The sequence below is a fragment of the Cajanus cajan genome, chromosome 6 (assembly GCF_000230855.2).
Source record: "Cajanus cajan strain Asha chromosome 6, NIPB_CcT2T_4, whole genome shotgun sequence".
Classification (NCBI taxonomy): Eukaryota; Viridiplantae; Streptophyta; class Magnoliopsida; order Fabales; family Fabaceae; genus Cajanus; species Cajanus cajan.
The window spans coordinates 39585207-39646154 of NC_138522.1; the positions used below are offsets into that span (position 1 = coordinate 39585207).

Genomic DNA, 60948 nt, shown 5'->3' on the forward strand with positions numbered 1-60948 from the left:
TAAAAGATAATTGATTTAACCATTAACATAATCTTTCACCCAATATGGGCTTGATGTCAACCACTTGGACTTATCGATGCCTAGCCCATGAGGATTAACCTTTTCCTCAAGGTTAATTGGGCTCTCCATGGCAGATGAAATTGGTAAGGGTAAAATGAGGGGATTTTGAAATGGGGTAAATGGGGTGATGCGTGGCAAGTTGGGGTGATACGTGGAGGGAAAGATGGTAACTTAATGTATTTAAATAGTTAAATTTATAAAAATAAATCAGATTGTGACACGTGTACAATATATATTTTAACTTAAATGTACACGTGTCACAATCTGATCTTTTATTACAAATCTAACAGTTTAAATATATTAAGTTATCATAACTTTCCCTCCACAAAATCAGAGAATCCATTTCCATTATGAAGTGGGTGGGAAGTGATATGGTTGTCAGGAGGTGAAATGGGTGGCAAGGGGCCACGTGTGGAATTAGGTGAGAAGTTTAATGGTTAATGTGTAACAAGTGGAGAGCATGATAAGGCATTTGGTATAAGGGGGTTGGATACGAAGAGAAGGAGTTTTGGGCTTCTCCACAACACGCACTAGCGGTGAGGAAGGTAAAAGGGTGCGTTTGTTGTTGGAAAACCAGGGCGATGGGGAAATTTTGGATGGAGGTGTTGGACCATGATAGGGACAAAGGAAAGATATGAATATAGGGTGAATACGCGACGAAAGGGGGGTTTGCAACTCATAAGCTATAACTCTAATGCGACGAAGGATTACAAAGGAGATGAAGTATCATTTGGATAACTTGGCTGATAGCCGACACACGATAGACAACTATTAGTAAGGGTAGAGGCACAACTAGACCTAGTCACTTTCCTTAAAGGTATGATCTCGTATCTTCTTGTTTGCCTAGGCGACTATACTTTGGCGACATCTTTGAAGATTTTCTTTTAACTTCTATAACATATTTTGGTGTTCTTGGAGGGAATCTTGGAGGCTGAGCACCGGGGTAGATTTGGGAACGAGATTCAAGATACATGAAGGCAAACGTCAATAAAGAAACCTAAAAAGGTGCCATGCCTATGGTGGTGAGGTGTGACGTGTTGTGCCAAAACTCAACAAGGTGAAGGAAACTATACTAGAGTCGAGGGTAATCAGAAACAAAGCAATGTAGGTAAGCTTCTAAAAATCAATTCACAACTTTTGATGAACCATTAGTTTCGAGATGATATGTTGTATTGTAACTTAGGGTGGTGCCTTACAAGAAAAAAAAATTCTTTTTAGAATGTATTGATAAAGAAAAGGTCACGATCTAAAGTGATAAATATAGACACTCTATGAATACAGAAAACCTCAACGGAGAAATGTTGCACCAGATCTTTTGCCAAGAAGTGAGTAGGTAACCCTAGAAACTACAGATACTTGGTTAATCAATCATAGAGGACTTAGATAACAATATGGCCAAAAGAGCTCAACAAGTGGGTGATGAAATGCATGATGATCTCCTCCCAGACCTTATGTGGGACAAGTAGGGGTTGTAACAACCCTTGTTTCTTCTAAATAACATTTTTTGTTGGCAAATGATGTAATTTCTGATAAGTTATTTGATCTTTGTGAGTAGGCCCAACCAATAAAAAGAAGCGACCAAAAAAGCCACCATAGGTTTTACTCTTGAGTGACCAATAGATGGGGTGGAGTGAAATTCTTGGATCAAAGAGGCACGCATGTCATCTATGGCCAAAATGTACAAACAATTTTGAAAATACACAAGGTCATAAGTAATATGAAAAAAGCCCTACATATAGGGATTTGCATCAATATGTCATATAAAAGTAATACAATATGGAACTTTAGCAAAGTAGTCGCGTAAACAAGTGAGGATAGCAGGAACAGGTGAAGAAGTCACTTAGAAGGGATGGTGAAATAGCACAGAATTGGTGGGACAATGAATATGCCATAGTGTTAAGTTTGTAAAAGATATCATAACTATACCCTTGTAATTTGCAAGTCAACTTCTGTTGCTCTAGGGTTTGAATAGTTTGATACATGAGGTTACTTAAACTATTTTGATTAATGTAAATGTATAAATGCCTTCCAATGAGATATTGACACCATTTTTTTATGGCTTTTGTAATAGCCTAAAGTTCCCTGATGTAGGCAAATGAAGCTTGAAAGTGGGGGCTCATCTTTTTGCTAAAGAAGGCAATTGAGTGCCTTTTTTAGGTGAAGACGACTCCAATAGCAACGACAAAGGCATCGGTTTCAACTGCTAAAGTAATAATAAAGTTTGGAAGTTAAAGAATAGAGGTTGTAGCAATTTTTGTTTTCAATTTTGTAAAGGCTAAATTAACCTCGTGTGTCTAAAGGAATTTCTATGATGTAAGCAAATCGATGAGAGGAGAGGCGAGAGTGGTGTATTGCTTAATGAACCTGGGATAAAGTTCAATAAGCCCTAAGAACTATGGAGTGCTGAGAGTGATTGTGGCTACAATAATTCATGAATTTCCTTTAATTTATCTGAATCAGGAGTGACCCCATGGGCAAAGATAACATGGCCTAAATAGGATAGTGAAGTAACAACAAATACACACTTAGAGAATTTAGTAAAACATTGATTAGTGACCAGTAATTTGAAAATCAAGGTTAAATGTTGTAAATGATTGACATAAGTAGGACTAAAGATGAGTATGTCATAAAAAAATCAAAAAAGATTTGAGAAGGTAAGGCCTATGCAAATCATTCATGGCTAATTGAAAAGTGGATCATGGCATTAGTAAGCCTAAAAGGCGTAACAATGAACTCATAGTGTCCATCACAAGTGCGAAATGTTGTTTTGTGAGTGTCATCTAGTACAACTTGAATTTGATGGCACCCAAAGCAGAGATCTAACTTAGAGAATATTGTAGAATTGCCCAATTCATCTAATAGTTCCTCTACAGTAGGAATCAAAAAATGATCCTTTATCTTCATGGAGTTAAGAGCTCTATAATCCACACATAGGCTCCAAGAACTATATTTTTTTTAACCAATAATACAAGAGATGAAAAAAGGCTATGACTTGGAATGATCAGGCATTGATTGATCGGAGGTATTGGATGTGGTTGGTCATGGCTTCTTTCTAGGAATAGAGGTAGTAGTAAGGTTTAACATTGACACGGGAGGTATTAGGGAGGAGGGTAATATGGTGATCGTGGGGTTGAGGTGGAGGAAGGCCTGTGGGTGTAAGGAAAATTGATGAATATATGAAAAGTAAAGTTTGGATTTTGGGGTTTAACGACGATGGAATGGTCAATAAGGTTTGGGGTGGTTTAGGTTCAACTGATTGGAAAACTAAAAGGTGGCAAAAGGCAATCGCCTTATAGTGCAACATGTGGCTAAATTGATGGAATGTGGATAATGCGAGTGGGTTATGTGGATCACCCTAAATACTAATGGGGGACTTATTATGAGTAAAAGATAGACGAAGGGTGGAGAAATCAACGATGAGGTATCCCAATGTATGCAACCAATCCATGCCTAGCACCTTCAATAGGCATTAGGTAAAAGTGATGTAAAATACATGACCTTAAATGAAAATTAGGACTTGCTCACAAAGGCCTGTACACTCAATATCACATAAAAACTTTGGTGTTGAGGTTATGGGTAGTTGAAAGTGATTTGCCAAACAGGGTTGGAGTATGTTATGAGAGCTATCGATATCTATGAGCACATGAATAGCAATGTTATGGAGTTTGCCTTGAAATTGTAGAGTCTATGGTGAAGGATGATCGGTCAAGGCTTAAACAAATAGATGAAAAAGGTGTTAAGGTCTGGTGAAGGGGGAAAATTAGGTTTAGCTAAAGAAACAATAGTCTCGCCCAAGTTGTCCTCAACCAATAATAGAAAACAAGAGGTGGTGCATTTGTGATCTGACACAGACTTATCATCACAAATATAACAGAGGCCTTGAGCTCTTCGTTCTTGCATTTGAGCTAATGTGAGTCGTTTAATGGGTAAAGCACTACAAGAACAATGCAAATTACCGACGGATACAAATCTGTTAGAAAATTTATATTTTCAACGAAAAAAAAATTCGTAAGAAAAGTTATATCACCGACGGATAATTTCTGACAAATACAAATCTTTTGGAAAATTTATATTTCCAATAAAAAAATTCGTAGGAAAAGTTATATTACTGATGGAATATTTCCGCCAAATTTATATTTGTCGAAAATGTAATAATTTTTGAAAAAAATTAACAATCATATATTAAAAAAGATCAATAAAATTTTAAATATATATATATATATATTCTAATAAATAAATAAATATATATATATATATAGAGAGAGAGAGAGAGAGACAGAGAAAGAGGAGGAAGAGAAATTAAATGACTCACAAAGTAACTTTTGGTAAAGTTACTCAGCTCAATAACTCATGGTGTATATTGAATTTCATCGATCCAATTGTTAAATTAAAAGTTATTAAATTTTACTAATAATTAATATAGAAAAAATTGATTATCTTTGGAATAAATTATTTGCTAACAATATAGTTGAAAAATTAATTATTGGTAATATAATTATTATATATATTATTATATTTTTATAACAGTCCAGACACACCGGAATGAGAGGGATCCAGAGATAGTACAAGTATGAGATTGTATAGTTGAGGATGACTTAAATAAGTTAATCTGTATTACCTGTACTAACAACATGCATCTACTTTTTAGTAGCTTATCTCATCAAAATTTCACAGTTAAGCGTGCTTGACTTGGAGTAATATAGGGATAGGTGACCTTTTGAAAAGTTTCCCAGAAACTGTGCAAGTAAGGGCAAAACACGCTAAAAAGTGAAGTGTTGTAAAATAGAATCCTTAAGAGGCTAAATATGAGAGGTGTTACATTAATAAATTTATGCTAAATTTCTAATTTGGTCCATTATAATATTTTAAAGTTTCAATTTAGTCTCACTTTAATTTTTGGGTTCAATTAGGTCCTAATTTAATTTAAAATACTTCAATGTGGGACTTATGTCCAAATTTAACTAATGGGGTTAACTCTTGGCCACGTGGATGCCAATTGGATGCCTACGTGGATTTACCTAAAGTTTTCTTCTTCTTCTTCCACTGAAACCTTAGACTTCCACCGCTTCCTCGCACAACGCCGTCGCACCAACGACCATCGTATCGTTGCCTTTACTAACCTCAAGTCTGCCACGCGCGGCTTCGACTCCGTCTACCGCGGCGTCCTCGACGAATATGATGAATTTGTTGGGAGTGGTATAAAAGTGAATAGAGTTGGACATGGATTGTTCAAGCTCGTCTCAGTGTCTCTGCACATAAAAACCAAAACCCCAATACCCTTCCTCACATATCTTTATTCTCTTTTGTTTATGCTTTTCATAAAGATTCACCCTTTGATTTGAGAGAGAGAGAGAGAAAAAAGGTTTGGGTTTTGCAGAAATGGAAGGAGAAGGAGGAAGCACGAAGAAGAGAGGGAAAAGGGTGAGAATCATTACAAAGGAATCAGAATGAGGAAGTGGGGAAAGTGGGTCACTGAGATTCGTGAACCTAACAAGCGTTCTCAGATTTGGCTCGCTTCCTATTCCACGCCCGTCGCGGCGGTGCATTCTTACGACACCGTTGTCTTCTATCTCTAGTAACCCTCTGCCTGCCTCAACTTCCTCGAATTTAGAGTGTAGGGTTTCAGTGGAGTTAGAGTTGAATTGGGAGCGGTTATTGTTGTGCGTGTCCATGAGGCTGAGGAATCGTGTAACGTAGAGAAAAAAAAAAATTCAGTAGCCAGAACGGGCCGTTCCTAAATTGGAACGGGTCGTTCCAAACTACTGATTTGGCCTTACAAAAATGAAGGAGAACGGGTCGTTCCGGAAGGAGAACGGGCCGTTCTGGAAAGGAGAACGGGCCGTTCCGGAGGGAGAACGGGCCGTTCTGGATGAGTCCCAGAACGGGCCGTTCTGATTTCAGAACGGGCCGTTCTGGGCGTGGATTTTGTGCGTGATTTGGGAGTTCGGAACGGGCCGTTCCGAACTCGGTACGGGCCTTTCTGGGGCAGTCCAAAAATCTATAAATAGGGGTTAGGGGCCTTCAGGAAAATGTGAATTTTTAGAGAGAAGATCTCTAGGTCAGTGAGCTCCTTTCTCTCCCAAATTTCTCTGTTTGACTCCTTTTCTCCTCTAGACCACTAATGCCTTCTGACTTTTCTTGAAATTCAGATTAGAAAGCTTACTTTGGGAGGATTGAAGTTCCGGGTTGAGCTTTAGAAGGGAATTCTATTTCGTCACAATTGTTAGCTTTTTGAGCCGATCTTCAGGTAAGGGAAGCTAGAATGTTTGTTATTTAAGTTGCATATGAGATTAGAAATTCAATTGATGCATGAAAGTTGAGGATCCATGGCTGGATCGGAGAATTCACTCATTTTTCGAGGTTTTGGGGGAAAATGGGATTTTCGGGTGGAATTGATGCATCGGATGGGTGCATGTAGATTTGGGGTGTGTTTTTGTGTTTGCATGTGGCTGGATTTGTTGGTTTGGATGAGAGTTTCTGAACTCTCTGACTGGGATTAGGCTAGGCGCAGGTTCAGCGTGCCAGACATGGAAGAGCTTAGGGCTCTCGGGTTGGATGTTGGGCCAGGCATGATTTGGCTGCGTCAGGCGTGGAGACTCTTAGGAGTCTCTGTCTCAAGGACACCGAGCTTGAGTTGAATGTGCCGGGTGTGGATGAGTTTTAGGACTCTCAGGTTGGGATTAGGTTGGGCGAGCTCAGGCTACGCCGAGCGTGAATATGTTTATAAATAATTGATGTTTATGCATGTTTAAAGTTGAAGATTTGGATCATGTATGTATGATATATGATGTATGGTGAGGTGTGATTCATATGTATGCATAGTGATGATATATATGAATGTTTGAATATGATATGACATGTGTATATGTTCATATGGTATATATTGATCATAATGGTGGGTAGACCATGTATAATGTATGATGCATTATTGCATATGATGTCTTATGACATGTGTATGATTGTTGATCATTATGGTGGGCAGACCATATATGATGTATGATGCATGATTGCATGTGATGCCTTATGGCATGAGTCTAGCCTAGGATTTGAGGAAAGGAAAAATATTTTTGAACTGGAAAAGCTCACATAGAGTCTCTTGAGAGTGGTGCTTGAATAGGCCACTGATATATGAGAGTAGTGCTCTGGGAGGCCACTGGATTTGGGAGAGTGGTGCTCAGATAGGCCACTGGATTGGGTGAGTCTCCTCTAAGTCCTTAGCTAGTGTTGGAGCGGGGTATGAGGTCGAGGGTTATTCCCTTAACCAAGTACTCGGGAAGGTGCGTGGATCCTTGCAGATAGTCGGTGGGCGAACTCCACAATTGACTTGGTTAATGCATGCCAAGGTCGTGGTAAGCCCGTACCCAGCTGTGCTATACCTGACGGTGGATCTGGACTTCCAAGTGTGTAAGTGACATCATCCGAGTAAACCCAAGTGAGGATTATATATCCTGTTTAGCTGTGACCGAGCGGGCGCATTGGGCGTGAAAACGGTTGGGGTGGTTTCGGTAGGATGTAATGTCACTTATACAACTCTATTGTTACGGAGATCTCCTAGGTGTATGCGTGACGACGCATTAGATGATTGATTTGCATTGATATCTATCATGAGATGCATTTATTGCATGATTATTAATATGATGAAGTGTGGTGTTTGACTTCATGATTGGTGGATTGTACTTTATGCATGAGTAGTATTGGATAGAGTGTATGGTATGACTCTATGAATATGATTGATTTGTGATTCTAGCTTACCCTTCTGTTTTCCATGTGGTGGAACTGCGATGATCATACTTGGTATGGGAGCAGGTCAGGGCTAGCTTGGAGTTGAGGTGTCCGCTGCGAGACGGGGAGCTTTGATCCTCGTGTTAGGGTTACCATTTTAGGTAACGGTTTTGTCTATGCTTGACCGGCACTAAGAAATATTATTTTTGGGATGACTGTACATATATGGCGTTTTATTTTGTATTTAAGAAATTTAGTTATTTTTTTATTCTTATATATACTTGTATGTATGAGTTATCCAACTTAATATTTTCTTAGTTCACTAGTAGTAGTGCGATTCCACTAAGTGTAGAGACCATGGTGGGTCGTTACAAATCGCACCAATGAGACGCATGAGACGCGCGAGCTCGTCGGCGTTGGAGTAGCGGATCCGTCCTCATCTTCCTCGTTGGAGAAGAAAACCTTAAAATTAGGGTTTCAATTGGCATCCATGTGACTAAGAGTTAACCTCGTTAGTCAAATTTGGACGGAAGTTTCACATTGAAACATTTTAAATTAAATGTGGACCAAATTGAGCCCAAAAATTAAAGTGGGACTAAATTGACACTTTAAAATATTATAAGGGACCAAATTAGGGTTTTAGCCATAAATTTATTAAAATTAAACAAAAAGATTTTGATAAATTTATTCGTCAGAATCACATAAAGATTTTCAAACAATTTTCGACAGATTTTTTTACGCTCTTTTTTTCGACAAATTTGCATCCGACAAAAATCCGTCAGAAATTCTCTATTTTCGATGGATATTCCTTTTTACCGACGGATTATGCCCGTCAAAAATTTGCATTTTTCTTGTAGTGAAGGGAGGTATGTGAGGAGGTGGAAGTGGGTAACTAGGGAGATGGGGATGAGGTTTGTGCAATTGGTTGGGCGATATTACTGTAAGGGCAGTGTGGTTTGGCCTTAGGATCCTTAAACTTGGATTTAAACAATACAACAAGTCCAATAGCCTGAGAAATGATTGAAGGGTGTAAGATAAGTAGCTCATGTCAAAGTTCTAGTTTTATGCTAGAGACAAAGTAATTTAACAAATTTTCACTGGAAAGACCATAAACTTTATTATAAAGATTCTCAAATTAGACTTGGTATTTAGAAATTAGAAATAGACTCGTATTGATGTAATTTGTAAAACTCTTACTGATGGTTCTCATAGGAAGACAAGCCAAAATGAAGTTCCAAAGCATGAGCAAAGGAGTGTCAGTTAGTGAGTTGTTGGTTGTGGTACATCCACTTATACTAGTTGAGGGTTTCCCCTTTCATATAAAAAACAACAATATGAAGACAAGCTTCCAAAGGGATCTGATACAGGAGGAAAAACTTCTCAGCCTGAAAAAGCCAATCAAGTGGGTCAGGACCTTCAAAGGTTATCAGTTGGAGTTTTGATGGTTGAATAAAGGGGATAGTGGGTTGACGTAAAAAGGGGTTGATGAGACGAGGTAAAAACTAGGGATGAGTGGGGTAAAGTTATACCAAGAGACATAAAAATGGGTTGAAATGTAGGGAAAGGTATACCAAATACAAAAAAGGTTTTGAAGGCATAATTGAGTGATAGTATTGTGTATGAAAAAGGTTGGCATAAAGGAAAGAGGAAGGCCAAATGGCATAAACATAGGTAGGGATACTTAGGGAGGTGGTGGTGGAGGAGGACAGAGATTGGCAAAGATATTACCAGAAGGTGGGGTTGGAAATGCGAGAACAATAGGGGAAGAGGTCATAACTAAGGAATGAGGGATGGTGGAGTTAGTTACGAAAAAAGGTGAGCTCAATGACAAGCCATTTAAGAGCTTAGTAGCCAAGGCAGTGAGTTTTTTTCATGACTGCATTCGAGGACTATTATTGCATAGTAGCCAAGTGTGTGCCTTGCACTTATTGTTGAGCTTCAAAATAAGCTTGCATTACCCCAAATTTTTCGGTGAAGTGATGAGTGGCATCATCCATCTCCTTTGATGGTTTAGGAGGCATCGAAACAAAATGAGGCATCGAAATGATTATCCATCAATTTGAATTAATGAAATGATGTATCAAATAATTTTTAAATTTTTTAAAAATTTACAAATTTGATCTATGCATTAAAAACTTTAAATTTAATGGTTGGATCGTAGAAATTTGATGTAGAACATGAGTTATTGAACGAAGTAAGTCTAGGTAGACTTATTCCTGGAGTAAATGGATCCATCTTCATATATATATATATATATATATATATATATATATATATATATATATATATATATATAGAGAGAGAGAGAGAGAGAGAGAGAGAAAGAGAGAGAGAGGAAAGTTCAAACGACACCGATGTAAATTTTACCTCACAAGTAGTGTTATCAGTCACTAAGTAGTGGTACATTCTACTTCACAAGTAGTAGAAGCATGGGTATGAATTTGATTGATAACATGATCTACCTCAACAACAATAGATGAAAGATTCATTTTTTGAAACAACTTCAAAAGCATAGTGTGTTCTACAATGATAAAAGTTGATTGTTGTGAAGGTGGGTTTATGGTAGGATTATCAATAGAAACATTGTCATCAGTCAAAGTAGTGTTATTAGTCACTATGTTATTTATAGAAGTGGATCCTTTCTTGAAATGAGGAGGAAAGCCATGTTTTTGGTAACATATGCTAAAAGTATGGCCAATTATGCCATAAAAAGTGAATTCAAGAGGTTTCTTGAAATTGTGAAAGTTCCTCTACCCTTACCATAGGGTTTCTTAGCATCAATAGTGTTGATGGAGATCAAGAGATCTTTAGTAGTATTAGATGCTAGACCATTTTGAGATTCAAATTGAACAATCATTGAAAAGGCATGATTAAGAGAAGGCAGTGGTTCCATCATCAGAATTTTGAGAGCAAACCAAACTAAAACGCTCATTGAGACCATTCACAAATCTCATGACCTGATCTTCTTCACGAAATTTCTTGACATCGTGCAATGCATTGCAATGACATCGAGGAAGTGAATGGTAATTATTCAATTCTTCCTAAAGGATCTTAAGTTGAGTAAAGAAATCAGTGACAAAAAGTGAACCTTGCTTTGAATTATATAGTTATTATTGAAGGTTAGTGAAGCGAACAAAAATTCCTTGTGAAAATATTTCACATAATTCTTGACACACCTCAAAGGCATATTCAAAATAAGTGATGCTTTGAGCAATGCTCAAACTAACAAAATTGAGTATCCAAGAATGAACAAGATTGTTACAACGTTCCCAAGCCCCATAACTCGGATCAAATTGATCTTGTGGAGGAAGAAGAAAGTTGTCGACAAATTAAATTTTATTTTTCATGATCAAAGTTTTGCGCATTAAACAAGTCCAAGAATGATAATTTTAGTTTCTAATTAAAAGAAGAGTAACCAAATTATTGGTAGAACTTTTTCCAGGATGAATGTAATACATGTTTTGTGATGCATCCATTGGAGCTGGATTTGGAATCACCACATGAGAATTGTGCGACATGATTGTAGTTGAGGTATATTAATGACGAAAGAAAAATCTAATACCATATGATAACTACATAATAGTATAAAATGGGAGAGAATAGAGAAACTTATCATTTCATATGATTGAGTCTAATGACAAAAGATATTACAAAGGATATTTATACAAGTTAGAAGACTAATGTAATCATAACTGACTCATGAATATGTAACTAACTAATAAATGTGTGAGACCTCTTGAAAAGAGATTGAATAAAATCTTTCTCAAAAAAATTTTTGTGGAGGAATTTAACTTGGTATGTGCTGGCTAGATATCTAATTAATTATATTTGTGTTGTTAGTCTGAACCAAAAAAATTTCATACATCACAATTATGAAGAGAGAAGACCAAATTACCCATCATTGCATGCATATGCTCACACATTAATTTATTAATTAGTGCATAGATCAATTAATCTTATTTCTTACACTATGTTTGATAAGTGAGAAGTAGGGAGAAAATAAAGGAAGATAATAGAAGTGTGTGGAAGTGAAGGATGATAGATTGTTTGATAAAAAAATTTAGAAAAAAATTTATAATAATTAAAGTGAGACCTACCAAAATAAATTTCCCCTCACATGTGTGTAAAAAATTACACAAAAAAAATATGTCACATGTAAATTAAATTTTTTATTTAATTCAATATAAATCAATTAAAAATATACATTTCCACTTTACTAAACAACTATAAACTTCACTTTATTCTATTCTATTTCTTATCAAATCAACTTTTACCGATTTTCTCATATTATCTTATATTCCACTTCATCTCCCAAATAAAGTCTTAAAGTAGTGGAGCTAGGAATAGTTAGTTCGATAGAGTAATCTCTTATCCAAGAGGCAAAGAGTATCCATGGCAGAAAATTAAAACGCCTGTATAGGAAAAGAAAACTAATGCAATGGAATTCGGAGAGCAAGAGGGAGATGGCCAAAGTAGGTGTGGACCCCAAAGCAATACCTAATGAAATCTCTTATGATTCGGGTACGACCTAAGCAAAGTAGTAATCACTAATTAGTCAATGCCATCGTTATTTTCTTGTAACAATGGTCCCACCGCATGTATTTCAAGTCAAAATGAATAAATGTGCTTAATTAGTAATAGAATCCATTTCTAAAATTAGGGGAATCTTTCTTAAAGAAGGATTACCGACTTTAACATAGGCGAGTTTTTACGTGTATAATGTATATAGATAACCTATGGAGATTTTTTTTGAAAGGCAAAAACATATTATTGAGCAAATAAGATGATAGCAACGCAGGACTAAAAAAGAGCATAAAATAAAGGTATGATGTCATGTCATTGTGAATGCCAGGGTCTTCCTTGAAATAAGCACAAGTCCAACCATGATGTAGATTCCTTCTAAATACAGCATTTGGCTTAAAGAAACGCGATGATATATGCATTTTAAGGACCAAAGCCTCAACAAGTGGCGAGAGACGTTCTTATCTGAGACTTCAATGGGAACAATGCCCTTAAACGAGGGTAGAAAACATTTTCTCAACCAGTTCTATTAAAATTTGTTTGACTAACACAATCATATTAACTGAAAACCAAATATAAAATTGCATTTTCTAGAAAGAAATACCAAACGAAGGCACTTGAAGAAATGTTGAAGGTAGACACATTCACATTTGGCGATAAATTTTTGACAAATTGATTTCAACTCAAACAGATTTCAATTTAACTACTTGACGCCATAATAATTTAAAGAATAAACTAGTTGAAATGCATTTGACAAATTGGTGGTAATACCGATTCAAATTGAAGGAGACGTGTTATAATAAAAGATAACTTTTTTTATCCATAGAAACATACAAATTCAAGTTCACGTGTCAAGTATGCTTTTCTTGTATTTTTGGCGTCCACGTGCATAGAGCACAAATTTACTAATTACATTTATTTGTCTTTTTTTAAAGGGGTGTTTTAGCAAAAAAAATGTTTAAGATGTAACTTATTAAAAATAAATTTTCTAAATAACTGTGCATCTGCTTATTCTGTAGAAAAATATTTTAACAAATTATAACATAACATCATTTTTTTTAATTAAATACACCCATCACAATGACATATGTCAAATATGTTAAAATCATTAACTAGTAAAGACAAGTGAAAAAAATATTAAGGGGGTGTATTGGTTTAGGATTTCGTAGGATTTTAAAAGACTTTTTTTGAGTAAAAAAGTCCATTGGTATTCAATCAGGATTTTATGTCACTTAAAAACAATCCAGTGGTATTCAATCTGGATTTTTAGGATTTTTTAAAGAGTCCATTAAAATCCACTGGTATTCATTTGAGATTTTTTACAACTTAAAAACAATCCATTGGTATTCAAAAATCTAAGGATTTTAAAGGATTGTTGTGTGAGAGGGATTTTGAAAGACTTTCTAGTGTTATCTATAAATACCAGATTCATAAAACAATCCCATCCAAACCCATCGGATTTTGAAGGATTGTTTGAAATGATTTTTCAAGTGTTTTAAGAATTTTCAAGTGAGTTTTTCATCTTTTTTTTCTATGCTCCTGTCTTCTCCATTTTTTCTCTACTAATAATACTACACTATTGTTCATTGCTCATATATAATACTATTCTCATACCATTCTCCTATTTTGTGAAACTCTAATATGTAAATGATAGTGTCATTGACTTGTTTTATTTTTCTGTTCGTTCTCTTTAATTGACTTACTTTATTTTATTCTATGTAGTTGAATTTGTTCCTTTATATAACACAAAAATATACTTGAAATTTTAACTTTTAAGTGGTAATTTTTTTTATGACACACGTTAAGAAAAGAAAAAGGTGAAAGATGAAATTGATATCATAATCTCAACAATATATATATATATATATATATATATATATATATAAAAGATGAATTTGTTAGGGTTTTTGTGAGTAGAATGAGATAAAAATGGATCTTAGTAGGGGGAAAAACCCTCTTAGCATAAAAATTGCGAATTCTCTCTTTCCCTTGAATTTGTTACTCTTATCCCTCCTCCTTTTATGACTCAACAATTATTTTATTTTTTTTACTATGAATTTTTCTTTTTTATTTTTATATTATGAAATTAAGATTTTTTATATTTTAAAAAAAGAAAATTAACATAAGACATTGCAATATCTAATTTTTTAGGGTTTAGGATTTATGCCTTCATTAACTTATTTTTTAAAAAAGAAAATATTGTTAAAATATTTGTTAGAATAATTTATATTTATAAATATCGTTAAAAATTATCATATATATATATATATATATATATATTCTCTATATCTAAATACTTCTGTTTATATAAAAAAATTATATATCTAAATATTTTTTCAGTATCGAATATACTAATTTTTTTATATAAAAAATTATCTTATGTTTCTATATTTTCGTTTTTACATTTTTTTTTTATAATAACTGAGGTATTTGATCCATTTGGATAGCAAAAATATATTCGATCTTGTATGATGGTGTGCTTCTAAAAATAATAATATAATTTTATTGATTTTGTCTATTATCCGTAATTATTTATATAACTATTTTTTAACATATATTGTTTTAGTAATTCAAATGGGAGATTCACAAGGAAATAATAAAGAAAAATGAAAAGAGAAAGAAAACTATGAAGCTTGGATTAAGGATGATTCCGATGAATTGTTACAATTGATAGTGGATGCTATAAAAAGAGGATAGAATATTATAGAGAATTATTATTATTATTTATCTAGACATTATTTTTTTTATTTATTATTTTTATCTTTGACTCTTTTTAAATTTGAATGTATAATTTTTTTTAAATCTTATCAAATGTCAAAACTCCACAAAATCCCACAGAATCCATTAAAATCCTAATTTAAAAGTCTTGCAAAATCCATTAAAATCCTGATTTTAAGTCTTGTAGAATCTTGCAAAATCTTAAAAGTCATGAAAATCATGCAAAGTCTTTTAAAATCCGCAGGATTTTTTTTAACTAAAAAAGTCCTTTAAAATCCTAATCCAATACACCCCCCTAAGATTAGGAAGTTACTAATTAATTTGCTTACAAGTACTTATATCTATCTATATTATAAAGACACAATAGTTTAGAGTACATAATCCTTTCAACGACTCTAACACATAAATTCAAGTTTGTTTTTCATCTTTTTAATATGTTTTTAATTCATTGTATTAATTTTTTGGGAACTTAGGTATCTTCTTCCATGATCAAAGACTAATTTCTCGTGGCAGGATTAATTATATGTCAATTATTTTTTTTATCACATATTTGAGGGACAAAATTATTTATTAATTATGTTATAGGTATGACAATTAAATTTGTATTCTTGAACATTTGTTTAATCCTCCCAACCCAATTTGACAGGAAACATTTGCTTTGATTGGGTATGAATTTGACTACAAATTCTTTAGTAATTAGATTTAGTTGCAGGTTCGAATATGTAACTCCCTACCTCGACTTCCCTCCCGTACCCGCTTGCTACATTTTTTTTTCAGTAAATACACACACACACACACATATATATATATATATATATATATATATATATATATATATATATATATATATATATATATATATATATATATATAAATTAAAATTAAATTCTAAATTTTTATAATAATTAAATAATTTTAATTATAGCAATAACTCATAAATAAACTTAAAAGTATACGTTTAATTAAAAATATAATTTAATTATTAAAGTTTCTATTTATAATTTCTTTCTTATTTAATATTTTTTTATATATTATTTATATTATAATGTAATTATTAACTTATAATTTAATTTATTTAAAATGTATAAATAAATTAAGATTCTAAGAAAACAATAGATAGATCCCATAGGTTTTCTCGAATCTAACCAAATCCAATAGATTGGAAATGAATTTTAAAAATATAAACTCATTGTTTTAAAATTTAAACCCAAACTCATCTCGTCTTTTATGAGAAGAGGAACGGGGAGAACAAAATTCATCTCTAACTCATCTCATTGTCACTCCTGCATGCTATTTCCTATTTTGTCTTAATTACTAGTATTATTCATATAAATTAAAAAAAAAAATACTCGAGAAGAGATTCCCATTTCAAATTGAAAGTGAAATTCTTCGAAGTATATATTTTTTTTCCTTGCTCTCAAAAAAATATATTTTTTTTTCCATAAAACAAAATAACACACCTTCAAGGATAAAATCATATCAGATCTATTTGTTTAAACTTAAAAATAAGTGTTTCTAAATGAGTACTTTTAAAAAATAATTATTTAAGATGTAGATAGAAATTATTTTTTTTTTAAAAAAACTGTTATTTTTTTTAAAAAAAAATTTAGACAAACACATAAAAAAATGCTTTATTAAAAAAAACATTTTTAAAGGGAAAAAATTTAAGCAAACAAACTCATTATATGAAATTATTTCTTATAACTCTTCATGGTAAGCATGCATATCGCTGTTAACCTCGTCTCCGTACATATTTTATTATGAGAAGCGAGGTACATGCAATATTAAAAAACAAAATTTATTTATTCACGCAATATGCATGATTGAAAACACTAGTCACTTTAGGAATCAGTAGGAATATTGGGCATATACGAAGCTGATAAATTAAACTCTAGCTACCAAAGGAGAAAATCTGCAGAACATTTTCCAACTTGAAGATAAGGGCAAAGAGACAATGTGATACGATTTTTTTAACAAGTTGACGCAGTCCAGAAACACACACCACGCCAATACAAAATATTTGAATGTTACTTTGGCACTTTTTGGAAAGAAACGTTAGGGTGTAGTAGGCAAAGTGATGGAGAATGTTTAGGTTCAAAACTTTGTTGTTAAATCACAAATTATATTTTACTGCCATATTGCCCAACTGAGTTATTTAAAGTCAATTGCAATTGGGAATAGAACCAGTGGTCTCTGTAACTAGCTTGATGTATATAGATAGGAAAGTAAGTTGCATTGGATCGTGCATACTTCAAGTAGTACTTCAATCGTAATTTTATGTTTTATTATATTAATTAAAAAATATAAGTGTTAAATTATTTGTACTAATGATATTTAATTAATTATAATATATCGACTGAGTAATTTTTTTTACTAAATGACAATGACAAATTAATTCATCATATACCTTTTTATTTTAGATTTTAATTAAAAATTATTCGATGACTTTCAAAATGACGATTCTTTTTTAAAAAAAATATAACTCCAAGTAGTATCAACTTCTGCACACAATATTACATATTAATTTATTGAAATTAATTAAGTTGCAAAAAATGTTTCGATAATTCTTTACTTCGATATGTATGGTTTTGTCTTTCTTTCGCCACATTAAAATTTGAAGTTCACTAAAGCCACTCTAATAATAATTGAAATGTATGAAATTTATATCCAGATTGTTATATTATTATTTAAAAACCAAATTTTATATTTTTCTATAGTGTTTTTCTTAAGTTTTAAAATATGTAATAATTTAAAGTATACTAATTCTTAACAAATTATAACAAAAATATATTTTACTACTTGGATCATAATTAGAGAAAAAAAATCACAACAATATAATAAATATTTTTTTTATAAAATATAAATAATTATTGTTTGGTAAAGTAAAAGAAGTTTTCATAAAATATATGACAAACCATCATCATTGATTGGTACAAATGATAGTAACTTGTATTTCTTAATTAATTAAGTTATTTGAAATTTCAAATTTTGAAGTATGAAATAAATTATATTAAAAGATAAATATTTATATACACTCACAGTCCTTCACAAAAATTAATCACTGCTGATAAATTCTTTGTGCTAATATCTTTCCAATCCAATTTTTGTTTTGTTTTGCATATGACGAAATCAAACACGAGATTGGAAGATAAATATACATCGTTTTTACAAAAATGTGAGTATAAATATTTAATCATATTACGTCAATCTATTATGGTGATGTTTTTATATTTCGATCCACAATCTTAGATATATCCCTAGAAAATAGAAATGTTGAAGGAACACGCGTGAAACAATTGAGAACAATTTGGGCAGTACAATTACTTTGACACGTCTAAAATGGCAATGATCAATGTGATAGAGAAGCAACAAGAAACAGGCTCTCTCATGTACAAACGACATATGAAGATGCACCTTTGGCAAGAAGAAGAATTAACCACATAACACATTTTTAATAATTTAGTAATCCATTGATTTAGGGAAAATCGATGGATGATTGACCATTCGTCAATTAAAAATAGTAAATTCTTCCATTTAATTTCGTCTTCATAAAAGTGATTAGATTAATATGGATATGAACGGAATTTAAAATATCAAATTACTTCATACTAAATTAGAATAGAAGTTTACTTTTTATTTTATTTTAAGTTTTAATTTGGTACCTTAAATTTTTTTTCAAAAAAATCACTATACTCCCTTTTAAAGTGTTTATATTGGCTAAATTAGTCATTCCATCAATTTTTTGTATATTGATGGTATTAATTTTGGTTGGTGTGACATTTTTATAGTTTGTTATGTGTTACTTGCAATACTATAATAGTGAGGTAGACTTTTTTTTTGGGTTGTTTATGTGTTAAGGTAGTTTTTGATGCGTTGGAATTCCTATTGTTCATATCCTTTCTTTTTTTTTCCCTTTGTAACTTCCATTGAGTGTCAATCTTGAGTGTTAGAGAGGGTTGGATTTTGTTTCTTCTCACTGTAGTTTAGAACTGTGGGTTGGTGTGGAGCTTAGGAGAGTGGAGCTTAATGTTGCTTCTTCTTCCTTCTCCCCCTTTCCTTCATTCAAGTGGCTAGAGATCTCAGGATTATTTTTTCCCTTCTTCTTCTTTCTCCTTGAAGAGCTCAAAATCAAGGTAAGAAAAACTGGATTCTTAATTTTTAAATGGGTTGTTTGGTTGTGAGTTGATTCATGAAGCGAAATGTTGTTTGAATCCCTAAAATTTGTGCCTGAGTTGGTTTAGTTTAAATAGATTGCATGTTAAGTTGGGGTTGTGGATGTTCTTGAATGAGTTAGGCAAGAAATGAATGATTTTGATACCTTGATGGTTGTGTGGTATTTTATGAGATTTTTGAGTTATATGGTGATAGTAGATGAATATTTTTGAGTTGTATGTATGAATCTGGTGATGAAAATAAGTTGTAGATGAAATTTAGGAAGAAAATTTGTGAAGTGTAAGTGAGAAATGAAAGAGAAACCATGAACATGTAGAAAAAATTCTACACTCAACGTTGGAGCATTGGTTTTGACACGAGCACTAGAAATACCCCAAATAAAAGATTCAAATAGAGATCCAGCACTGCAACAACAAAAGAAGTGCTACAACAGTAAAAAATAAGGTCTGACAGAGGTCCAATGTTGTAGAGACAATTAGGCACTATAGGGATGGGTAAAAACTAGACTGACAAAAATCCATTGCTAAAGCGTCGTATTAAGTACTACAGCGATGGGGGTAAATGATTGAACATGGTCTTAGGGTCTTCATGAAAGTTGTAGTCATAGATGTTAAAACCATCTAAAAAAGAGGTCTAGAACTCTAGTTATGACCTTTTTAGTGAGTAAAGGTCAAGCTGTTAGCACTCAAGCAAATTGTTGTGATTTTTGTGATTTTTAATACAGTAGATAATAGAGTTAGAACATGAATTCTTCATAAGAATTGTCGATAACCTTTTTAGATTTCATATGAGATACATATGAGTTTGATTAGAGCAGTAGGACTCCCTATGTATTGTTTTATGTGAAGGTTGTTATTGTACGACAATTGTCTTTGATAAGTTGTATGTTGATACATATAGTATGATGGGTGAATTTGGTGAACATGAATAAAATACTTGTGACTATTGCATGTTTTATGATGTAGGATGATGATAATAACCATTAGTATGCTATATTTGTGTAGTTGAAATGGTGATGAGCATTGATATGCTATGTATGATTGATATGCTGTTATTGAATAAATTATTGAGCATTGATATGCTATACTTGGATGGATTGTTAAACATTGATATGTTATTCTTGGTTGAGGTGTTAAGCATTAGTATACTATACATGATTGATGTTGTTGATTTTTATATGGATTTACTGGATGTGATGTATATAGTAAATGTATGGTGAGGTGTAGATGCTTAAAATGTGGTGTGACATTAAAACATGTTGGCTAATTGAGGACTTGAGGAAAGGAAATTATTTTAAAAACTAAAGATCCCACACATGGTATCTTGGAGTGGTGCTCGGGTAGGCCACTATTGGAAAATCCACCTTAAGTAGGTGTGTCTCTTGGAGTGTGTTTTTGAGGTTTGTTTAGTCTCCTCTAGGTCCTTAATTAGTGGTTGAATAAGGTAGAAGATCAAGGACTATAATCCTTAACCAAGTACCTAGAAATGTTGCGTGTTTCCTTAAGGATGGTTAGTAGGCTAACTCCACATGTGACTTGGTAATGCATGTCAAGGTTGTGGTAAAACTATATCCAGTTATACCACTCTTAATAATAATGGAACCAAACTTTTCTAATGTAAGTGATAAGACCCGAGAAATCAGAAGAGGGATTGGTATCCTATTTTGTTGTGATCGAGTCGATGCTTCGAGCATGAAAACAATTGGGTTGGTTCAATAGAGTGAAAATTACTTAACTGTTCATGTTGTTAGGAGATCTCTATAGGTGAATACGTGACGATGCGTTGGTCGATATGTTGCATTTGATGGGTGTTTAAGTGTTTTCATATGCATTATTGATGTCTTGTGTGACATGGTTTGGATGAGATACATGTTTACTTGGGGTGTTATAGCTTTCATGTATTGTTGTGGTGTAATGTTGTATATTATAGGATTGTTTTCTATGTATACATGCTTTCGAACTTTAGCTTATCCTCCTATTTTCATGATGATTTGGACTGCGATGATCATATGTTGTATGAGAGCAAATTAAGACTAAGCTTGAGGAGTTGTTGCTGATAGGTGGCATGATCTTTTGTGGATGGTGATGCTACTATTTGTAGCTTGTATATATAAGTGTGTTCAACTAGCACTAAGACATAAGATTATTTGGGATTATTGTATACATGTGTGTGTGTATATATATATATATATATATATATATATATATATATATATATATATATATATGTCATGTTCCTTTCCTTAATCTTGTATGTTCTAGTGGTATAATTTTCATTGCTAGTAGTAGTACTTCTAGTAAGGGCAATGATCATGACAAATTGTTACATTACTAAATTAACTAAATTAATAAAAAAATATAAAAAAAATTGGTGGAAGGATTAACTTATTCTAACATTGATAATTTTAGAAATTAAAGTGAATTTTTTTTAACTCAAAAGGTTAAATTGAAACTAAAATTAAAAAATATGGGAACAAAGTTCCATTTTATTCTATAAAAAATTATATTAATTTTGAAACAATTTTAAGTTTTAACAAGTATTTATTCCGTGTTAGTGGTGTTGATATTTTTTTTTTCTAAATTGAAGTTAATGAAAGAAAAGGGTTATTGAATTAGGGTTTCATAAAACTTTTTTAGCAAAAAGTCTTGTAGATTTTAAAAGACTTTATAGGAATTTAATGAGTTTTAAGATTTTTTTAAAAAAAATTGTAAGAATGTAATGACTTTTAAGATTTCTTTAAAAGAATTTTTTTTAATCAAGATTTTGTAATATAGATTTTAATGAATTTGTATCTTAAGAATTTATAAGTTTTGAAGGATTTTATAAGATTTCAAAGGATAATATGAATTTTTTAAAAATAATACAACTTTTCTACATACAAAAAATACAAGGTTTAAATAAAGAAAGTAAAATCAATAAAAATTCCAATCTTTTAATAAATAATTAATTTTGGTTTCATGTCATCCTAAGTAATATTTATTTATATACAGTCCTTTATACATTTATATTTTTCTTATCCGTACTATTGAATTTTAACAATATATTAAAATTTATGATATTCACTAACCGGTAGAATTGTGAAACTATATTTTTAATATATGTTTGAAATTTTGATATATCAATATTAAATTTTATTAAAAATAAGAACTTATTAATTTTAATAATTTTAAAAAATTAAAAATATTTAATATTTAATAATTCAAAAAATAATTTTAAATATTTAATAATTCAAAAACAAATATTGATAAATTATACATCAATATTGATAGATAAAAATGTAACAAAAATATATTGATAGATAAAAAAAAGATAGGAGAAAGATAGAAAGAAGAAAAAATAAATAAGAAATGAAAAAAAAAAGAATATGAGATAGAGAAGACATGAAAAAAGAGAGAAGGGAGAGAAATAAAGAGAAAAAAGAAGATGAGATAAGGAAGAAATAAAAGAAAAAGAGAGTAAAGAGAAGATGAGAGAGAAGCAAAAAATGCAAGAGAAAAAAATGGTGAGAGAAAAAATCATGCAAAATTTCTATAGTTTTAATGAAATTGTTGGATGAGTTGTAAATTATTTGCAAATTCTATTAAAAAGTTTCACGAAATTCATCTATTGAAATATTCCATATAAATCTTAGGTTTTTGAATACCAATAGATTCTTTTTAAGTGAAAAAAATATTTAATTGAATACCATAAGATTTTAATATATTTCTAAAAAAAATCTTGATTATCTTAATTAAATGCCAATAATTTTTTATATACTCTTAAAAAATTCTAATTATTTTAATTGACTATCACATAACTTTTTTATATTAAAAAAATCTTAATTGAATATAAAACTCTTTATAATAATTTTTTAAAAGTATTTTGAAATCTCAATTCAATAAACTCAAACAATAAAAAGAAAATATTGTCATTGTTAAACTATATGTACTACCTTCTATCTTTATTATAGAACCCAACAAATTTTACTTTCTTTACTGTTAGTGAATTAATCATTTAAATTCTATCTATTAATTATTTATTAGTTCATAATATTTATATAATATATAATAATATTAATAAGGTCATTCCTTTGGAGCATATTATATATATGTCTTCTTCACTATTATCCAACATATAGTTAAATATATTTAACTGATACATCATTTAATATGTCACTTATTTGTTAATATTGCAATTAAGTCTATATAACTTATTGATAATTTTTTTAATTTTTTCTTTTTTTAAATTTGTAAAAAAAATTAAAAAAAAATTCACAACTAATTATTTTTAAATGATTATTTTTATAAAAAAACATATTAATCAAAATATAAATTTTTAAAATTATTTTGATTTCTTATATATCAATTAAACAACACAGTACATAAATTGGTGTAGATGTTTTTAATTTTTAGAATTTTCATTTTCTGAAATTTTTATTATATTTATTTTGTACTATTTTTAATTATTAGTATATTATTATTTTAGTATTTTTTTAAATTTTTTAACTTATAGTATTGGTCTGCTATTAGTTTTTTATTTTATAAATATTATTAATATATTATCATTGCTTATTTATTCTTTATAATTTATTAATAATGATTATAATTTATATTATTGTTAGCGTTATTTTTATTTCCTTTATATTTGGTTGAAAATTATAATTTATATATTAATTTTCTTATAAATATTAATCATTATTTTATTATTATTTTAAAAAAGCTTATGATATCTTAAATATTTATTATAATATCATTTTACTGTTTTTAAGAAATATTTATATTTGAAAAGGTTATTCCTTTTGTACATATTATATATAACATATTTTAGTGTCTTCCCTACTATTGTCCAATAGTATGTTTTTAATTGACACCTCATTTACTATATCATAACAAATTATAATAATATTAGTATTTTAGCATGTGTAATATATATAAGTTAAATATTTATTATATAATTAATTAAATTTTAAAATAAATTATGTATTTAATTAAATATTATGTTTGAATATGTAAATTATAATTAAAATTTGAATAAATAAATATTTTAAATATATAGATTATATTTTAGTTTTATGATAATAATGTATGTTGTAGTATAATATTTTTTTATTTATTGATAATTTATTTTAAAATAAAATTTAATTTATAAATAATTATAATAAATAAAAACTGAATTATATATGAAATTTAAAGAATTCCTAAAAACGTTTTCATAAAAATTAAAAAACTCTTAAACACACTCTTGCATAAAATAGTAATTTGTGTTTTATATATATTATAACATTAATTTGAGCTGATGGCTATTGTTGAAAAATAACATTGTTATTGCTTTTGAAAAATAACATTCCTTCAATCTTGCAAGTATATTCTTCTCTTAACGATAACCATAAGAAATATATGTTATGTATACTATTGAACCTGAGGCTTCGGATCTTCTTCACACGCTCCATTCGAATTCGTACCACAGTATTAGAGATATTACTAGGAAAAAGTAGGGGCGAGGGGCGGGGCGGGTACGGGTTTTATGATACCCGTCCCCGTTCCTGTGAGTCAAATCCATCCCCGTCCCCGTACTCGTCGGGTATGTGGTTTTCATCCTCATTCCCGTCCCCGTCGGGTATCGGGTATACCCGTACCCGTACCCGTACCCGTACCCGTCAATTTTTTTATTTTTTATTTTTTGTAAAAAAAATATATTTTTAATTTATTTTTTTTATTATATTATAATTATAATTAAGTTATTTTTCTATTTCATATTATAATAAATAATCACATATAAAAAAATATTAAATTTTTTTAATATAATTAAATTAAAAGTGAGTATTAAATTAAAAATGGAAACGAGGACGGATACGGGTACGAGGCGGGTAAGTACATACCTGTACCCGTACCCGTACCCGATTTAATATATCGGTTTTACCCCGTACCCGTACCTGGTCAAACCGGGTATACCCCGTCAAAATCGGGATAGGTTCGGGTATTACCTGCGGATACGGGTATATTTGTCATCCCTACGAAAAAGAAAGGTTGAAGGAACATAAGCGAAACATTTGAGAAGAATTTGGACAGTACAACTTTGACACGTCTAAAGTGTGGCAATGATCAACGTGATAGAGAAACAAGAAACAGACTCTCAAAGGTACAAACAACATCCGAAGATGCATGAGTCTTTGAGCATGAAGAAGAATATTAATTAACCACCTAATACATTTTCAATGATTTAGTAATCCACCGATATCGGAAGCATCAATGGATGATTGACATTCGTCAATTAAAATAATTAATTCTTCCAATTCAATCCATTTAATTTTGTCTTTCATAAAAATGAATTAGATTAATATGGATATGAATTGATTGAGTCATAGATACTAAAATCATTTTGTCACCTTCATTGAGAGATGAAACATTATCAGCATGTGACTCTTTTTAATAAGCAAATTAAAAAATTATTTTTTTAGTAAAAGAAGTGTTGAAACTCGGTGCATAGAAAATGTTTTATAAATCAACCAAATTCAAACCAATTGCTCATCGATCTTCCTCACAAAAGATTCAAGACCAATGATTATCCATCACCCCATTGTATTGTATGGTATATATATATATATCTCACAAAATCAGAACCAAGTTTCTTACACTAGAAAAGACCATTACATAAACTTGGATCATGAAACATCTAAATCCTTTATAGAATCAGGAAGATATATACATATATGCGTCTAGATGTTTCTTTGTTTTTGGGTTGACGATTTTAGATGATATTTTATGCTTCCATCGTTTATTTTGGCCTTTTGTTTAGTCATTTAATTCATAATTTTGTGTGGCGTGTATTGCGAAAACATAGAGTCCTTTACAAACACGCCATTGCCAAAGGGTTGGTCTAAAATATTTAAGCAACAAAGGAAAAGAAAACAAAATTTACCACAAGAAGTAGAAGAGGTAAAGAAGGAGTAAAATGATTGTGGATGATAGTGATGTGATCTGACGGTTCATGTGCTACCACGTTAGAACTGTGTCCCCAGTGTCAGACGATAATTAGGTCTACACATGAAAGGAACGAACACGTGGCAGACAACAATTGGGTCCCGCACTCAAGTGTGAAAAAAGGGTTTTTGAACAAACTGACTGAGCCCTAAAGGAAAAACTTTCTGCTTTGGACACCCTCGATGGGAACAGATTCCAAATATTGGGAAATCTATATCACAAGAGAGGAATGGGTTTGGGATCCCACAAAAGATTATATTTGCTTGGACCCACTTAAGATTTCAAATTTTGCTTCATGGACCCACATTTTGGTCCCAACTCCTACCCTTTTATTTATCTCTTGTCCCCTTTACCATTTACTATACAAACATTAATGTAATATGCATTCTATGACATTCTTGTATGTATAGTGGTCCCTCAACTATTTCCATACAGTTTTCTTGGCTAGATCTTCGATTCTTTCAATTCTAATTATCTTGTTGGATTGTGTGTTGTGTGACGTGACTTGGTTTACCCAAAGTGAACAATAAAGCCGATGAAATATTTATTTCATGTTTTTACTCTTCCTAATTTAAATTTTGGAAATTGACTTGAAACAAATTTTTGGATCAGGTCTTGGGCGATGTCAACATTGCGTCCAATTTCAGGTAAGCACACATCTATTTTGTGATATTCGGTGGGATTTCATAAAGATCTTGTTATTGTTGTTTGCGTAAATTTGGGTGCAAAGTAGCTAACAATATTAATTAGATTAGGCTATCATACTAGTAAGCGGAAAATCACATAAGAAAAAGAAGATGAAATATCACAATAATCACCTAGGTTGAAGCTATTATGTATAGGAGTTATATTGACCTGCAAATGTTGCTAGCTTGTTTATTCAAGTTAAATTTCCAACATCTTATTACTTGTAGTTTATTCCATATTTTCGTGCCCGACAAAATGAGTTTGTCATGTATAACTAGTTGATGGGCTTGAGCATGCATGTGAATATCTATATATATTTAACGTCAATAATATAATTTGATGAGCATGCAATTCTATAAACTTTTTCTTATATATATATTAAACAAATAAAAATCTCCAACAAATGGTCCTTTTCCTTTTATAACAAAATGATCCTATTTAATTAGGGGTCACATCCTACATTATTCCTGAGCGAAATGTTAGGGTAAAGTAAGGTAAGATTATCCGTTAGTTGGAGCAAAGTCTCGAAAATTATCCGATGCATGCACTTTAGATTTAATTAACACACAGTAGCAGTGTGTATATTTTACAATAGCAGGTAGAGAAGGAAGAATATTAATAATAATAGCGGTTTAATTAGTTAGGAAAGAAGGGTGGTTTAATTTTCAAAGTGATGCACATAAAAATTCAACGATGATGATGAGGGAATGGGAACAAAGATCTTGGGTGTTTTCCTTAGCAATCAAATAAAATCGAATTGAAAGGGGAAGGAGAGAGAGAAAGTTGATGTGTGGTGGTTGTACCAACGCTTTAGAGAGAATCTAGGAAGAAGATCTCACCATGAAGCACACACACAAAAACAACACCACATCCATGCCACTGTTCCACCACAGTTTTTTCTCTCATGCACCCACTTATAGCAAACAAAAAAAGCTAAGGGGATAATTACATTCCACCTCTTCTTCCTATTCTTTCTTTTCTCTCTCTCTCTTTCTCTCTCCCTGCGTCACACTGAACTCCCCTCAGTTATATTATATATATTTCAACAACATACATTAATTAACGAGAGAGTGTTCATCAGCTTATTCTCAACCTTGATATGGAGTTTGTGGATACCAGAAAACTACAGTTCCAGCCACAACTGCAACCGCAGCAGCACCAACATTTTCATGTGCTGGCAGTGGACGACAGTGTCATAGATAGGAAGCTTTTGGAGAGGCTCCTCAGAGGTTCTTCATGCAAAGGTAATAGAATCCAACTCCATATCAAGATAACTTATGGTTCAACTAATTAACTGATGATAAATTTTCTGTTGTTAATTTGGTTTATGGTTCTGTGGTTAATTATATGATTATTTTTTAAGCAGTTACCTGTGTGGACTCTGGAGACAAGGCTTTGAAATATCTTGGCCTAGTTGATGAACTTGATGATACTACTTCCTCAACCTCTTTAGAATCATCATCTTCTTCTCCTCCACCTCAACCTCTACAGCAAGAGGTAATTAATAATCTTCTTTTGCTTCTTTCCTCTTCAATGGTTTTAACTTCTAAGATAAGTGTGCTATTTATGGTACGACATTTGAGCCAGGCCATTAATACGACTTGTAGTTTATGTATATTTGGATTTTCATCGTGTTTCAAAGTATCTGCTCCAGAGAGAAATAAAGGAAGTTTCATTCTATGGACTTATTTTGTTTCCGTGCATAAAAGTTATTGTCATAAAGTAGAATTCCATCTTCATCAGCTTACATCACTCATCGTTTTCAAAACAAGCTAGGCTAGACCGGTTACTTCTAAGTGGCATCCACTTCATTATGATGCAGCAATAATTATTTCTCTTATTTAAACTCTGTATATTATATATTTTGATCCAAAACTCTATTATATTTAAATAAAAGAATTCAATTGCCAAACCGTCGTCTGCGTTTCTTCTTTTTCGGTTGTCTTGTTAATGTTATTGAACTATTGTCAAGTGATGTGTAGACACGTAATGATAATTTTTGGGAACAAGAAGGGATTTGGGAATATCTTTCTCCTAAATTACCTTCAAAATGATACATATTTAGCAATCACGAGGGGTTTTCTGGAATTGTTGGTACTGTATGTAAATAATATGGAATTCTTGAGAAATTACATAAAGGATTAGTTAATTAGGACCGTTAATCTCATAAGAGTCATAAAGTGATTTTCAGTCTTCGGTGATATTTCAACCGGATGAGTTCCTAGTCATTCAAAAAGATATTAAATATAATTTATTATAAAGTGGGGTTTAAAATATTTACGGGTTGCAGGTCTTTCTCTTTCGTCACCATTATATTCATTGAGGTTGCGCATGCATATTACATATGTATCAAAATGCACTATATATGATATATGGATCCCTACATAAGATAGCATAATTATCTGTGTTATACATAGTTGTTTATACCAATTTCATGAAGATCCGATAGCATTGTGATCTCGCAAGCATTTGACCATCATGTCATAAAAAGAAAAAAGAAAAATGATACAACTTAATGAATTGAACTTTTGTAGAAAAAGTGGAAACCTTTTTACGTACAGCTAATTGTTGTTTTGATTAATCAGCATCGCCATGCTCTTAGAATTAATCGTACCTAGTCTTGTCTTCCTCAGTTTTCTTTACGTACGTCTTTCTTTTGCAAAAGAAAAACGGGTACAAAAAGGTTTTAGCATGCACCATTCAATTTGGTTTTTGCTACCTTATTTCATTGGCCTCTAATTTTTATCACAGTAAATATATGTAGTTGTAGTGGGATGAGATATTCCAAATTAACACCAAACAGTAACGTGTACTTTGTGTTGAATTGCAGGGAATCAAAGTGAATTTGATCATGACAGACTATTGCATGCCAGGGATGAGTGGCTATGATTTGCTTAAACGAGTCAAGGTCAAACACACAACTCTTATTCCCCGACATATTCCCGAAATTCCCTCTGTCTTTTTTAGCTTACAATAGCATATGTAGTCACAGACTGAAAAAGATATGCATGCCAAACATTCCCTTCTCTTTCAATCAAGACTTGGAATATTTTTTAATAATCTCATCAGTTAATTTGTCTTTGCTTCAACACTTTTAACGAGTGAGTGATATATAGTGCCATTTTCAGTAAAAAGAAAAAGGAAAAGTTCCAGATTTCAGGATCTAATAACTTTGCTTTTACTTTTATCTTTTATAATTTATACATTTGGTTATTCTTTTTGTTTTCCTTTTTTTCTTATTTTGACATTGCTTACCGATGCAGGGATCTTCTTGGAAAGATGTCCCAGTCGTGATCATGTCATCAGAAAATGTACCTTCCAGAATCAGCATGTAAGTTTTCCTTACTTCATATTCTGGGGGGTGGTTGTTTTTCTTACCTATACATTTTAATCAGTGGTAGCTTCATTAAAGAACTTGGGAGTTTCGTAATTGAAATGCAACGTCACTTTTGTTCCATTAAATATAAAAAAGAAAGAAAATAATGCAATTGAGAACTTAATTGATAGGTGCTTAGAAGAAGGAGCAGAGGAGTTTCTATTGAAGCCTCTTCAGTTATCGGATTTGGATAAGCTTCAGCCGTACTTTCTGAAATCCCTTGACAATTCTTGTGAAAAGGAATCTGCAAACAGTTCCATAGATTCCGAGAATGATGACAATGTCGTCATCATCAACAACAATAACAATAATAGTATTAGCAAAAGGAAGGTCATGTCTCCTGAGCCTCATCACGAGAGATCAAGACCAAAAATGAAAGAGTTGGCGGTGGTGTAAAATAACAAGTGGTTGATGCATGCATACATATTATATAGTTTATGACTATGATCCTAATTATGGTTATCTCCTCTACTCTACCAGCTTAATTAATGTTACCACCACTTCGTCTTTTTGCATGTTGCATGCCAACTTAAATCAGTGTGAAACGATTAATTTTGACAAATGCAGAAGGAACATATTGCGTGGCTTTAACTCCTTTCTAATGTATAAGTGTGGATTTGCACTTTCCAGGGCCACGAAACATGCATAAGTCAGTGTTGGTGTTAATTAATACCTCTTGCTTTCAACAAACGCAATAGAAAGTAACTGAACGAATTTGCTGGCAAGAAGTAAAATCAGTTTTGGCTGCCAAATGGTGTCGGGAGCACGTAGCACATATTCTTTGCACTATTTTTCTCTGTGAGATTTGCATGTATCGTAATTTTCACGACAGGTGACTTTGAATACATTATTTTTGTGAGTCTGTGTATACAAAAATGATTGTTGTACCAGCAATCTATATATATTAGACATATGTAAGAGACAAAAACAAAAGTATATATAACAAATATAATAGAAAATAAAAAATAAATAATGTGTTAATAAAATTATAGACGAAAAGAGACATTATGTTTTTCTATATATTTAGTTAAATAAGAAAAATAATAAATAAATAAAAACATCTTGCATAATGAAAAAATCGTGAAAAAACTCATGTGTACTGTATACAGGAGTTCATTTTGTAGTTGAGGGATAAAGAAATAAAGAAGAGTGGTTACATCTTTCTGTATTACATCCTTGTAATTAATTAAGGGTATAATCATTTCAAAAAATATAAATCAAAATAGGAAATATCAGCGGTAAATTTAGGGGTTAGGATTTTAAGTTGAAAAAAGTCATGTAAATTTTAAAAGACTTTGCAAGATTTTCATGACTTTTAAGATTTTGCAGGATTCCATAAGACTTTTGATCGAGATTTTAATGGATTATGCAAGACTTTTAAGTTAAGATTTTAATGGATTCTGCGGAACTTTGTGAACTTTGCAGAATTTCATAAATTTTTGACATAGGATAAAAATTCAAGATTTTTTTTCATACATTCAAATTTAAAAAGAGTCAAAATATAAAAATAATAAAAATAATAATAATGTCTGGATAAATAATAATAATAATTTTTTGTAATATCATGTCGTTCTAAATAGAATTCACCCACATATTCATAGCTATATTAGTCCTCCAAAAATTAGTATCTTTCCGCTCTTGCTCCTGTGTTTTAATAATAGGCTCAAAATTATGATTTTCATTATCTAGTAATGTTGAAGATAAAGGTTTGTTCATCACTTCAATTAGAAATTGATCATAATGACATTCTTTACGAAGAAAGTTATGTAGTCCCATACATGCTAAAAATTATTCTAAACAACATTTCAATTTTTTTATAATTTGTGATTTAAAATATTTTATTTATAATTTTATAAATGATTAAAAAAAATAGTGGAACAGCTACCCTACTCTCTTATAACTAAATATATCCCTTCATTTTATATCGGTACTAAAGTAGAAATTTACAAACATCAATTGGGAGAAAAAAAAAATATCTAAAATTTGTTAAAAGTACAAAATAATTTTTTAAATTTTTAATTACTTTCAATTATTCACTCGTGAATAAATATTTTTAGTATTAAATTATAAGATACTCCAATGTCTTATGTTAATTTTCTTTTTTAAATTATAAAAATCCTAATTTCATAATATAAAAATTAAAAAAATAAAATTCATAGTAAAAAAAAGAAATAAAATAATTGTTGAATCATAAAAGGGGAATGATAACAATAACAAATTCAAGAAAGGGAGAGAGATCGCAGCTTTTGTGCTGAGAGGGTTCTTCCTCCAACTAAGATTCATTCTTATCTCATTCTACTTGCAGAAACCCTAACTCAAATTCATCTTTTACATATATATATTGTTCTAATAAATCTAAATTGATTACAAGGTCTTGAAGATCTATAGTTGATTATAGAGATCATGATATCAATTTTAGCTTTCACCTTTCCCTTTTCTTGATGCGTATTATAAAAAAAATTACTACTTAATAAAAGTAAAAATTTCAAGTGTTTTTTGTGTTATATAACTGAGGAACAATCTCAATTAAATAGAGCAAAATAGAGCAAGTCAATTAAAGAGAACGAAGAGAAAAATAGAACAAGTTAATGACACTATCATTTGCATATAGAAGTTTCACCAAATAGGGGAATAAAATGGGAACAGTAGTACAGTATTATATATAAGTAGTAGTGTAGTATTATTAACAAGAGAGAAAAAATGGAGAAGACACGAGCATAGAAAAAAAAAATGAAAAACTCACTTGGAAATTCTTGAAGCACTTGAAAAGTCACTTCAAACAATCCTCCAAAATCTTATGGGTTTGGATGGAATTGTTTTATGAATTTAGTATTTATAGATACCACTAAAAAGTCCATCAAAATCCCTCTAATACAACAATCCTTTAAAATCCTTATATTTTTTAATACCAATGGATTATTTTTAAGTTGTAAAAAGTCTCAAATGAATACCAATAGATTTTAATGAACTCTTTAAAAAATCTTGAAAATCCTGATTGAATACCACTGGATTGTTTTTAAGTGACATAAAATCATGATTGAATACTAATGGACTTTTTTACTCAAAACAAAGTCTTTTAAAATCTTATGAAATTCTAAACCAATACACTCCCCTTAAAATATTTTTAGTGGAGTCAAATAAATAGTTTTTTAATATTTTCATATAAAAAAATATTACAAAATTGATAATGTTATGACAAAAAGGAAAATTAATATACCTAAACTTCTACAAATTATAATCGCCCTCTACATATTTTTATAATTTGAAAATGATATATGGTTTTAACATTGTCAATATCATTAAAAAAAATATCGCATGTAATTAATATTTTCTCTTTTATTATTATTTTTTATATAATTTTTTACTTTTATTAATTAAAAATTATAGGGACAACACTTTTTTATGGGAGCAAAGAAATTAGAGTTAATCACCTATACACTGCCAGTGTAAAGTTTTTTTACATTAACAACCAATCATATCTTTTAATAGTGTCATGTTAGTTGCTTATTTAATAAAATAATAATAATAAAATAAAATAATTTAAAATATATGATTGGTTGTCAGTGTAAAAAACTTTACACTGACAGTGTATGGATGATTAATTCAAGAAATTTTACTAAACATAATTAAGGAAAAGATATAAACAAAAATGTTGTGGGGGCAATTGCTTCCATGTAAATATATGTGCTTCTATTCGACGAGAATATCTATACATTGTAATAGAATGAGGATCGACTTGAATAAAACTTTTAGAAAAATTTTAGGAAGAGAAAATGAAAAAAAAAATGAAATATGCTTTTCTATTTTGCATTACAAAATGACGTGATAACCAAATGTTAATCAAATGAATAACAAAATAAAACTATAAAATTAAATCAATTTTTTTTTCCAAAACTAATCCGATCCAATACAAAAGCACGCCATCCTTGTAGAGCCAATGATCATTTTCGGTGAATAACCTAACCCTAAACCCATCAAATAGACAATCACGAATGACAATGAGAAAGTAGGCGAGTAAATGGGTAATTATTCATTTATTCTCCTTTTCTATGCTTATTTTCTATAGTAAGTATAATCCCGTGCCTAGATAAGTATTCATGACTAATATTGGTTGAGAAAGAGGTAATAACTTAAGTATGTCTCCTAATCAAATTATGAAAGATTAAAATTTTAGTCTTAGATATAAAATATTACATAACAAAATTACTTATCAAGTCATTTATAGTTTAAATTTTGTATTAGTTATCGTTTTTATATCATGCTAATAACATAATTATCTAAAAATTTAAAAATTATGCAACAATTTAGTTTAATTTAACGTCACTGCAACTTTTTCAACAAATTAAAAATACAGTTAGAATAATATTTTAAATAACATAATTTACAATAATCATTTGACATAAATAATTAGACATAAACGGTATTTTTCTAAATCATCATTAGGTGTTCATTTACCAAAAAGAATTTAAAAACAAAAGTAATGTTTTACCTTATTTGATAGTAAGAGAAGTAAAAGATATTAAATGAAAAATATACATTTAACAAGTTTGTGGATAATTACTGTAGTTTTGAAAATTGGATTGGACCAACTGATTTAATGGATCAAATCGATAATTAGTCCGATAACCACCGAAAACAAAAATATCTCAAAATTGATGCCAACCAGTAAAAAACATGTATAATCCAAACACAAAGTACATCGTTGGTATGCATAAGTAACTATGAATGTAAATTTTTTGGCTACTACTATCATGATTATATTAGGAAAATATTACAGTTAAAAAAATGGGTTGAGTTGTGTTAGAGGTTAGCACATGGCATTGATTTTGATTTGAATTAGAGATGGATTGTTCAAAGGTTAATTTGATCATATGAATCCATTTCCAATTCACCTGAAACGATACTTATTTTGCTGCATATGGTTAAGAAAAATGGTTCTTGGATACTCTGTATTATCTTTATTTTTCAGATTCAGCTAGCATAGCAACCGATGGAACCAAGAAAATTAATATTTAAAAATTAATGAAATCAATCAAAGATCAAAGTACGATATCACACCGTATAAATTTAATATACAGAATTGTATATAAGGATCAAGATTTCTTGCACTTTCAATTTGAACTGCATGTATCCCAGCAGTTGATTTATATTTTACATAAACAATATTAAAATAATAATAATAATAATAATATATCAAGACGATTCATCATTTTTATGTATATAAATTTTAAAATATTTTTATCTCTTATATATTATAATAATTGTATAATTCTTTTTTTAGTAGATAATAATTCAGTAATTTCATTTAATTAATTTAAATAAAATTATTATTTTTTAAAAATAAATTATAACAAAATCACTTTGTAATTTTCAATAGTAATATTAATGAAAGATAAAATTCCACCCCCTACGGTTATTTTTCCAAGTGCAGGGAGTCGTATACATAGATAAGAGGTATGAAAGTAGAAAAATCAAAGGATTTGGATAATTTACATGAACCCATGAATTCAAACCTCCTTATTAGTTTCATCAGGTAAAATGTTGGTAATTGATTTTCGCGTCATATAAAATTCCATCTTGCTCTAATATAATTTTTTCCTTACCCAAGTGTCATAACGCAAAAGTGGAAAAAGTTTTTCAGACACATTATATTATCAAAGGATTTTAAAAAATATGCATGAAATCGTGAATTCAAACTTTCTAATTATCGTTGTTTTAAAAAAAAAATACAGCCGTTTTAAGAAGTCTTGGTCTATTTTTATATTTATACTTTTAGTCTTTATATTTCTGATTTAGGAAATTTTAGTTCATTGTACGTAACACAAATAGTAAAAAATAGTTTGATGATATATCTCTTAATTTTCACACAAGTAAAAAAGAATTATGACTAATATGAAAGTAAAAAAATTCACGTAAACTCTAACATGATTTAAAAAAAAATAATAATAATTATGACATGTCAAATATTGTTTCTACCCCACCATGCTTGAAAATGTATGGGCAAATTAATTCAGCTACAAATTTTTATTTGATAATGTATTTTTCTAGTAACACATGGAAATGATTAAACGCGAAATAAATAGAGAACTACAAAACAGGATTTGTGAACCACGCTTTGTTAGTGTGTATTTCATTAGATACTCTAAAAAAATAATTTTAAAACATTATCATGATTAAAATGCATATATTCAATATACCAATTAATTTAATCTCTAAATTTTATATTAAAACAGACGTCACGATATAAAAACTTATTGGCAAATTATAACTTATAAGATACTTAGAGACTAGAGACACCGGAGATTTGGTTATCTGAAAAAACATGCACTAAAATTCAATTTAACTTTAACTCGGATCCCAGCTACAAGTTTTCCGGCACTAAAATCTACCCCACCAAATAAAAACTCCGATTTTATTCCGCAAAACATACACAATAGAAAAACCGATAATACAAAAAGGAAGATAGATTGGAACTAAGATTCACTAACTTTTGATTCCGACATAAAAAGGGTTTGTATACCCCACATGTAACTGTGTGTCTATATCCCTCCAGAGGAACGAACAGCTCCTTTTTCTGCAACGGAGAAACCAAATCAAAATATGCATGGCTAATTTTAAAAGTTAATATAGCACTCTAATGAAAATGATCTTGAGACAGTTACCTTTCAAAGCTCATCTTTTCCGGTGGTTTTTTGCTCATCTTTTACTTGCTCTTGCTGAGCCTGAGCATGTTTATCCCGGTTCTTTTCGATGAATTCTATGATGTCATCCTTGGTCCTGTTGCCATCGTATTGTGATATCTTTCCACTTGCTGACCTGAAGTACACAGTTGGATAACCTTGGACATCAAAGGTGTCACTTGGGATATCGTTGGCAGTTGCATCCTGGAAAGTGACAAATGACATGCACAACAAAACTTAGCAAAATAAATAAATAATAGGAAATGTATTACTTAAATTTAAAGTCTGCACAAATACATTCTGAGCTGCTTCCATCATCGACTGAAACAAATATACTATCATTATCATAATAATAAAAGCTAAAAAAAACTAGCGTTTCTCACCAGTTTTGCAATAATAACATCAGCATCATTTTGATATGAGACAGCAACTTCGTCCAATATTGGAGCCAACTGTTTGCAATGACCACACCAGGGAGCATAAAACTCCAGCAGAACTGCAAGGTGTTTGTGTTAGCAGCTATAACGGAGTGATAGAAGCAAGTGATGACTGAAATATTCTACTGTGTATTACACAATAATGTATTTGTTATTATATATGGCAGTATATATAATCATATAATCACAATAATGGTATCAGGAGGACACGTTACTTTACACGTATAATTAATGCTGATATATACATAATCACACATGCATAAGAGTATCAGAAGGACATGTTTACAGCCCTATAAAGTAAACAAATTTTGATTTTAGTCAATTTAGAATCATTGTTGATGGACTCTGTAAAATAAGTAAATTGTGATTTTAATTCATGTAATATTTTTCTTTAATTATCATCCCTCTAAAATTAAATGTCACTATCTTTTGTTCCTAACATTTATTTTCAAGTAGATAAATAACATTTGTTTTAAGTATCTATAAAGAAAAAAAAAAGAAAAAAAAAACTAAAGGTGTCACATGCTTATAGACAGTTGTGAGTGTCACTGCCACCTAAAATTGTCACTCAACTTTCTGATAAACACAATATAGACATAAATAGTTAAGAATCACATAGTGTAGAATATGAACTAAAAACATTAATTCCAAGTTTTGAGGATGAAAAATGAAGAATTTTTTTTACATGAAACCAAAATCAAAACTAACTCATTTTTACAAGAACTAAAAACATATTTAAGTTTTTTTTTAATTATTGTTAAAGCATGGTGAAATGCCGAAATCTATCTGATACTCCATTTAATAAATCCAATTAGAAAAAATAAATAAGTATACGCATACCATTCTTCCCAGAGTTGAAAACAATGTCCTGAAGACTGTCGCCAACCACCACTTTAACAGGTTCGTTGTTGGTTTCAGGAATAGGTTCAGACTTCACGAATGGTGCAATGCTCCCGTCCTGAAATATTCAGAAAAAAAAAATTGTTAAAATTTATAATTTTCAAGACAAATAACAGCCACAATTAGATAATTTAAAATTAAAGAGTTCATTAAACTGATATATCCTAACCACTACAAATAAGTAACAAATTAAGCTAGGCAAAGCAATAAGCTACCAAGAGAAATAAGAATAACCTTGTATGCCTTCAACCAAGTTGAAATGTGATCAGCTTCCAAATTGGGTTTAAAAAATTTCTTCCCGTCATTATGTTGTATGATAATTAGAGGTACTTGGTCTTCCTTCAGTCCAAAATACTGCCAAGCCATACGCAATGTCAAATATTTTTACATATTTTGATGAAGAATAGCTACAGTAAGTTACATATTTTGATACAAACCTGAAAAGCACCTTGACTAGACTCAACATCTCCCACAAGAAAGCTTACACCCTGTTGTTTAAATTGCTCAGCAGCTTCACGGTATTTTGATTTGAAAGATTCAGCACTTTCAGCAGTGAAGTTGATGAACAACATTGCCTACCAAAATCAAAACTTTAATTTAGGTTCCTTGAACACAGGATAAAATGGAGAGATAACCAAATGTGAACTATGATGTTTAATAAGGAAGAGGATTGGAACATTAGTAAAAAAAACATTAGTCGGGTAAAGCATGAAGGAATAAAGGTCAAAACAGAGAAAACATTCTGTGGAATGGTCAAGGAAGAAGGCTTTCAAATCTTATATTTTTGAAGCAAAAAAAAATGCATTAGAAAACGCAGGAGAAATCACAATTTACACAAAAAAAAAAGGGGGCAAAAATGAGCTTTTCAAGTCTGTCATGGTAGCACCACTATAGCACACAAAAAGCCACTAGCAGCCACAATGGCTTCAATTGAAAACCACTATTTGAATCCATGGTCTGCTAGTCCGCTACAGCTCTTATTGACAACATGGCAAGTTTAACAAATACAAAACACAACTGCAATATCATGATTAGTAATGAATTCTCCAGTTTAATATTGAGTGAACAAAATTGACTCAGATAGTTTATTACCTTTGCATTGGGACTGTTGAAGAATTTGACAACAAAAGGGTGATTGCTCGGATCATTGTTAAAGACAGTAACAACAGGGATACTAGATTCTTCAACAAATTTCTCTAGAGCTTCCCCATGGAAATCCTACAGGCAAAAAACAGTTTTGTTCACAACCAAAATAAGATAAAAAATACAAAATAAGATTGCATATTCAATCCTCCGCAGAAATCAATACTACCTTGAAGTCAACAAAAAGTTCATCGAATGGCTTGAACAACCTAACAACGGGACCCTCAACTGATGATTCTCCTTTTGGAAGGTGCTTGGCATTCAGAGTGTGACCAAAGTCATAATCAGAACGCAACTTCTCGGCTAAGGCAGAGAAGTTATCAAACTCCTCCCCGGAAAATTTTGGGAAAACTCCAACCTGAAAACATAGGAAAATATTATTATAGGCAAACTCGACTTAAAATAAAGCAACAGTGAAACCATCAGTCACTTACAATAGCAACTTTATTTTCACCAATAAATGCAGTAGCTTCATCAGCAGATTTAATTTCAGTTGAAGCAGGACCACTTTGTTTCTTCAAATAGTCAATGATGCCTTCTGCTTCGCGAGGACCTTTGTATTCTTGAACATTCTTTCCCCCATTTCTGAAAATCTTAATTGTAGGGTATCCCCTGACATCATATTCAGATGCAACCTCTTTGTTCTTCTCTTCATTGGCATCAATTTTAGCCAAAACAACGGGTGGATCGTGACTACTCAAAATTGAAGCAGCCTTTTCATACTGCAGAAACAGATATTTCAGAAAATCAGCATTCGCATAATCCTATCCGTAAACTTTAAAAATAAAAATAAAAAACCAAAATCAAAATATAGGTAAACAAAATTACCTCGGGAGCAAGCTTCTTACAGTGGCCACACCTAGAAAGAAAAAACAAAACCCATATGAAAACCGCAATGCACTAAAATCGATAACAATCAATCTCTAAGAAATCGATTTAGACCTAAACGAAATGCAGCAAAATTATCAGATAGAACGAAAATTTAGACCAAATGATTCAAAATGCAAATCCAAGACCAACAGTTGAAACGAATACACAAAACGAATAAAACATTAACAAAATCAGAGTAAAATCTGGACATGCAGAAAATTCAAAACAGGAAATTGACAGAACTAAAAGATCTACGCAAATGGAACAGATCAGGAAAAGTAAACATAAAAAATAAAAAATAAAAAAAATGAAAGAATCGAAACGTACCACGGTGCGTAGAACTCGACAACGATGAAATCGTGCTTGCTGACAGTGTCGTGGAAGTTGGAGTGATCCAATGTGAGAACGAACTCTTTGGCATCGGAGTCCTCGGCAGAGATCTGAGACGCGAGGAGAGAGAGCGCGAAGAGAAAGAAGAAGCAAATCGAAACCCTACACGCCATGGTTGCTCTGTAGAAGCTTTGAAGATAGTTGGGATTCGGTGACATTCACGGGAAGGGGTTTTTGTAGGAGTAGAAAGTATAAACATAACCCCCATGACACGTGCGTTTTTTTGTATCTAAGATATTTTCGACTTTCGATACTGCTCCAATACGTATACGTATAAGTATATGACGAATCTACTGCTTCCACGTAGGCACTCTCTCTTACGTGGCGGAATTTCATTCGACAATTCTTGTCACACCAAGGATTTTTGCTTTTTATTTTGGGGTTTAGCATTTTCTTTTCTTTTCTAGTACCTGGTAAAAGGGTAAAACGGGCTTCCACATTGAATATATGCAGTATGCAGAGGAGTTTTAGAATAAGAATGTAATTAAGCAAGGAAAAATTTGTTGTTTTTAGGGTTCCATCACGTGTGGGTGAGGTGTATGGTAAACATTTGTGGCTGTTTGGTTGAACCAATGAGATGGGTTTGATTATTTAAGAAAATAATTTATTTATTTATTGCCATTAATAACATCGTTTGACCTTGTTTGCCTAGTTAGTGAGTTTGTCTGTTATCTGCATTTAATACAGGGATTAAATGGTTGAAGAGTCAAAAGTTAGGCAAAAGAAAGAAATGTTGAAAATTGGAAAAGATTTAAAGAATCGATGAATACATGAAACGATTTTGAGAGTTCTTTATTAAAAAATATACTCTCGATTTTTTTTATTTATTGATTTTTTAAGTAAAATTTTACTTTTAATTATTTATCATTTTCAAATTTAAAAATAATATCAATTATTCTATTATCAATTATATCATTATATCACTTAATTTTTAATTAATTTACATATAGAAATGAGAATAGAGATCTATGGTTGATCCTATTAAATAAAAAAGATCAAGTTTAGTTAAATTTTTATAAAAACGTTTATTAGATTTGATAGACTAATATATTTATCTATATAATACAATCAAAATAATATATATATATATATATATATATATATATATATATCATTAACAATATAATTAATAAATAAATTTATAATACAAAAATTAAATTATTAATATTTTTTAAATTTTATTAACTTAATTAAACATTTCACATTTTTTATTCATATTAGATTAATAAATAAAAAGTGGAACAATCACATTTTTGTTAGTTTTTTTTCTTTATTTTTTATGGTTGTTTATTTACAATATTTTTAAATGAGATATAAAACGTATTTTAATTTTTTATAAAATTATTATTTTTTGTTATGCTTATTGTTAGTATATATGAGAGTGTTGTCTTTCCTACGCAATTTTTTTTATTTTAAATTCTAAATTTTATTAATAATAATAAAATTAATTATTTTTTATCATGATAATTAAAAAAGACTTCTACACGTATTTAAAAATAAATTTTTTAGCTTATTTAAAATTAAATTTATTAATCTATTTAATATTTTAAGGTAAAAATAAGTTTGTTAATATATTAATAAATGAAATAAGATTTTTAAAAAGGTCAATTTAGAAAAAAGTTTATGATAAATAATAAATCAAATTTAGACTTTAATTTTATAAAGTAGATTCAACTTGTGTTTAGTTTGATTTAGCTTGACCTAGTCTATTCTTATCCCACATAACAACTAATATACATTTATTATGCCAATGAAATAGAGTATAATAAAAATTTCTATAAAAAATAGGAACTTTTATTAAATGAGTTAATCACCTATATACAATCAGTGTAAATTTTTTTGCAATCAATCAGAACCGTTAATAGTGTCTTTTTATCTGCTCATTTAATTAAATTAAAATAATAAAAAAAGGTACTATTCATGGCTCTGATTGACTGTCAGTGTAAAAAACTTTACATTGCAGTGTATAGGTGATTAACTCTTATTAAAATACTTTATTTGTGTAAAATAATTTTAAACAAATATTATAAAAAGAAACAAGGTAATACTCTTTACTTGTAGTGAAAAACTTGTCTAATTTTGTATTCAAATAGACTCTTATATTATGTTTCAAACTTTGTATCCAAATAAATTCTTATATTATGTATAAAAAAAATAGACTTTTATACTCCTTCTATTCTTATTTATAAGAAGAAAAAAAAAAACTCACTTGTAATTAAGAAAATCAATTGACTACATTAAATTTTATTACTTTTACAATATTTTTCTTAAATTTCTCTAATTAATTATATTAAACGCTATTCATTAAAATTTAATTCTTTATGTATTTTCTTATGCAAAAATAAATTTAAATTAATAAGTATATTGTAATTAACGATTTAAATTTATAATTAAAAATTGAAAAGAAAAACTAAATACTCAATATATATGATATTAGCATAAGACGCATAATTCATAAAGTGTGAAAACTCCATCGTTTGGCTCCAGAAAATACTCTTATAAAAATTACTGATTTAAATTTATAAAGGCTAAATTATAATAATTAATAAATTCAAAGTTTCTTTATCTTTGACATGATTTTATTTAATCTTTAAAATACATCCATTTTTATACTCATTTTTAAAATTTTCTTTAAAATATTAATAAACATACGAAAGATACTATTTAAAGACTAACAAATTAAAAAGGACGAGTTATTCACGACTAATATTAACCAACTCGCAATTATTCTAAACGAATAACATCAAGGTTACATTAGAATCAACTTATGAATTAAAAATGAGTTAAGACTTGAAGAGTTATAGTTAAGTTTAAGATTTAAAAATGAGTTAAGACGTAAGAATGATAGTTAAAGTAGTATAGATGTGATGTTATGTGCGAACTTTCTATTTTAATTTATATAGATAAAAAAAAATAGTCTTTGTAATTATATGCATATAAAATAAATTAGAAAGGATGAGTTTTACAGAGAAAACAAAATTATATAATTATAGGATGAGTTTCACGAGTAGTATAGAAATATCAAACTTCTTGATGTACGCCAAAAAAAAAATAAAATTAAAGACCCATTAATGACAATGTTGTTAAAAAATAAATTTATGTTTCAAGCTGAAATAATAAAATGCAATTTATTCTTTTAATTATATATTTTTATTGTTAATTAAAATTTATTAAGATCAATGAAACAATATTAATCTTAGTTTTTAGTGTAATGGGGGTATTTTTAATTGAGAGGTGAGTTTTAGTTTCAATAAATTTTAATCAATAATTAAAAAATGTTAAAAAGTAGTTTAAAAAAATTATATGAATTGAATTTAGATTTCTTTACATCTACCCCAAATCTCAATTATTAGACCAATTATTGTAGTTAGAAAGAGAGTTGTTAGCATTCTTCATGAATTGTTTATAAATATTTAATTTTTTTTAAAATATATATTATATTTAATAAATATACTTTGTTTGATAATCGTAGTATTCAAATATTTAATTATATAGTTTAATTTAAATTTATACTATACTTAATTTTACTTATAATATTTATTAAATATAATATAAAATTAAGTTAAATAATATTATTGGAAAATAAATTTTAATAAATGTATTTATCAATATATTAATGTAACATCCTGATTTTTTATAATAAAATAAATTATCTTTGATAGAAAAATTATATTATAGATTTCATTATTAATTAATTAAGTTTATAATATAAATAATACTTTTATTAATTAAATAACATCACAAGGGAAGTGGTAGATTAGAGAGTATAGGGTTGGACTTTGACTCAATTCGAAGACTTATTAAAATGAAATAAAATAAAGGAAGGTTATGTTATTACACATCTTCTGAAACTTAGAGAGCTCATAAGAGGGAACTTAGACAAGATCACTAGAGGAGGCATGATATAGCGGTTGGAGTTATAGGGAGTATATTATTCTGCAAGATCGTCACTTTGAGTAGGAGGAGTGAGATTGTCGATTCCTTTGAACGTATATGAGAGATAAGGATAGAGAGATGATCTTTAAGTCTCGTAGGTTGCTGAATTTAATCTGTGTTAATGCTTATGAACGGATTAGTCATTGATTTCATTTATATTATATGAATTCGAGAATTTTGATGGATTGAATGAGTGATATGATTCGATAATATATATATATATTATTGCTATTTGAGTGTGGATAAATTAATTGACCAATTGGATGAAGAATTAAAGCAATTGATGTGTATCTATGAATGTGAGGGGGAGGAATTGTACAAATCGCGAGTCTACAAAGTGCAAATTATGCAATCGTGTCGGGCGTAAAGATGGTCATGTTGGGTGCGAGGCTAACAAAGAGGTCCCAAACCTCTCAGCGTTGGGCGTGAGATGCTACACTTAGCACCATTTGACATTGATTTTTATGAGCATAGTGATATCGAACAAGATTGAGATTGAGAGGTCTTAGACCTTGCCACACCGAGATTGGATGATCCCACATTAGGCATGAGTTTAGTAGAGAGGCCCTGACCTCTGTACGTCAGGCAAGAATTGAATCTCGTTGGGTGCCACACCTTTGTTCCTTTTAAAATACTTTATGTTATTGATTAACTACAAAATGAAGGATCATGAGCAGGGACTAAGATTGAATACTGATAGAAAGAATTAATGAATAATGATGCAGAAATTAATATAATTTGTTATACTACCTATGATGATGTATGAAGAATTACATTGAAATACTATTGTCGCCACCCGCCGAAACGGACCTTGGCAATCGCGACGATGGTTGGACTCGTTTTTATGTTCGAAAAGTGGTGGATTGTTAGAACGACTTATTCTCAAACTGAGACCTTGTCGAGCTAACAATTTTATTAAATGATTCACCAATCCATGTTAATCCCAAGCGGGACCCTCCATGGATTAGTGGTTTTCGCAAAGTAGGGTTCTTGGAGTCGCCACCAATGTTTTACTCAAAACATTGGAAAAAGGGATAAGGCTATTGATTTCATAAATCAACTTTGGCCATTACAACCAGAGTCGGGTAAGGGAGTCGGTTACGTGCGGGGAAGGTGTTAGCACCCCACAACGCCCCTTTCGGGTTCCCTATGATGGATTATTTCATAAATAACAGTGTAAAATTACTAAATTACCCCTATTTATTATAAACGGCTATGAATAAGATATCTACATGATGAATAAATTAAACATGCAATGCAACAATCAGAAAGCAGTAAAAGGAAGGATTTTGAAGAAGAAATCTTTGAAGCGTGCTTTTATATATTCAAATGTTAGGAGGCTTTTTGGCGCTCCCTCCCACTACACGCTCGCTCGCTCCTTCCCTAAAAATTAATCTTTACTATGGAAATCAAAAAGATTTCCCTTCGACTAGTTCGAATTCTCAAGCTAAATGCTCAGAACTCAAGAACTTCGTCGGATCGGCTCTCGGAGAGATTCCTAGGGCAGAACACTGCTCAAAAACCCCAGAATACTCAAGGAGAGAGTCCAAGAAGTGTGAAAAAGTGTCAAATGACGTCCAAATGACGTCTTATTTATAGGGGTGAGGCGCAGTACGGCCCCTGGTGTCAATACGGCCCGTATTGAAGTTTTGAACTTCAATACGGCCGTATTGAGGTTCAAAAACATCAATACGGCCGTATTGGTTTCAGTACGGCCGTATTGCAGTTCAAAAATGCAATACGGGCCGTACTGAGCTCCAAAGAGGCCGTATTGAGCTCCACTCCTCTCACTTTCTTATTTTTAGCTACTCTAAGACCTCTAAACCTACAGATAGTCATCCTATGGTCTTCTGGGAGTCCTTCTGGCTGACTTTCCATTGATCTTTGATAGTCTTCGAGTCTTATTTCCGACCCGGACAATTTTAGGGGTCTACAGCTGCCCCCCCCTTTACTTAGTCAAGCGGCTTTTTAGTGTACCGGTTGACAAGTAAAGGAGTTGACCCAATTGTCCGGGGAAAAGGCCATCCTTCCGACTTGTAGTGTCTTCCGGTGGAAAATTGCTGAGTAGCCTCTCCAGGTTGAGTACCGCCTCTCCAGGCTTTGCTTCACTCGTCGCCCGAGTCGGAAGCTGCATACCTCCGTGCTTTTGGTCACTTCGGTAGCGTGAGTACCGCCTCTCCAGGCTCAACTTCACTCGACGCCCGAGCTGGAAGTTGTATACCTCCGTGTTTTTGAACACTTTGGCAATGTGAGTACCGCCTCTCCAGGCCTTGCTTCACTCGCCGCCCGAGCTGGAAGCTGCATACCTCCGTGCTTCTGAACACTTTGGTAGCGTGAGTACCGCCTCTCCAGGCTTAGCTTCGCTTGCCGCCCAAGCTGGAAGCTGTGAGTACCGCCTCTCCAGGCTCAACTTCACTCGACGCCCGAGCTGGAAGTTGTGAGTACCGCCTCTCCAGGCTTTGCTTCGCTCGCCGCCAGAGCCGGAAGCTGCATACCTCCGTGTTCTTGACAACCTCGGGGTAGCTGAGTACCGCCTCTCCAGGCTTAGCTTCGCTTGCCGCCCAAGCTGGAAGCTGTGAGTACCGCCTCTCCAGGCTCAACTTCACTCGACGCCCGAGCTGGAACTTGTGAGTACCGCCTCTCCAGGCTTTGCTTCGCTCGCCGCCCGAGCCGGAAGCTGCATACCTCCGTGTTCTTGACAACCTCGGGGTAGCTGAGTACCGCCTCTCCAGGCTATACCAGCGTGTTCTTGACGACACTGGCAGTTGCATACCTCCGTGTTCTTGACAACCTCGGGGTAGCTGAGTACCGCCTCTCCAGGCTCTGCTTTGGTGTTTCTGACAACCTAGGCAGTTGAGTTTGCCCTCTCCAGGGTCTGCGGTTTACCCTCCCCAGGGTCTGCCTCCGTGTTCTTGACGACGTTGGCAATGTGAGTTTGCCCTCTCCAGGGATCTGTGATGGTTTTGTCTCCACAGTCCACGATGCTGCTTCGACGATTTGTTTTTGATTTTGGTGCCGCTGAGGGCTGGATAACGCAGGGATCCGTCTAGGGGATGTGCAGTTACTCATAGGTTTTTGTGTCCCAATTTTGCATTGCGTAATTGGTGCCCATTGAGGAATTTCTGTTTCCTTGGGGTGTAGACACGAAGATGCTCTTTCTGAGATGAGCGGTGCCTTATGATTGGCTGACGTCTTTTCGACGTTGGTGGAGTATCCCGATTATCCTTATTCAGGTGACTCTTTTTGTTTTTCTGGTTTTGTTGCCTCTGTGTAGGCTATTATCCGCTGGGGGATTTTGTCATTGATTGTGATTAGCCTCTTCTGTTAGGCGGATCATCTTGACGCTTGATGTTTGGCTGAAAGCCGATTTCCACTTGGGGAATGATTATTGATTTTTTTTTATTTTCTCTTTTTGAAGGAGTGCCTCTGAGTAGGCGAATGATCTTGATGTTCGGTGTTCGGATGAGTGCCGGATTCCGCTTGGGGAATGGTTATTGATCTTTTTGATTTTTCTCTTTTTTGAAGGGGTGCCTCTGAGTAGGCGAATGATCTTGATGTTCGGTGTTCGGCTGAGTGCCGGATTCCGCTTGGGGAATGGTTATTGATGTTTTTGATTTTTTTTTGCTTTTTGAAACGGTGCCTCTGAGTAGGCGAATGGGGATTGAAGATCTTATGTATCCCAGAGTATTATTTAGAAAGCCTCTTCAAGCTTAGCTTCACTCGTCGCTCGAGTTGGAAAGTTATTCTCCACTGAGGAAGTATGAGTCCTTTCGACTTGGATATTCTGTTTGGATGATCAAGCCTTCCTTGGGGAATCTTGCTGATCTTGGTTTGATAGCTCTCACTGGGGAATTTGGCCCGTGAGTGGAAGCTGAGATATCTCTGGGGACTATTATTTCGGTAAGCCTCTCCAGGCTCAATTATTTTGATGAGGGAGTATTATTTCGGCAAGCCTCTCCAGGCTCAATTATTCTGAGAGAGTATTATTTCGGCAAGCCTCTCCAGGCTCAGTTATTCTGTACGTTTTTTGTTCAGCCCAAGAGTGCAAGCGGAAATGTCTCTTGGGGAGTATTATTTCGGCAAGCCTCTCCAGGCTCAGTTATTCTGTACGAGTATTATTTCGGCAAGCCTCTCCAGGCTCAGTTATTCTGTATGATGTGATTGATTTTCTGAATTTTTGCCTTTTTTGACGTTTTTTGACTTTTTCTGTATTTTATTGCTTTTTCTGTCGATTTGCGGCTTTTTCTGTTGACCGTTGCCATACACAAGCAATTTTTCCTATTTTTCTATTTTATGCAATTGCCTCATGAAGAGGTCTTTGAAAATTTCTTTGTGGCTAATACGGCCATATCCATTTCAGTACGCCCGTATTGAGTTGAAAATTTGTTCATAACCCTATTTTTAGTACGGGTGTACTGAACATGATACGGGCGCATTTGTTTTTTCTGAAGTTTGATTTTTTTTTTTTTTGAATAAACAGAGAATAAGTGATCTTCCAGTACACCTATCATCTGTATGCATGTATGCGGTATGATGCACCTAATTCTATTTGATTCATTTTTCAAAAGAATTAACTGATGCGTTTCTCTGTTTGAATTTTGCCATTCCTCCAGACGGGCTGTGCGCTGCCGATTTTTGTAACCGAGGAATGATGCGCGTTATATTTGAGATGGGTGTCATCAACCAAGTGATCCTTCCCTTCCTTTAGAAGACATGTCAACCCTCCTATTGACCACTATATCTCCATGTTTCCACTAGATTATTCTAAAATCGTTTGGGACAAGAGAGAAAAGAAAGGAAAGATATTTTTGTTCTGAAGTTTGTGTTTTAGAGGGGATTTATTTTTTCAAAAATGGTTTTTGTAAGAATGGTTGGCCAAGGTAGGCTTATGTGTTTAGGCTTGTTTGATTAAACACTTATGAAGTTAAGAAAATCTTGTTATTGACGTTGTGATTTTGACAACTTAGATAGCTTCCCTTGAACCTTTTTTGAATTCGGCTCATGGTACCATCATGGATTTCTTTTGCTTTTTTTGATTGTCCTTATTTTCGCCTAAAACACCCTTTTGTGGCGTTTTAGCGGACTTTTGTTTTTGTTCATTTTTGCAACCCTAACTTTTGCCTAGGTCACCCTTTCGTGGGATTCCTAGCGGGTCTTTTGCTCTTATTTTTGCGCAGCCCCCTTTTTGGGTTTCCTGCCGAGCTTCTTTTATTTTAAAGGATTTCTTTTTTATCCATGATGGCACTTGTCGAGGCCAAGGGAAGGTGCTCCAAGTTGTCACACACACTTCCACATAAAAATGATGCGGGTTTATTATTATTAAGATGATTTTAACCTCATTCATGTTTATTCAAACAGGGTTAAAAATAATGCGGTTTAGAAATTTATTATAAGCAAGAAGAGAAGCAATAAGAAATAATAAAGAATGATTTTATTATAATCATAATGGAAACATGTGCCCTATCGAGGCTCGGGGGTCGGGCTGTCCCCGAGGAGTAATCTCTAATAGTCATCAGGTCTATACATCCCTATCAGAAGGAGAAGAACACTTGATGACGACGACCGGCCTTAACGCTTGTGAACCGGCCTTCCTAAAGATCTGGCTTAAAGAACGTCGAGAAGGATCTTGGTTCCTCTTCGTCCTTTGATATTTATTAGGGTTGTATCCTAACCCTTGTTTCCCCGGATTATCCTTGATAACGGGTAGCTCGGGAATTCCTTGGGAATCCTTGCCAAGTCCTTGTCCAGGCAAGTATCCGTTCTTGGTGAGCATATGGGCTACCTTCTTCATTTCTCGGGGAAACGTTTCAACATTGGCAATCTCCAATGCTTGGAAGGCGGTCTCTAGGGCTTCCTCTGCTGCATCCACATAAGGTATGGCAGATGGCTTGCTGATGAGTATGTCATCTTCAGCTTGTACAGTCACCAGCTTGTCACCCACTATGAATTTGACTTTTTTGGTGGAGCGTAGAGGGAACAGCTTTCGCATCATGAATCCAAGGTCGGCCGAGGAGACAGCTGTATGCGGGAGTAATGTCCATCACTTGGAATTCGACATTAAAGATGGTGGGTCCAATTTGGATTGGAAGATTGATCTCTCCCACCACTTCCCTTTTAGAACCATCGAAAGCTCGGACGATCATGTTGCTCGGGCGCATTTGGACTCCCTTGATTGCCACTTGATCAAACGTTCTTTTTGGCATCACATTCAAGGAAGATCCGTTATCCACCAAGACTTTAGCGATGTGATACTCCTTGCACTTTACAGAGATGTGCAAGGGCTTGTTGTGATTCGGTCCCTCAGCGGGGATCTCTTCATCGGTGAAAGAGAAGTGATCACTAGCCGTGATGTGACTAACAATCCCCTCAAATTTGTCTTGGGAGATAATGTGCGACACGTATGCTTCGTTCAAGACTTTCAACAGAGCTTGCCGATGCGGTTCGGAGCATAGGATCAACGACAACAGAGTAATCTTTGCTGGCGTCTTATGAAGTTGATCCATGATGGAGTACTCGCTCTGTCGGATATATTTTAACAGCTCGTCTGTCTCCTCCTCGGATTCTTTATTTTCCTCGGTTTTTTCTTTTTCTTTTTCTTTTCCTTTATTCTTGGGAGCTTTATCATGAAGATCTTCGGGAGTGTAGATCCTGTCACTCCTAGTCATGCCCCCAAGTCCAGCGATGTTAGAGATATCGCTGTCGGCAGAAGAATGGATGTCGTATATCCATGGCACAGCCTTATTCGATTCGTAGGGAAAAGGTCTTGGAGCAGTGGTCCTTAACGGTGTCGGACCTTCCCCTTTATTCGTCTTGATTACCAACAACGGAGTTGATGTGCGCTCGCTTGGTGCGGTTGTTGGCTTACACTTAATAACAAATGGTGTGCGATCCATCTTGAACATACGCATCGATTAATCCTTTCTTTTTATTAATGTTTATTAATGAATTACTAGGAGGGATGTATGAAATGCAAACCTAGATCCCTCCATGATCTTTGACAAAAATGCATGATGTGAGATGATGGCGTTGAATATGCATGCATAGTGTTTATTCAACTAAGCATTATCATGTTTTCGGGATGCTCCTAAGATGATGCATGATATTGCTTGGTTCGGATAAATATCTTTTTTTTGGATATTTTGTTTTTTGTATTTTTTTGGGTGAAAAGGGAAACTACCTATATGAATGTGATGAAGGTAGATGTTAACACCATGTAATGGAAGATTCTTATTCCTATTTATTCTTATTTTAAAAGGGAATGTTGTATGTTTAAAGAATGCAATGTATGCTCAAACAATGTCACATAAACAATGCACAAACAATTCACTCATCCACGAACAGTCACGAGCGAATCACGAGGTAGGGGTATCCTGCAGAAAAGTGCATATTCAAGGAGGTTCTAACTGTTCTCACTGGTCTGAGGCCCCCAAGGTGCCCCCATTATAGGGACCCAATTCCTCTCGTCGTAAGTCAATGGAAAGTTCCAACGCACTGTCGGACTTGAGTTCATGGTTATCACCTTGAGTGATGTTTTCCGACAACGGTCTACGGGCACCTATAGACCCATTCGACAACCAGCCGTACTAACATCCACTCCCTATGGCTTACCACTCATGCCCCCGGGTATAGAGGGAACTGTTGTGTGCAAAGGTTTGTGTGCAGTTTTTATTTCAAACAATTGCGGAAATTTAAACATACAACAGTTATTAAAGCCAAATAGATAAAACATGCTATCATACAAGCGAGGGGTAATGAAGTAATTTTAAACTATTATTTTAGAAATAATCCATCACTAAATGGGATTGACTCTCGAGGCTTCCCCAGTGAAGTCGCCATCTGTCGCCACCCGCCGAAACGGACCTTGGCAATCGCGACGATGGTTGGACTCGTTTTTATGTTCGAAAAGTGGTGGATTGTTAGAACGACTTATTCTCAAACTGAGACCTTGTCGAGCTAACAATTTTATTAAATGATTCACCAATCCATGTTAATCTCAAGCGGGACCCTCCATGGATTAGTGGTTTTCGCAAAGTAGGGTTCTTGGAGTCGCCACCAATGTTTTACTCAAAACATTGGAAAAAGGGATAAGGCTATTGATTTCATAAATCAACTTTGGCCATTACAACCAGAGTCGGGTAAGGGAGTCGGTTACGTGCGGGGAAGGTGTTAGCACCCCACAACGCCCCTTTCGGGTTCCCTATGATGGATTATTTCATAAATAACAGTGTAAAATTACTAAATTACCCCTATTTATTATAAACGACTATGAATAAGATATCTACATGATGAATAAATTAAACATGCAATGCAACAATCAGAAAGCAGTAAAAGGAAGGATTTTGAAGAAGAAACCTTTGAAGCGTGCTTTTATATATTCAAATGTTAGGAGGCTTTTTGGCGCTCCCTCCCACTACACGCTCGCTCGCTCCTTCCCTAAAAATTAATCTTTACTATGGAAATCAAAAAGATTTCCCTTCGACTAGTTCGAATTCTCAAGCTAAATGCTCAGAACTCAAGAACTTCGTCGGATCGGCTCTCGGAGAGATTCCTAGGGCAGAACACTGCTCAAAAACCCCAGAATACTCAAGGAGAGAGTCCAAGAAGTGTGAAAAAGTGTCAAATGACGTCCAAATGACGTCTTATTTATAGGGGTGAGGCGTAGTACGGCCCCTGGTGTCAATACGGCCCGTATTGAAGTTTTGAACTTCAATACGGCCGTATTGAATTCAATACGGCCGTATTGAGGTTCAAAAACATCAATACGGCCGTATTGGTTTCAGTACGGCCGTATTGCAGTTCAAAAATGCAATACGGGCCGTACTGAGCTCCAAAGAGGCCGTATTGAGCTCCACTCCTCTCACTTTCTTATTTTTAGCTACTCTAAGACCTCTAAACCTACAGATAGTCATCCTATGGTCTTCTGGGAGTCCTTCTGGCTGACTTTCCATTGATCTTTGATAGTCTTCGAGTCTTATTTCCGACCCGGACAATTTTAGGGGTCTACAACCATTGAAAGGTTATGATGGATTTTGTGATGATGTATATTGTGAGAATGTTGATGATGAGATATAATGAATAAATCTAATGTTGTGGACTGACACTCAAGGAGTTGAGTATGCAGAATTTGTTGTTGTATTGAGTGTATTAAGTCCATGCATTCATACTTTGTTTCGTAGGATAATGTGAGTCCATGTAGGTAGGATATCATAGGTCATCTACCTGTGCCTTACAAGTATTATGGTGGAGAAACCTCTAATGAGAATGGGAGGCTCCATGATCAGTTGTAACACTTTGACAAGATCTTGATAGGCATTCCCTAGTTGAGGTGGTTAAAGGGGATCACTATTAATTGGTGGTCCCTACATTATTCGATGGGGTGATCCTATTCCATTACTCCTAGGTTATTCTATATTCTCGAAGATAATGTGGAAGAGATTGGTACCATATGCATGTAAAGTTAGGAGCATGCATTACACAAGTATTGCATTATGATTGTGTTATATTAAGTGACTAGATGATAAAGAATGATGGATGGAGATATATTGATTATTATTATTGATATAAGTGAGAATGTTTACGATTATTGATATAAGTGAAAATGGTTATGAGTATAGGAGATGTTATTGATGTAGAAATGTGTGTATCTATTTTTATGTCATGTATATCTACTTATGGATAAAATGTATTCTCACTCCCAATGTTTGTATGTTTGTGTTTGAGTTGAATGTCATTTGTAGGCAAGATTAGAGCAAGTACAAGAAGATATGTTTGATGAGAAAGAGACATAAAGAGGGGTTATACTCTGATAGTGTAACATTGGGACAGAGTTTTAATTTAAATATATACGGATAAAAATTACTAAGTTGATATATACATAAATATACATAAAATTTATCTCTTAGTTTTTATCCCTACTAATTTGACTACATATTTATTTAATAAATTATTTATATATATATATATATATATATATATTAAACACTAAATTATATTTGTTGTTAATTATCACTCAAAATCTAATGTATAATATGTATGCTTTACCTAATATTCATTTTAACGTCAGACGCTTGAAGGAAGAGGGGAGAGGAGAAAATTCTTGAAGGAAGGCGTAAAGTGTTGAGATTGCTCCGTCGTTCTTCTGTTGGCCTTCGTTCATCATCCTTAAGGTACGGGGGGATGGGTTTCTTCATATGTGAATAAAGGGGTGTTCGGGTAGTGAGGGCAATCCCTAAGTCCCTCTAGGAACTCTATTTAAAATTTTGAACGATTATCTGTGCAATCGATGTTCTTAATTCTTAATTCATTTGGAAGAACTTATTTCTTGAATTGTCTTTGAATTCCATTGGGGCTTTCTTGTTAATTCTTTATCCTTAAATTTGATGACTTGAATTTTATGTGTTAAGAAGAGTTTAGATTTTTTTTGTAAAACCAATGGAAACCAATTTTTGAGGCTTGAGATGTGTATGGATTGATTTGGAACGTATGAAGAATATAAATGGAGTTAAACTGAACCAACGGGGTGTAGAAGTAGTGAAAATTGGTAAAAACCTTGTTGGAACTCGTAAAACGCAGGTTTAATTTCACAGAGGGGAGTCTGGGCAGAGATTTGGGCGCTCAGCGCCAGTTTTGAGCGTCGGGCGTCGGGACCCCGACATACGTTTGTAATTTTGCGATATCTTTCTGTGTAGTTATCCAAATCGAGTGCCGTTTGTTTTGTTAGAAACTAGACATCTGGGGCTACCATTTAGACACAAGAATCGTGTAAAAATATTAATATTTGATCAAGTTATGTGAGTTTCAATTTGAGCCTTCCAATCTGTGTGCGAACCACAACATCAATTTTTGTGAGCCCTGAATGGTAACCTAAACGACTTTATTAGGATTTGTGTTCTTCATGAAAGTTGTAGATATTGATGTTAGGATTCTAATGGAGTTGGGATTACTTAGAAAGGATATGTATATCTCGAGTTATGGTTAAATTATTAACTGAATGTCATAGATATTGTGATGTGTGTGAAGAATTATGTGAAATTTGTGATCTATGATGTTGATAACTTAATGATAGGTACCTAGCATGTGAGGATGATATTGCATGGATTGTTATTGACATGTGATGATGTTATATAATGGATATGCATTAATTATGAGTTACGTGGGATGCATGAGTTGCATGAGACTTATGAGTTGCATGTGGTGCTTGAGAAGCCAGACGTGGCTATATTGCATTGGACCCTGGGCCCAGAGAGGGGTTGAGACAGGGGGGACCATGACGGGAGGCATTCCATGCGTGGGCCGTTGGGTGTTTAACTGCGCAGCTCACTGGCCACAGAGGGTTTAACGGTGGGTGGATTGCCTTTGCACGGGCCGCTGGGTGTTTAACCGTGCAACATACCGGCCCTGGGAGGGTGTGAGAACGGTATGCCCGCATTGGCAACAACTAAGGGAATTGACGAGGTACGCCCATTGTGCGGAGTGCCAAGTTGAGACTCTTAGGAGAGGAGATGTGTATGAGCATATAGTGAGCATGTGTATGAAAGCTTGTATGATTGAAAAAAAAATGATGTTTGGTAATTATATGAGATGTATTTGTTGTTTATATTTAATGATGATATTTTGGTGCACGGTGTGGGGTGGGAATTGGGTAGCTCTGTGTTCATATATGATGTTATCTATCTCTCACCGTCCTGTTTTTATGTGGTTTTCTTTTAGGTGAAGATGAAGGCATTCATAGTGTTGAGTTCTAAAGGGAAAGGGTTCTGCTCTGATAGGATGTGACATTGGGGCATGAATTTAGGATGCTTTAGTTATGAATTGTTATTTGTCGTTTGAGGAGACTTATTTTTAAGAGTTTTATATTCACCTTATATTTGTAAATTCTGGATTCCTTTCATTTTCTTTAGAGACCTTGATAATTTTCTTTTAAGAGTAAAACTTTATTATTATTATTATTATTATTATTATTATTATTTCTATTTATTTCAAGACTTGTGAACCTATGAGTTTTTATTAAAATATGTGGACCCTTCTTGATGTTATATTTATTGAATTATTCTTATTGTTGTTACTTATTTATTATGGGGTAGAAGGGTGTCACATATACAATCTCATAGGTTCAATTTACCTCCATTTGTCTAGTGGATTCAAACTATACATTCAGTCTGTCTCCATTGATCTGATAGATTTAGTTTGATGGATTCAATTGTCTATCTTTATTAATTTGATATGTTCAGTCTGTCTTTTTATACGACTTAGTCATAGTGTCTTTACTAAGTGTGACATTGAGAGATAAAACATCAGAGCAAAGTGCTAAGTATGAGCATAAAGAGATGGGAAGAAGATACATAGAGAGAAACGAAGAATCAGTTAAAAAGATCAAGGAATTTCTGAGAAAAGCAAGAGGTTTCTCTGTTGTAAAGACTTGATGTTGTTTTTAGATAGTGAAATCAACTCTCTCCTATAGATGTAAGCCAAATTGGTTGAACCACATAAATATATTGTGTTTTCTTCTCTCAATCTTTTTCGTTTTGCTATTGCATTTTTTCTACATTTACATTTTTTACATTCTTATTAGGTTTTTTGTTTGTTATTGTTTGTGTTTCTTTCTTGTTTTAGAACCAACAAGTGGCATCGTCTGTGGGGAGAAAAAAAGAAAAAGAAAGACTGAATCATGGGAACAACTAGTACGAAATCGAGAAGTTTTCAAGGAACAATGACTTTGGATTATGGAAGATAAAAATGAAAGCTATCTTGGTACAATAGGGATTTATAGGAGCTCTAAAAGGTGAAACAAAAATGTTTGGATCATTATCACAAAAAGAGAAGAACAAGATGATTGATAAGGCAAAAAATGTTATCATTTTATGTCTTGGTGATAAAGTCTCAAGGGAGGTTGCAAGAGAAAAGATAGTTTGTTGCCATGTGGGTCAAATTGGAATCTTTATACAAACAAAGTCTTAGGCAAACCGGTTATGTTTGAAGCAACAAATTTACTTTTTCAAGATTAGTTCAAGAACAAATTTGAGATTTCAACAAGATTTCTTGATGACTTGAAAAACATTAAGGTAAAGCTTGAAGGCAATGATAAAACTTTGCTCCTACTAAAATCCTTTAAGCATTTTAAGGATGTTATTTTGTATGGCAAAGATCAAGCCATTACCTTGGATGAGGTTCATACCTCATTTCAGACTAAAAAGTCAAAATAAGCAAGAATTGAAGACAGAGGATAATGGTAAAAGCTTGAACATCTTAAAGAAGAAGAGTGAGAAGAAAAAACCAAAGGGAAAGAAGTCTACATCGAAATCGAAGAGCAAAACAAAGTTTATGCCTAAATTTTATATTTGTCGTAGGACTAGTCATTACAAGAGAGATTGTCTTGAGAAAGGAGACAAGGAATTTGAAATGCTTCTAGTAGACCCTTTGAGTATATTGACTCGGATCTGTGGGGTCCTTCAAGGGTGAAGACTCGTGGAGGAGTTTCCTATTTTCTCATCATGATTGATGATTTTTCAAGAGTGTGGATTTATATTTTGAAAAATAAATTTGAAACTTTTCAAAAATTTAAAGAATGACACATGATTGTAGAAAATAAAAATAGGAACCAAACTAAAGGTTTTAAGGATTGACAATGGTTTGGAGTTTATGTCAGAGCAGTTGAATGAGTTTTGTATGAAATAGGAAATTAAAAGTCATAAGACTCTAACTCACAATCCTCAATAAGATGGCCTAGCTAAAAGGATGAACAAGACCATTTTGGAACGCATGAGGTGTATGTTGTTGGGTGCAAGTCTACCTAAGAATTTCTAGGGCAAGGCTGTAAATATTACAATGTATTTGATAAATAGATATCCATCTTCTGCTTTAAATTTCAAGACACCTATGGAAAAGTGGAGTGGTAAACTAGCAGACTATTCAAATTTGAAGGTTTTTGGTGCTTTAACTTTTGCTCATATCAAGAAAGACAAACTTGAGGCTTGAGCTGTGAATTTTATCTTCATTGGTTATCTAGAGGGTGTGGAGGTTTACAAGCTGTGGAAGGTGGATCATGGTGAGTCAAGATAATTTATGAGTAGGGATGTCAAATTTAATGAAACTAGAATGTGAATGATGTGCAAAAGTATGGAAGAAAGCAACTTAGGAACAATTAAGGAGAAAACTCAATTTGAGATGGATTTTCTTACTGGTGATTATGAAAATAATATTACATCAGTAGATGATGTATGATGAAAACCATCGAAGAGATGGTTGGTGATTCCCTTCACTAGTCTTATTGTTATGCCTAATTTTCTTCCATGGATGAACAAGCTTTACTACAAACAAAAAATTGTGGGAGAGATAGGAATTGGGTGTGCCACTTTCTAAGGTATTTGAATGATTATAAAAAAATATAGTTTGAGGTATAAGAAGACAATTCAAGATGGAGAAGCTATTACGGGGAATGTTGATGCAAACTCTGTAGGAAATGTGGATACCAAGAAATCTTTATCTGGGTATATGTTCACTTTGTTTAGAACTACTATTAGCTTTGTCTACAACACGAGTAGAATACATTGATTTTGTTAAGGGAGTGAATGGAGCTTTATCGTTAAAAGAAATGATTAGTGAATTAGGTATATAACAAAGTTGTGTGACAGTTATTGTGATAGCCAAAGTGTTATACACCTTGCAAATCATCAAGTTTATCATGAGAGGATGAAGCACGTTGAAATAAGGCTTCAATTTATCAGAGATGTGGTTGAATCTGGAGAAATTAAAATTGAGATGATTGCATCTAAAGAAAATACTACTAATGTGTTTACAAAATTGCTTTTGACATTCAAGTACAAGCACTGCTTGAGCTTGATCAACTTCGTTTGTTGTTCATTTTGAAATGGGGGAGTAGTACTATTTTGAAATGGTTTCTTTTCCATAGATTTAGAGTCAAGAAGGAGAATTGTTGATTATGACTCAAAATTTAATGTATCATTTGTATGCTTTATAAAGTCTTCTATCTGTACAATCTTATAAGTTTAGTTTGTCTCCATTCGTATGATGGGTTTAGACTATACATTTAGTCTATCTCCATTATTCTAATGGGTTTGGTTTGTCTTCATTACTCTAATATGTTTAATCTATCTTTTTATAAGACTTGGCCTCAAAGTCTTGTATATATATATATATATATATATATAAATATATATAGAGGCTAAAACCCTAATTTGGTCCCTTATAATATTTTTTTGTTTTAATTTAGACCCACTTTAATTTTTGGTTTCAATTTGGTCCCTAATAATTTAAATTAGTGCAATGTCGGACTTCCGTCCAAATTATTTTAAAAGGAGTTAACTGTTGGCCACGTGGATGCCAGGTGGATGTCACGTAGATACATAGGTGAATGCCAAATTTCTTGAATGCACCTGGAACCAGAACGACCTATTCTAAAACCAGAACGGCCCATTCTGGTTGCACATGTTATGTGTTAACTTTGCATCTGGAACTGGACGTTCCATATGTAAAATTAACACACCACGAGTGCATCAGAATGGGTCGTTCTGAAACTAGAACGGGTCGTTCTGGTTTTAGAATAGGTCGTTCTGGATTCAGAACGGGCCGTTCTAGAACGCCAACCACATAAGTACGTTCAACAAAATGCCGCAATGTGATTCAAAAATTGAAAATAAAAATTCATAACATAACATAAATTCAAAGACAGAAATATGGTTCAGAGACTGAAAACAAAAATTCATAACATAACATATACTAAGAAAGTTCAAAGAAATTACTGAGAAGGGAAATCATCTGGATAACGCTAAAGGTGTCAATAATACATCTTATCCACCATATAACACTAAATAACTGATAGGATATCAGCGTTATCTACATGTACATGTGGTTGTGTGGTGAAATGTTGGTCTTGTGTCCTCTTCCTCTACTTCAGGTTGTACCTCCTCAAGAACAGGTTGTTGTTGTTGGGGTACATCGGTCAATGACTTCAAGGGAAAACACCATGGATTTCATCCTTGACTGTATAGTGTCAATTTGGTAGTAAGTGATTCACTCCAGTTTGACTAACAATGAAATAAAACCTGCTACCATTGTCCTTAGTGATACACTGCATTGTCCTTAATGAAACACTGTATAGCCCAAATGTTTAACAATTGAAGTTAACAATCCCCATTGACAATATTACCAAATCTAGTGTTTGAAATGCTTTGTACCTTGGGTCTTTTTCCTTGCACGATTCACAACCGTGAACTATAATCATCGACCATTTGTATTTGGCATTTTGGAACCAGAACAGCCTGTTCTAAAACCAGAATGGTCTGTTCTGATTGCACTCTTGGTGTGTTAATTTTTCACCTGGAACGAGCCATTCAAGATGCAAAATTAACACACCAATA

The 60948-nt window shown here is 32.6% G+C and overlaps 2 protein-coding genes across 2 annotated transcripts; one reads left to right on the forward strand and one right to left on the reverse strand.

The window, feature by feature from the left end:
* The first annotated feature begins 27352 nt into the window (after nt 1-27352).
* LOC109808580 (two-component response regulator ARR17) lies at nt 27353-30930 on the forward strand. Its single transcript, XM_020371632.3, has 5 exons — nt 27353-28084; nt 28207-28337; nt 29671-29748; nt 30104-30171; nt 30348-30930. Exons 1-5 carry the CDS (start codon nt 27940-27942, stop codon nt 30610-30612), a joined length of 687 nt encoding a protein of 228 aa, XP_020227221.1. The 5' UTR covers nt 27353-27939; the 3' UTR covers nt 30613-30930.
* Nucleotides 30931-36878: 5948 nt separating this feature from the next.
* On the reverse strand, nt 36879-40811 carry LOC109808969 (protein disulfide-isomerase). Its single transcript, XM_020372172.2, has 10 exons — nt 40574-40811; nt 40205-40235; nt 39811-40098; nt 39546-39734; nt 39326-39451; nt 38671-38808; nt 38468-38587; nt 38174-38291; nt 37280-37392; nt 36879-37100 (listed from the first exon to the last, which is right to left on the reverse strand). The coding sequence occupies exons 1-10, from the start codon at nt 40792-40794 to the stop codon at nt 36882-36884; spliced, it is 1563 nt and encodes a 520-aa protein (XP_020227761.1). The 5' UTR covers nt 40795-40811; the 3' UTR covers nt 36879-36881.
* Between the last annotated feature and the right edge of the window lie 20137 nt (nt 40812-60948).

Excerpts from the sequence above, each read along its gene's own strand:
- LOC109808969 (XM_020372172.2), bottom strand. The coding sequence starts at position 40,794 with ATGTCACCGAATCCCAACTATCTTCAAAGCTTCTACAGAGCAACCATG. Across the intron at positions 40,236-40,573 it reads GTCGAGTTCTACGCACCGTG|GTGTGGCCACTGTAAGAAGC; the intron begins GTACGTTTCGAT and ends TTTTCTTTCTAG. Across the intron at positions 37,101-37,279 it reads ATGTTATTATTGCAAAACTG|GATGCAACTGCCAACGATAT; the intron begins GTGAGAAACGCT and ends GTCACTTTCCAG.
- LOC109808580 (XM_020371632.3), top strand. The coding sequence starts at position 27,940 with ATGGAGTTTGTGGATACCAGAAAACTACAGTTCCAGCCACAACTGCAA. Across the intron at positions 28,085-28,206 it reads CAGAGGTTCTTCATGCAAAG|TTACCTGTGTGGACTCTGGA; the intron begins GTAATAGAATCC and ends TTTTTTAAGCAG. Across the intron at positions 30,172-30,347 it reads GTACCTTCCAGAATCAGCAT|GTGCTTAGAAGAAGGAGCAG; the intron begins GTAAGTTTTCCT and ends CTTAATTGATAG.